At 32.3% G+C, this 72,089-nt stretch overlaps 3 protein-coding genes and 1 long non-coding RNA gene across 4 annotated transcripts; 2 read left to right on the plus strand and 2 right to left on the minus strand.

Moving 5' to 3' along the window:
• The first annotated feature begins 1,527 nt into the window (after positions 1–1,527).
• LOC139480835 (uncharacterized) lies at positions 1,528–5,417 on the plus strand. Its single transcript, XR_011654520.1, has 3 exons — positions 1,528–1,708; positions 3,427–4,739; positions 5,345–5,417. It is a non-coding gene; the product is annotated as an uncharacterized lncRNA (long non-coding RNA).
• Positions 5,418–6,838: 1,421 nt separating this feature from the next.
• On the minus strand, positions 6,839–39,195 carry LOC139480838 (CD5 antigen-like). The gene is made up of 10 exons (XM_071263737.1): positions 39,034–39,195; positions 36,158–36,279; positions 34,955–35,171; positions 33,101–33,251; positions 31,986–32,194; positions 29,688–29,856; positions 28,291–28,514; positions 17,958–18,111; positions 9,231–9,406; positions 6,839–6,972 (listed from the first exon to the last, which is right to left on the minus strand). The coding sequence occupies exons 1-10, from the start codon at positions 39,143–39,145 to the stop codon at positions 6,968–6,970; spliced, it is 1,539 nt and encodes a 512-aa protein (XP_071119838.1). The 5' UTR covers positions 39,146–39,195; the 3' UTR covers positions 6,839–6,967.
• Positions 18,431–21,176, plus strand: LOC139480839 (uncharacterized). The gene is made up of 4 exons (XM_071263738.1): positions 18,431–18,667; positions 19,678–19,911; positions 20,038–20,310; positions 20,886–21,176. The coding sequence occupies exons 1-4, from the start codon at positions 18,656–18,658 to the stop codon at positions 21,147–21,149; spliced, it is 783 nt and encodes a 260-aa protein (XP_071119839.1). The 5' UTR covers positions 18,431–18,655; the 3' UTR covers positions 21,150–21,176.
• On the minus strand, positions 21,172–27,866 carry LOC139480837 (uncharacterized). Its single transcript, XM_071263736.1, has 12 exons — positions 27,428–27,866; positions 26,732–27,028; positions 26,392–26,484; positions 25,938–26,030; positions 25,074–25,356; positions 24,624–24,906; positions 23,964–24,200; positions 23,319–23,395; positions 22,908–23,015; positions 22,544–22,758; positions 21,922–22,086; positions 21,172–21,514 (listed from the first exon to the last, which is right to left on the minus strand). Exons 1-12 carry the CDS (start codon positions 27,679–27,681, stop codon positions 21,196–21,198), a joined length of 2,424 nt encoding a protein of 807 aa, XP_071119837.1. The 5' UTR covers positions 27,682–27,866; the 3' UTR covers positions 21,172–21,195.
• Positions 39,196–72,089: the final 32,894 nt, after the last annotated feature.

The following is a 72,089-nucleotide window of genomic DNA, read 5'->3' on the forward strand; positions in this document are numbered from 1 at the left end:
TTTGCCTGTTATCTACTTTTTGGTCCGACTGTTATCTATTTAACACCATTCTCAATTTAAAGTTATAAAAAGACCTTTGTATTACCAAGTGTAATCTTGTATTCCATGATTATAACGATACATTATATGTTTTGTATCATCTCACTAATTTGATTTAACCAAACAGAGTTACATCTTCAATAGTATTTTCAAAAGTAAGACTGAAAACAGCCGATATTAAAGAAATATTACACAATTTTTTTAATTTGTCTGAAAAAAATATTTAAAAATGCTGAAACAATCGTAATAAGCAATAAAATGATCAGATCATAATTAATGAACTGGTAACTAATCACTGATAAAAAAAACTTTGATTGTGTATGCCCTTTTCCAAGTATTTGTATCGTCAACACAAGACTCATCAGTAGTTGGCGCTTGAATCAGGACCGTAAGAAGGATTTACAAACAAAACATGGTAATGATAAAGGGATGACTTAATACTTTAAACCAATTATTCAATAATTTCTTCTTTAGTAGCTACCTGTATTAAGTTTGTCATAATTGAAAACACGAGCTTTGATATGCACTATATATAAATGACAGATTCCTAACTGGAAATCAGAAATCATAATGTGTCGCATACTTATTTCTCGATTGTTCCACCTTGTCAATATCTAGAATTATTTATAGATATATGGGACACTAACACTGGACTGTTAGTAAGTATCTTTTCTGTTTGAGTTTAATGATATAGTATTAAGCATAATTTCTTTAATGCTTGACTCAAACTGCGAAAGGCCATCATCTTTTTATTGGAGATATTACGAAGAAAATGCTTGCTGGTTTTTAATATCATTCTGAATACCATTAGATATCTGATATACATATATTACATGTATGTATAAACAAAAAGTCAATATCTAGTCACGCAAACACCTCATTATACTTTATTATATATAATATAACACCAGCCATGATATTATTGTAGCCTATTGTATTGCCATTCCAAAACAGACCAGAAGGAGAGGTATGCTATTAACTTTTACAGTACTTTTTTTTTATTTCAGGTAAAAAGAAACATCAACACTGACAAGTTCACTCAAAAACGATGCCAGCTATACACCGCTGTATGTATGAATTGCATCGATTTACATTGAATTGTTCAATTGCGTAAAAGAGAAAGCAGATTCAAATACATCTGCATTATAATGTCCACTGAAATTTGTCAGGGAAGTTAATATTTCATCAATTTTTTTAAACAATATAAATAAATAGACAATTTACATGGCAGTATTGCCTGTTAAAATTGTTAAGTATCTTAATTTTGATAATGCATTATAGTTTTGATTTTAGAAATTTAGAAATGTAGATACTGAGCTACGCAAATTCAACCATAAATTCAATAAAAATCGAATGAAAACTCCACATCTCAAACTAAACGAGACAGATGAACGATAAATTTCAGCTATTCTAAACGAAACCGTCAATGATTTCGCGGAAACAGAATGTTTGAGATAACAACTTATAATCTTTATGAATTGTAGAATGAATACGTGGTTAGCTAATGTGCAATTTGTACTAGCAACTGTGATAATAGTTGTGTACAGCCATGATTGTAAGGACTATGAACTGTCGGCATCAGATCAGTCACTGGTAGATATGATGAAACATTATCTCCATACGTCACGAAAAGACAAATGTCCACCACAAAGCAAAACACTCAATGCAGGTTGTTTCAAATTTATCAATTGTGAAATATGTTTTATTAAAATTTTAATGTTGAAGGAAACGCAGTTATGTAAATGTTCCGGACCATATGAGTATTTGGACCATACACGTATGGTAATGACCCTATGCGTATAATCATATGGTCCGACCATACGCGTATGGTCGGACCATATGAGTATATATTCGTTTGGTTATTAACGGGCCGGACCATATGAGTTTTTGGACTATATTGATATTTTTTCAAATATATATTAGAAACGTTTCAATAAAACTATAAACTTTATCTTAAAAAAAACCAAGGATATTTACATAGACATGTATTAATTTTAAAACCCAAAAGGCCACATTCATTGATCTTAGTTTTCATCGCTAATTGCATGTTTTCTTTGGGTGGCATTTAATTCCACACGGTACCATAACTTTTCTGTATTTGCATGTCTTGGTTGTCCACGATCCTATTCAGTTACACATTTTGCCTTACACAATAAACGTGGTAAATCAGTAGACCGGTATACGTTAAGTAACAAAGCTTCCTTTAATTTACAATATGTGCATTTGATTTTGACATCTTCTTATTGTACTTACAAATCAGGAATACAATTAAATCTGTGAAACTGCTTATTTTTATTTAGTTAATCTTTTTTAGTATTAAAATATAATGAAATAATCATTTTAATGTCGTGACAACTAGAAGGGTCATTACTCATAAAGAGTTAAATGTTATCGAAAGTAAACGTGTTAATTACCCGAAAATACGCGAACGGTCGAACCATACGCGTATTGTTGGACCGTATGTGTATATACCCATATGGTCATGACCATACGCGTATGGTCCAAATACTCATATGGACCGAAATATAAAAATTTTAAAAAGATAATTAATTGTGATTAAATTAAAAAAAATTGCCCATTCGTCAATCAGAAACTATATACTGTACATCATATGTAGTACTATGTAAGACCCTGAATTTATAATTAAGGTGGTATAGGAGTCTAAATTTAAAATGATAGAATTTGTTCTTTATTGCCAAACTGTAGTTTATATTAATTTATGTTAAAAACTATAATAAAAATAACAGGTCAACGCCCGTTTTTTAAGGCTACAGGTTGTGACAAAATGACGCGTTTTGTATGGATTATACAGGAAAAAACATCATTATGTGATCAGAAGCTAAACTAACTGATAGAATTATAAAATAAACACAAGAAGATAGCTTTAATAAGATGCATTGAGAATATCAAAAGAAAAGATAAGGTCATCGTGCATTTTCTTCTGGCTAAATTACAAAACAGCAAATTCCATGTAGATTCCTTCCGAAAATGCAATTTGTCATAGTCATCTCTCCTTAAAATGCAAATTTAGAAATAAAAAAATCAATCAAAATTCATTTCCACTTGTAAAAATATTAATATTTATAAGTTATAATCTGATAAATGTATCCTTTGAAATGCAAACTTACATTAGTAATTTGCATTCCTGCATCAAATTTTGCTTACTTGATTGAAAATCTGGACCTTAGATTCTCTGTTTTTTACAATCCAAGATGGCGAAAGACACCCATACCACCTTAAAGTTGTATCCTGCTTTAAACTATTCAATAATCCTATTTGCATGTTTTAACCCCTTTAAATTAAAGTAATCAAAATTACAAGCAGGCTTAGATATTTGAATTTTGTAATCATAATTTTCTTTTATGTGTGTTGTATTTGTACCTTTAGGAGTAACCTATATTCGTTGGGGAAAGACAAACTGTCCAAAGGGAGTTGACATAGTGTATACAGGTAAATGAAAATAGTCTTGCATAAGTCACCTACATCCGGGTGCGGGAATTTCTCGCTACATTGAAGACCTGTTGGTGACCTTCTGCTGTTGTTTTTTATTTGGTCGGGTTGTTGTCTCTTTGACACATTCCCCATTTCCATTCTCAATTTTACATCATATTTATTAGTTGAATGAATTTATTTCGGCACATTGATTTAGATAACTTTAAATAACGTCAGTTGGGTTCAATATTGGTGTTTCGCTTAAATTTCCGTAGTAGGATATAGCAATACTACTTTGAAGAATGTTTAAGAAATAATTCATGGGGGCTTGAATATATCGTGATTTTACCACGGGTTGGCCCTTTATGACAAATATTTTACCCTGAGCGATAGCGAGGGGTAAAATATCGGCATAAAGGGACAACCCGTGGTAAAATCTAGATATATTCAAGCCCCCATGAATTATTTCGATTCTAATAGGACAAATACGGCAATTATTTTGGATCGAAGCGCTCTAGGTGATGGCATTATTTGCCGTTCCAATATATAAACGCACTATTTAATTGACGTAAAATAACGGAGCAAACTGAATAAATGATGATGCTTAAACTATTTATAATAACATATTTAGATAATTTTAGATGAATCTAATAATTATTGTACTTTATATGTCTTATATGTATACAAAAACGGCTAATATAACTCATTTTAGCATCATTTGTTAACGTTTCCTTGTTGTGATGATTTTCCGTTTCACAAGCGTGTATTTTCCCGTAAATTGCTTATATTCTGACGTCATTGTTCTATGACGTCGCGTCGCTCATTCATTAAAAAACATATGACGTGGGGGTACAATGGGAACAGCCCATGAAATATATTCATATTTTACCACGGGTGTGTACTCAAAGCATTTGAAGGACGTCATGTTAGAATAAAGTATAGACAATACGATGAAATGAACGTTTGAACAAACACTTTTCTATGATTGAAAAATTTGACCTGATTGTTTGATAATTGTAAGTCTCATTTGAATGATATGTTTTTTAAACTAATATTTTTTATTGGAGGTGGTGTCAACTATTTATGTCTTCCTAATGACCCAGAGAATGGACAGCATCAATCATATGACAATGACCAGATACATGGAGGTGAATACATTCTTAATTCAAAATGTAAGCCTTCGGGATGGTCAGAAAGTATGTCCAACAAGGAAGTACCATGTGCTGTCTGTTATCAGAAACGAAGATCAGCTGTCATCATGATACCAGGTAAAATTGATAAGACGATGTTCACAATTCGAATTATTTATAAATATAATTTCAGATATTTTGATACTAATATGACAGGAGGAATGTCAATAACAGATTATGTTATAACCCATTAACTTCATTGGTACCGAAATGCTCGACATTAAAAAACATATATCATTAAGTACAAAGTAATATAAAGAGCCTAAAAAGTAGCTCAAATCTTTTTCATTTCACGAATGAACAGTATACATACTTTGTCTAAAGTTTTATAAGAAATTTCAAATTCAAATTAAAGTTATGTTTTGCATCCTTCTTGTAAACAAATTAAACAAAATATTAAATAGCTACTTAGACATACGTCATAGCGTCAGTGGTTACGGTGAACTGATTTTTTTCTTAACAGTGTAAATGATTAAACATTTTGAAATTTTATTCTTTCTAAAATTTGAGGATAATGTATAAAGAAAACACTTAATCAGCGAAAACTTTAAGACAATAAGTTCAGATACATTGTTTATAAGAACATACATATCACATAATTTTACTATGATGTTTAAAACCAGATTAAGAATAGATAGTTACGATTTATTGTTATTATATACGCAAACCTCTAAACAATTTAGGTAGACAGACTTGCTATAACGGATGGAACTCAGAATATAACGGTTATTTAATGAGTGATCATAAAGAATATTCCAACAAAGACTACGCCTGTGTTGACAAAAATGCAGAACCATTGGATAAGAAGAATGGAGCTGAACGCGGAGGTTTGTTTTTCCCTTTACGAACCAAATGTGGAAGTTTGAGATGTCCTCCTTATACCAATGAAGCAGATGTTCTTTGTGTCGTCTGTACAAAGTAAAACGTATTAATAAATATGTTAAAATTAACCTTTGTTTTTGTCTGTTACATGCCTCAGTCTTTATATATTTAGAACGATGACTAGAAGGTTTGATCATTTATAGGATTTCACTCAGTAAAGTTTGAAAACTGACTGTTACACACGTACTTTATATAGTTTATGCGTCAGAAGCATAACACATTGATAAATAAATTCAGCACAGACATATCAGAAACCGTATTATATCTGCCAAAAAATCAAGAAAAACTATTTTGCCTTTGATTACATTAAAAAACAAGAAACTAATATTAAAACATCCCAACAGTCTATTTAACGCAAGTGTTGATTAAAAGAAATTATGTCTAAACATTGATATATCCATATGAGTCCATGTAATTTATGAATGACACCAACACAGTATGTGTATATCTACATTGTACTATATTTTGAAAATCACAACTCTAAAGAGTTACACGAATTTCATTATGTTTATAAGAATCATATAACATTTCTAACTTCTAAATTTACAAAACGCCATTGTATATGTATTATGCTAATAAATGTACATCAATGTGATGGAGTCTTTCATCTTGAGATTTCTCTTTTTGATATGACAGTGCATATATACGGGTTTTTCAATAAATTCAGGACATACATGTGAGAAACAATTTCTCCTTAATGCGTAGACAAAACAATAAAACAGATATTTTATAACTGCGTTAAGTATTAAGTAGTAGAAAACAATTTATAAAAATATTTCAAATTTAACTATTTGAATGAAGACTTCTTCGTCAGTGTTTGTAACTTGCTTATTTTTATGATCTTTGAAATTGGTGTCTTTGTTGCCAAATAAAGCAGAAGTTTCAAACAATGTAAAAATGTTGTGTTTGAGCTGGATGACGATCGTTGGTGACATCAGAAGAAGATACATTAGCCTGTTTATCACTGTCAACTTATCTTCACAGAACAGTAACCTAGAGTTCTAAACTTGTGTGTCAGTTGGTCTTATGTGGCGAGTTGTCTCAATGGCAACCATACCCCTTATTTTTAACTTATAGAACTTTAAAAACAAACAACTAAATTCAAATTAAAAAGAACATGCAAACATCTACAGTATTCTTGATATTTGCAATTTGTAAGAAGTCTACAAGGAAATTCTCAATGGTACTTTATTTGGCCATTTTTTTAAAATTTCGATTCGAGCGTCATTGATGAGTCTTTTGTAGAAAAAACGCGCATCTGGCATAAATACAAAAACTAATGCTGGTATCTATGATGAGTTTATTGTTAAATTTAATATGTTCAGTATTTTAAAATATTGACGAGAGATTTCTTCAGCTCAACTATTTTAGGACTTCCCTTATACCTGAAGCATGAAAAGAACCATTCTTGCAAAGTTCAGCATTCATCCTATAAAAATATATAAGAACTGTTCACACATATTATCATTGATGGTTTACCCCAAAGAGAGTTTATTTGCAACAACTCGCAGACACTCTTATGGATCAAACAGAGGGGCAATAGTTTAACATGTCAAAAATGTTCAGACATTTCTTAACGAATTTCATATGTCTCCCTAATACCCTCGTAACAATCCGTGAGTATCGTATATCGCTAGTAAACCATTCGCGACAACACGTCACAACTCGCAAAGATCCGTAAAAAATCAGTTGAGAAGGAATTCACATATCAGATCGAAAAAAAAACACATTAAAAACCCTTGCAAAAAACACAAAAGACACAAACGAGAGAACTCTCTGGTATCTTTAAATAAGACGTCATAAGTTGAAACAACTCAAAGACACTTTTTATGATCTTGGAAGGAGAGGAAAATGATTGACATGTCAAAATGTTCATACAATTGTTAACGAAATAAATTTTCTTCAACTCGTAACAGTCCTTAAATGTCGTAAATCGCTTGAAAACCATGCATGACAACTACAGCACACAAAATTAAATTCTTACCAAAAAATAAAACCACACGGCACACTGTAAATAAATGTGTTACTCGCAGTTACTAAACGCTAGTTCAAAGCCAGTAACATCTACTACAAATCATGAATAGCAGAAAAAGAATATGAATACTGTACTTTTCCTGCCGAAATCTCTTGGTTTTTTTTAGGCGTTACATGTACCTACATGTATGTGAAAAAATTAAGTTTTCTAACTTTAAGATGTGTCTTTCAGAACGATTATATTCCAACGGTCTATATCATATATACAGCATGATAAATACTATTGCATGTAATGCGTCTAAGCTTTAGAAGTTAATATTATTAATTCGTATATTTTAACAAATTTGATTCATTTAGAGATAGTCACATGTTAAACTATATTTTCGAAGGTAGAGAGAAAACGGCGGATAGCAAAATGTATATTGACCTGCAAAAAGCATATCGCACGGTTATTTTTAGAATATCTAAAAACCGATATACTTTGTGACGTCTTGAATGAATTTCGGGATATTGTTTAACGTTTTTAAACATATGATATCTGTAATCAATTATTTGACGAAATAAATCTTCAAATACGTAAGATGTCCAAAAAAAAGTCAATGAAATAACAACTTATATGTTGTAAATGCCAAGGAGACAATGTAATATCTTTAAAATTCCAACAAACCTAAATGACGATTTTGATACAAATATGGTCAGAAATTAATAATATAACAAATATAGCCTTTGTATGAGGTCAATACAGGATATATCGACCCAAAGAAGTATATCGACCTCGGACTTGTCCTCAGTCAATATACTTTTTTCAGGTCAATATATCCTTGTATCGACCTCATACAAAGGCTATATTTGTATAATATCACTCGAGGAGTAACGAATAGCAACATGTAGGACCAATAATAAATGCATGACCTAGCCTATTGGAATAGCTCAAAAATCTGTAACATTGCGATATTGAATGCCTTATGTAGACGAAACGCAGGGTCTGACGTCGAAAATTTTAAGCCTGGTTACTAAAAATTTGATAACTATTGTCATCTCCCAGTAGAAATGAACTCACAGTATTTTTATTTTCTATATGTTATATATCGGCGCTGGGCTTCCAAAATGTTGTAAATTACAAAGTTTTCAAGAAAAAAATATCTCACAAACAGGCTTTGAAAATAACGACAAAATGCTTGCTTCCAAAATGTTGTATGTGAACTTGAACATTTTTGTGAATAGTAGTGATATAAAAACTTTAACATTTCTGGATTATAGGAGAACTTAATTTATTTTCACAGAAATAAAGAAATGTATAATTATATTATTCTCAAAGCCATTTTACAACGATTTTCAAGTTTTCATACAACATTTTGGAAGAAAACTTTACAAACAACTGACATTGGCCATTTTGTAATACGTCTTATTTCAAACGTTTTGATTGGTTTAACTGTATTTTTTCATATATTTGACCACTTATACATAGAAAATTATATATGATTAAGAGAGAATGGCACACTTCAAATACTCAAGCTGAATCAATACAAAATAATATTATAGGAACTATATCTCTAGACAATATCAATCAATCTAGTTTCAACTCATCAATTAAAAAAAATAATTCCAAACAACAACTGTATAAAAAATGATTTGATACAAATAAAGAACTTTTCTAATAAACATTAAGAAGACTCTTAAAATCCTTAAAATGAAGTACAATTCATTAATTACCTTCAATGGGTTCTGTCCTACACTTCACCCCCACTGCACTCATAGACCATACTGTTCCACTTTCCCACTCAAAACTACACTCCTGTAAATCGTCGGCATTCGGAGGACATGTAATGTCGTCTATCCACATTTGTCCTTTTCCAGGGGGGAAATTATATTTCGGAACACCTCCATACCTATATAATGATTGGTTAAATTTGGTTCATTTCGTCGATCATGGCAATGGTTTTTTAAGATAATATTAAAAAAAAATCAGATGACACAAATCTGAAAATTATATTTCCTTTTGTTTTTTTCTTAGTTATAAATAACACGGATGTAATAACTCATACATCCTCTTTTTTGTGTCTTCCAGATTGTCCTATTTTTTTGAAAATTACAGATAAAAAGGTCATGCAATTTTGTGGGACGATCGGGAATATGGTTGTGGGACAATTGGGAAGTTTTAAATGTCGGACAATTGGTCCGAGTACACAGTTATTTCGTAGTGCATTTCTTTTAGACAATAAATGTAAATAAAAAAAATCTCACCTGCGCTTTCTCAATAACATTTTTACAGTGTGTTGTACTACTTTTGGGACAAATTATATCAAAATTATAGAAAACTTCATCAGCTCTAACTCAAAATATGGACAATTTTGTGTTAAGGGGGTCTTGAAATCTTTTGACAGCTTCCGAAGTGCTAAGTTTTGACCTTTTTCAGCTGGACCTAATCACTACTTTACCTTAATATTTATGACCTAAATTTTTTTACAGTGACATTTCACCCCCCAACTTGCTATATGAGGCATAAAACATGGAGAATTAAATTTGGAAGGGGTATAACATAAATTGGCAAGTAACACACTGTCCACATTAAGGACTATATTCGTGGACAACGAAAATCAAAGGACGATAACTGTGTACTCGGACCTAATAGGATAGAAAAAGTTGCCCAATCTTTATAAAACTTGGTATGACAAAAGCTTAATATATTATAAGACTGCTTGCAAAGTTTCATAGCAATAGGATATATATTATAGACACTATGATCAATTCTATATTCAACTTTACGTGTTAAATTTGGACGTTAAAATTGAGAAATTTCAACTATCAACATTTGGGGCTTTTAAAATTAAAAAATTGCAAAAAAATACTTTTTTAAATGCCTAAATATATAATACATCATGTATTTAAAGCAATACAGTACTCATTTTATATATCAGACTTAGCATAATTTTTCAAAAGTCAAATTTATATGAGCCTGTGCCTAAAAATGGAGGTTTTCCAATGAAGGGGAGCCTTACATGAAGATGTAATATTTTCCAGCAATTTTAAATTTGTGAAGCTTTTAGGCGAGTGTAATATTTGAAAAAGACGTCTAGTTAAGGACTTTAATGCACCCACCTAACACACGGCTAATTTTTTTTTTAAATGAAAGAATAATGATTAAACTTTGATTTTTGCCCGGTCGTCACAAAATCGTACGGTGCAGTTTTTGTAAAATTGACGTTTATTTCAGAAATTAGTTGAAAATTATATAATTACGACATGTTTTTCAAGCAATGGAAATTTGTCGTATCTCTTCTTTTAGACAGAATAATTAAGTGAATTAGATTCTTAAAATAATGAAAAACAATATTTACAACTGTAAGTCCGCATTCTTTTGCATTCCTTCTAAATATTTGACATGTTGTACGAAAATTTTCATAATCCCGACCTTTTCGGATCTAATATTAAATTTTTATTAAATGTTTTTGCAATCTATCCGTTTTAGATCACACCAAATTACTCATCAGTTATCGTTTTTTCATTCAAGTTCAAGACTTTATCTCAACATTTCTTAAAATCACGAATTTCTGTAATTTTATGATGTTGGGTAAAATCACTATAATTTCCGGAATCCCTTATCTATTTCGTTATCGTTTTTTACTGAATATATTAGTCGATTTCCGTGTACTAAATAGTGCTATTAGAGTACGATAAATCATATTTAAACGGTTCTATTTCTATCTTTAACTTCAATGTAGCTTAAATAGATATAAAATCGTCCAAAATAAAGATCAAATCAAAGTAAAATATAGTTTTTGAATTCTGTAGAATTCACCCCTTTCTAAATAAGGAATCGTATCGGAAAATTGTAGAAAATCTTCCGAGTCGTGTCATATTTTCACAGTCCAGTTCACAATGAAACCATTCCTTTGCTAAAAAGCAAAAAAACTATCCATTTATTGACACAGATGCATAGTCTGTCATATATTTACTACATAGAAACTATGTAGTTAACACTTAAATGAAGATACAGTTGTATTGCCGCAGTGGGAAAACGAAAAGATGAAGTTTACAGAAGACTGGTCGATGAATATGAAAAAAATGAAAACATCCCATTTGAAAATACAAAATATCATAAGAGTTGCTATAAATATTTCAAAAGTAAGCACAACCTATCAACTTCTGTTTTGTCTGTACAAAGACTTTGTACTACATGTACCAATTCTACCGACCAGTAGATCTTCTCATAATATATCAACGAGGACAGTAGATCTACAACTCATTCTGATTTGTCTGTTTGTATATTTTGCAAATGTATAAAGCCTATAAGCAAGTTACACAACTTCATAAGGTATCCTCTGAGGAGCAAACTCAAGCTGTATTGAGTGTTACTACATATATCTCCAACAATGATCTGATTTACAAAATAACTCATCATGCTCATGATAATTTTACTATTAAATCTTTATACCATCGAGCTTGCATCGCTAAATATTTGCTACAAAATTTGAAATCAGAAATTAAAGAGCTATTTAGTTCTTAACATAAAACAGCTTTTATTAACATTTCGACGATTAAAGATGACGTGCCTGTACACAAGGAAGTATTCTGGTTAACAACATTAATTACTTGATCAGTTAACCGGGCTTAATTTCTGCCCGAGGATCGCCGCCGAGAAAACTACACAACATATTATCAGCTTCAACAAAAACTAAAAAAACATGGTCAATTTATAGTTACATGTATACAGCTTCAACAAAGCCAAGGTACATCCAATATTGTACACAGTAGCTCTATAATTTTGTCTTATGCCGTAATGACGGAAAATTACCATTGAAAATATTCGGTCTGTAAAATTTAAAGATCTGAGCAGTGACTGCGAAACTGGTTGCAAGCACTTAGTGCAGCTACTTTACGGAAGCAGATATAGGGTAAAGTTGTAATCCAATCAGATGAATATCCATTATCTAAAAACATTTCACTGGATTATTCAATTGAAATTATGCCACCTGCTTTAAAAACATTTCTGTGTTGTCTTTTGGATGATGGCACATCTGCGGCAGTTAATAAAGCGTACAATATTCCTATTGACAAAGTTCTTAGATGTATGGCTTTAGTAGAATGTATATTATCTATAAATATTTTTTTTACTCTTTTTCATTTAGGTTTATCACTACCAATGCACCGTATTTATGGACACACCTTTGATAACTATTAACAAGTTTGACTGATCAGGAGATTAGAAACAATGAAAATGGGGCATACATTCTACATGGCATTATTTTTCTTCTGGGGGTTAAAATTTTATCCAAGACAATGTCGACCCACTTACAGAAACAATAAAAGATCTCCGTATGACTTTGGTTGGCTAAAAGGCAACATCGGTCCGGTATGATGTCATCCAACTTTCTACAAGATTTGATCTGTTCACGCATTGGTATAGGTATAGGGGGAGGGTTGAGATTTCCAAAAACATGTTTAACACCGCCGCAATTTTGCGCCTGTCCCAAGTCAGGAGCATCGTGCCTTTCTTAGTTTTGTATGATTTTTTATTTTAACTTCTTGAGTATATTTCGAAGCTTAGTATGACGTCCATTATCATTTCAAAGTAGTACATTTTTGTTTATGGGCCAGCTGAAGAACGCCTCCGGGTTTGGTCGTTTCTTGCTGCATTGACGACTCATTGGTGGTTTTTGGCCGTTGTCTGCTTTTTAGCGGGTTGGTGTCTCTTTGACAAATCCCTCATATCTATTCCAAATTTTTAATTCAATCTGTATATAGTAGATCTTGTGTCCGCTTTGAGCAAAACCTCTGCTGTACTGATATATGCCCATGCCAAGGAAGTTGTCTTTGTATGGATATGTTGACCGATAAGAATGATGAGATTACAAGTTAAAATGAAGCTATAATATTCCGATATCGCAATATTCCGACACCTTAATGGTCCAACATCCCATTGGTCCGACGTTTCGATCACGGGATTTTAACATTAGAAAGCCAAATAAAAGGTTCAATATTAGGATAGCCTTGTCCTCCGTTTGAAGCGGTGAAACAAGATAAAAAAAAAACGTAATGTTTAGTGCCAAAGTAGCCGAACGTCATCACTAGTGTAATATTTAAAAAGAGTACAAACTACTTTGTAAAGTGTTGTTTGATTAATTATATATCTCAAGATACACGGCGGCCGACTGAAGTAAAATCAAACACATTTTGACGTACAATGAGTGATCATATTTTCCTTGTGATGTTTTATATTAAAATTGTCAATTTGTTGATATAAATATACCAGTAGCACTTTACTCATTTTAGTTATGTTTGTTAGTACTCTTATCATATCTGATTTAGTGATGTATGAGTTGTTAATGTCTGTGTCATTTTGGTCTTTTGTGGATAGTTGTCTCATTGGAAATCATACCACATCTTCTTTTTTATATATCAACATATTGCAACATATATAAAAGAAAATCTGCTCTATGGTTGTCAGGCTTTCAAACTAACAGGAGACCATACGCTTCCTCAATTTTAATAAACAGCTCATCATGGGACTTTTCTAAACAATTAAAAATACGTCATATGTTATATTTTCTCCTTGCTTCAAATATTTTGTTTCGGATTATTTATATCAAATTTGCAGATATATATGTTTGTAAATACGTGCAATCAAATGATATGGAGGTATTATATGATTTAGATAATGCAAGGGCGACTACAGATACATTTGTGTGACTTAAATGTTGATTTTCAAAGACTCCGAGAGAAAACGTTATGTAACATGCGTTACCGTTAAAATCAACCAAAATTAATTAATATCATGATAGAAATATATTTTCCCAACAGTAATACAGCATTCCTATAAAATTGTTTCGTTTCTGCATTTGTTTTGACTCGATTTTACAACTGGAAGTATCCGTGAATTGAAATTGCACCCATGACCTTTGACCTCGATTTAAAAAAAATGCACCATAATTTCTTTTGACGACCGGGATATTTAGAAAGTACACATTCTTAGCTTTCTAGTGATATATAATTTAGCCGTGTGTTAGGTAGGTGCATTAAAAATGTAAATTTGGCTCTCATATCACTCGCCTATTTTTGATTATAAATAATCCTTACATATGTACTTAATGTACTTTAAATGGAAAGAAAACTTACAAATAACATATCATATTAGTTTAAAAGGGTCTTAGGCCAAGTATGACTAAAAATAATTTAGGGTCAATTTAGGCCGTAGCACATATTTACATTTAAAAATGCATATTGAAGCTATAGGAAATAAAAAATTGTGTCTTTTCTATCATTTCTATACTCAGGTGACATGATACAATAAATCTGAGCACAAAAAGCCTATTACATTCAACTTTTTGAGCAGACAGTATGGTCTGATACAAAGATTTTTCACTTTTTAGTGAAATACTTGCATCAATTTTAGTCTCAACAGGCTTATATTTGAACCACATGGTATCCTACAGAGGTAAAGAAAGATATTATGTGAAATGAAACAGGTACAAAAGACATTGTTAAATGCTTTTTTTACAATTTTAGTGAGGTCTTTATTATGGACTTCAACTTTTATGTACCATGCTCCTCACATTTAACTTGATCCAAACAGGGCGTTAGATGAGGGTCATTTATACAACACACTTTGCTCATATTGTCTGAGATCATCTTCTTTTCTGTAGATTCAAAGTTCACAAATGAGCAATACAACTGGATTAAAGCATAGAAACACAAAAATTGACACATGAAAACATGTCAGATAGAAAGTCAAAATGCCACTTATGCATCAAAATTGAAAAAACTATGAAATGCTTATTTTGACCATATAATGCCAAAATTGGTCATTTTTGCAGAAATTCTATCAAATAAAAGTTTAAATCCTGTAGTTTTATGCTATTTGACAAATTGACACCATCAGATCATTCAGGGAAGTTGCCAAAGTACAGATTCTATATTTCCTGATTTCACCTCTTAGGTCCGAGTACACAGTTATTTCGTAGTGCATTTCTTTTAGACAATAAATGTAAATAAAAAAAATCTCACCTACGCTTTCTCAATAACATTTTTACAGTGTGTTGTACTACTTTTGGGACAAATTATATCAAAATTATAGAAAACTTCATCAGCTCTAACTCAAAATATGGACAATTTTGTGTTAAGGGGAAATCTTTTGACAGCTTCCGAAGTGCTAATTTTTGACCTTTTTCAGCTGGACCTAATCACTACTTTACCTTAATATTTATGACCTAAATTTTTTTACAGTGACATTTCACCCCCCAACTTGCTATATGAGGCATAAAACATGGAGAATTAAATTTGGAAGGGGTATAACATAAATTGGCAAGTAACACACTGTCCACATTAAGGACTATATTCGTGGACAACGAAAATCAAAGGACGATAACTGTGTACTCGGACCAATTGGGACTTGTTTTGATAGTGATGATCATTTGTGTTTATAGTTTGAATCAGTTAATTACAGGTTACTAATCAATGTAACTGATAAAGTATGAAAATAATATGAAAAAACAACAACATTTACATATTTTACAATTGAACAAGTACAATCGAAAAATTTAGTCTTAGATGCACGATTTAATTTTTTTTATTGGCTTTTATCTATCTGTCATATCAATTCTTAGTGTCTTAGTGTCTTTATTGTGTGGATGCATAAGTAAGATGTTTTTGTTGGTACTCATCTTATGAGATATGCCTATTTCAAATGGTTACAATATGTTTTACATTTTTCATTTCAGGGCCTTTTATAGTTGAATATGCGGTATGAGATATTCCCATTTTTGAAAGCCATATTGGTGACATATAGGTGTCTATGTCATTTGGTGTCTTGTGGAGAGTTGTCTCATTGGCAATTATACCACATCTCATTATTTTTACTGGAAGTTTGGTTCTAGCAACGACACTGGAAATATTTGAAAAACACACCAATGGTGATTCTCGGAAAGGCTGACCTGGCAGCAACTCCGCTTACAATAAAGAAAGTTGTTGAGTTAAGATGAATCTGACGTTGGGTGTTAGTTGTTTTTAATAGTGCAGAGAATGTTGTATCAATGTCCCCTGACTTCCCGAGTAAAATTGCAAAGACTAGTGGAAACATTCTCTGTCAACAATTTTTAGTGTAAAATTTAAATGAATTTTACCTTTTTTTTATAATTGAATGCATTATTTCTAAATCTAATTACAAACTTTATATAGAAAAAAAAGTAAAAATTACGTTATTGACATTTGTTTTAAAATAACGTAACATAGCTGATATATTTCATTTCAAATGATTTTTAAATTTTTTTTGTTCATACTTTAAAAACAATTAATGTTAAATGTACAATACTCAATTTTTGTTTATTTAGCAATATAATAAACGGTTACCTTATTCATCTAAGAACATTTTACATCATTAAATAATGTGGGACAATAAAAACTTTTCATGTGGGACACTCAGAACTCCCAAATTTTATAAAGTGGGACAATCGGAACTTAACCCTTTTTTTAACCAAAATATCAGACGTACTGGTTTGTCCCTGAGTAAACGAACAAAGGAACTGCCACTGAATAACACAAATGATGAAAAAAAAGATTTTCATCATCAATAGTAAAATATGGACCAAAACAATATGTGCCGGCCTTACGTGAGACAGCTTCTAAGTAACAAGAATAAAGACACATTAAACATGATCATCAATAGCCAAATAGGGAACATAACAATATGTACATGTCTTACGTGAGACAGCCTCTAAATAACAAGAATAAAGACACATTAGAAATGATCATCAATAGCCAAATAATGAACATAACAATATGTACAGGTCTTACGTGAGACAGCCTCTAAATAACAAGAATAAAGACACACTAGAAATGATCATCAATAGCCAAATAGGGAACGTAACAATATGTACAGGTCTTACTTGAGACAGCCTCTAAATAACAAGATTTATGACACATTAAAGATGGTCATACTCAGCAGGAAAATGGGGATCATAACACTATGTTTATGTCTAACTTTAATCCTACTAGAATAACGTTTTATTTAGTTGAACTTTATTTAAGAAATTTTTGCAGCATCACTGCATGTGTATTGTGTCATTCGGTCAGCAATGTCGTAGTCTTATATTTGCATTAATTGGTAACTATGAGTTTTGAATATTTTTTGGATATTTTCCACCCCTTTCTTAACATGTTTTATTGGGACCTTTTTTTAGTATATTCTATTTGCTAACGTCAGATCTTAAATAGAGGGTATCAACTATATGCAATAATGTTATCCTGACTCGAGACGATACCATACTAAGGTACCATAACGTATAACCACTTATTACGAGGGTCCTTACTTGCAAAAGGTATATTATCAAATTCCTGCAATCCTCGAACGATACACCAAACAACCATCATATAATTTTGCCCGCGGTATGCAGCTTAACCGACAGGTATTTTTGCAACAGTACAGCAAACTATTGTAATACTCACTTATAACCCATCATTCTACAAAACACGTCTGCTTCCGGATTACCAATCGAAGTGTCTGCCAAAGTTCCCCAAATGTTGTTGTTGTATAGTTCAACCCTTCCTTCGTTTTCTGTATTCGATCCTGCTAGTCGTACACGTACTTCTGGATTCATACCTTAGTGGTGATTCAATGGAAACAAGTAATTATGACTATTTTGTTCCGTTATAATTTTTTTTTTTACAAAGTTATTGACACGTTTGCTGGAACATTGATTCCATAAATCGGCTTTTCAAAACTATTGAAACAAGAAAAATACATTTTTGATTTCTGTATTGTGGGTTTTTTTTCGTAAATCAAACCTTAATTTTATTTGAGCACATACTTATTTTTGATTATTAGTTGCTTTATATTAATAGTTCGTATCAAAATCTATGTTAACAATACCTGACTATAACACAATTAAAGCAATATAAGCCGTCAAAATCGCGATTTTTTAAAATGCAATGAAAGAGATGAAATTAGAAATGATTAATGAATTAAAAGGTTTACATAAAATTTCACGTCCTAAAAACCCGTAATGTAACTGTTAAAGTTGAAAATATATTCCTCATCATTCCGTTTGACCAGTGCAAATGGCAGCTTATTAATTTCCGACACTAATTCCGAAGATTGCCGATGCTGATAAGAATGCGTGTGCTGCTGACCTGGGTCAACAAAAATGGACGAAGAGGTAAGATGTTGCATGTTAATCTTCGTAGTTATTCATTAGTGTTGCATTGCAGACGATTGTGTTTATATTTTTGAGTAAAGATAACATTGATTTATTCTTATATTTCAATTATAACTAATTTCTGGTCTCACTTGCAAAGAAAATCACCGAAAATTGATAGAATATCCATTTGGGGGTCCAATTGGGGAATCGCCGAAAGTGTGCGTGTTTTGTTTACAAAATTATTCAAGTAAAGTTTTTTGGTACACCATTAAACTATAATATACAGGCATTTGTTTCACATACAAACGAGGTTTTTCGGTGAATGAATAAGAAATAGAACCGACAATATTTGCTGGGATATTAAAAGTTGGTATATATCTTCGCATGAATACATCGGAAGAGTACGTAACGATGTATTTGATGCAAAGGAAGAAATAAACAAATATACGTTTTTCAATAAAACAAGGACACATATATTTTCTTTCAGTACGTATTCACAACTTTTGTGCATTATATATTTGGCCTTTAGACAACATCAATGTCCTCTATCAAAAGATCGACGTGGGAAAAAAACATCGTAGGGGTAATGGGAACCTAAAGATTTATTTTCAATCATTGATTTCTCTGTTGTAAAAAAGAACTCAGCTTTTCAATTCTAGATGCACGATATTTTTTTATTAGTTATTGACGTTGAGCTAATTATAATTCTGTATATCATAAAACATTTTCTTCATGATTTTGTACATAAATCAGGCAGTTAGACTTTTGTTGCATTTGTCATTACAAGGTTTTTATAGCCAACTATGTGGTATAGATTTTACACATTGTTGAAGGCCATACGGTGACCTACATGTATGGTTGGAAATTTCTGCATGTGTTCACAAGTCTCTTGTGGAGACATGTCTCGCAAGGTTTTTACACTTTATATAGTGCTGTAGTTTATTGAGTCTTGTGATAACAAAATATGTGTCAATCATAGAAAATTATATTTTTGAGAAATTTCTTACCGACTACTTTTCTTTCCTCAGATTTCAGATACTAGAAGCAGGTCTACCACACCTGAAGTTCATTCTTCGGATGGAGAAAGGCCCATTCGTGGGAGGGGTAATAGGAGACGGACAGCGCGGGGAAGAAATAGGGCGAGAGGAGGCACAGGCAGAGGCAGAAGAGGCCATAATAGAGCCTTACAAGGACAGCCAGAACCACTCAACAGGGCTGAAGTCGCCGCACAGGCCAGAGCTGAAAGAGATCGTCAGATGCAGGTAAACTATCCAACATTTACATATCAAAAAACTTTAACTGTTTCATTTTTTTCTTCATTCAATAAAACATTTTACTGAAAGTGCTGTGTGATTTGCCTTGAAATGTAAAAGTACTTTATTTTTCAGGAACGAATTGATGGCCTATCTGAAGATCAAATGAAATTTGCAATAATGGCCACGTACAGGGAACAACCTAGTTTTCTGTTCAGAGTACTGGAAGCAGTAAACCAAGAGTTTACCGCAAGTGAAACTACACCAGAGCCAGATCCAGAACCTACACCAACACCTTCAGTAGGTATTCCAACTTGGTGTCGGTGCAGCAATTGCAGAGAAATGCCTAGTGAGGTTGAAAAAAGATGTTGCAACCAGATACCTCAAAACTGCCACTCTACACTACATGTAAGTACTATTCTCTGTTAACTCATCTTATATTATTCTTTATATTTTGACGTTTAACAAGAAACTTACTTGGATTCTCATTCTATTCAGTTGATTATTTATATGCCAGCGTCCTCCAATATTAAAAAGATGTGGTTTAATTGCAAATGAGACAACTATCCACAAAAGAACAAAATGACACAGACATTAACAACTTAAGGTCATTGTACGGCCTTCCACAATGAGCAAAGCCCTTACCGCATAGTAGCATGTTTTCGTAATCTAGTGATTTTTCTAAACAATGAGAACAGTAAACAAATGTACATAAAAAGTTAAAAAGATTTGGTTGCTTTAATTCATTTTGCCCAAAACAAAGGAAATCACCTTCGATACATAAACAAATGATCATGGTTGTTACATTGAATGCTATGGTTCAATGCTAACTTCAAACTATAATTTCAGACATTGCAAGTTTTAAAATCTTAAACCTAAAAAGTATACACAACATTGACAACTCTCCGCATCAAAGAGCTGTATTGAAAAAAAACATGGTCTGTATACAATTTCAACTTATTCATTTATTATTTCAATTTCAGGATTTTCACAATGTTGTATTGGACCCCTTGGTTCTTGAGGTTGCAATGAGGTATAGAAATGATATGATTGCGCAGCCTCCAGACCAGGATTACAATAGATCACATAGACACACAGCATACCGCCAATATGTTCTGTGGATCCATGGATATCTTGGAGCTGGAAACAGACAAGTAATTCCGAGTTGCTGTGTTTGGGCTATCAGGAACAGATTTCCAGACCCATCTGGCCAGTATGTTGGATTTATTGGAGGACGTTTCGGTTGAGAGAGAATAAATTTTATTTCAGTTTTATTTGTATTTTTATTATTAGTTAGTTAGTTGGCCACTCATAGTCTATTGTCTGGTCAAAATCGTAGTCTATGGTCCTGTCCAGATCTTCCCTGTTAAATCTTGAAATTTTGGCAGCCATCAAATCTTGAGTAGGGGGAGGTGGAACAGGGGCAATGGTTGCTGACAATCTTCTTGGGTCAAATGGATCTAAAATCACTCTCCTGCTCATCCCGATATCATCAGACAACTTCTTCATTATAATATGCTTCATTAATTCTGGAATGTAAATATATTGTTTTGGTGTCTTCACTTCAGTAGCAGTCCATCTACCCCCTTTCTTACTGTAGTACCTCTGAAGTCTGAAATTGAAAAAGATATCATGTCATAAAAAACCATCAGATATAGGGTAATTGTCCAATAGACAACAACATATCAACTTAAACACAAACACTTTTAACATTGTCTTCATTTTTAAATAATTATATCAGAATATTTATAAATTAGATGTGGTATGATGGTCAATTAGATAACTTCAAACCAAAATGTTGTTAATGTAAGAAATGTTACAGTTCCGCCTTCAATGCTATATAAGCGCACACTACTAAGTAAGCCATAAATGCAGGTCTTTAGACACACATAATGGCTAGTGTCAAATACTTAAACAAACAAAACAATTGCACAACTCATATACAAAACAATGAATCACAATTATATCCACTTAATTACTTCATCCTTACTTGAAACATGTCAGCAGCTATATACTAACCTTTTAGTCCCATCCTTGTTTGTAACAACTTTTCTTTCACAGTGAGCATTGTGGTCAATAGCTGCTAGCTGATTCCTGGCATTATATGTTGATGGACCATAAGAATGGCGTTTAGAAGCATATTTCAGAATCACATTTTGAAAATTTTCTAACTCAGCTGTACTCCTATCATAACAAAAATAGTAACTATTAGATCATTGAAGGAAGTGCACCAATCTTAGCCATAATACTCAAAATCATTTTTAGCGCAATAACTGATGGAGATTTTAAATACTTTTAAATTAAATGTATATATATTTTCAAAATCAAATTAAAAATATGAACATAAATAAGGCCATGATTTTTCACAATTGAACTGATTCTTACAGATCAATAATCATGTCAGGGTCTTTCATAACGGACTATAATGTACGTCATATTTCTTATTGTTAAAGGCTATATGGTTGCCTTTAGGTGCTTACATTCACTTCATTTAAGCTTTGGTGGATAGGTGTCTCATTGGTGATCATATCAAATCTCCTTACTTTTATATACAAGGCAAAACATTTAATAAATGACCAATAAAGGCAGAGTAGCCTAGTTTCTCTAATCACAAATCATTATTGTTCTATTATTAAATTACCTGCAATTTAGATAGTATGGTATTTTTCTTAGAAAGCGTTTGTCCATCACTATCTTTATCAACGCATCATGAGGAGGAGTTGCACCTGTCAACCATCCCTTTTCACGTTCAGATGACAGCGGTCCATGTTTACATTCATTTCCTGCTGTGTCACTATATGCTATCATCCATTGATGCTTATTTACAGTATGGTGCATGATCCCAAACCATGATCCCTTTAAGAAAAACAAGAAAAAAAAAACAATATATTATATTATTATATTATACAATGTGATATTTTTTGTATTGGCATAAGATTAAGTATCAACAATGAATTTGACTGAGCTTTAAAAAAGGTTCTGAATGGCTTTTATAAAAAACTTACAATAAATTCTTGTTCAGTAGTAGATATATCTGCACAATGCCAAAAGTGGTTCACTATGTCACGAGACCATTCCAGTAGAGGTTTGTTTGCCTTCTGTTCTTGAGCTACCTGTAATTGAAAATAAAAATCTTCTGTAAAAGTAGGCGTTTATGCCACGGCCATTTAAAAATCTGACGGCACTTTTCAATGTACACTTTAGAGGGATAAAATTGAGAATGGATGCTTATTTAGCGTTGTAATTTTTTCCCCAGAATATGCATGAAATATCTGCCACCGGACATAAACAACATAACTCAAGCATTTTTTTCTATTTATCCTTCAAGTGTCATAAGAATAAATTTTACTTTTTTTCAAAACTTTCACACTACAAAAATAAATGAGTAGAGATTGTCTTTGGTAAATCAACCTTACCTTCACTACTTTCTTCCCAAGGTTCTTCGCCCCGTGCCAAATATCAAATGAGTGCTTGATATTACTAAATTCTTTTTCTGAAATAGATATAAACAATAATGGTAATCTCCAATGAGAAACTTAGCATACAAATAAATAAGAAACAGTGTTCCAATATCTTCCAAATAAACCTCACCACATTATGTATGTACTTGTTCCAAGTCAAGAGTCTGTAATTCAGTGGTTGTCATATGTTAATGTGTTACATATTTGTTTTTCATTTATTTTTTTATATAAATAAGGCAGTTAGTTTTTTCGTTTGAAATGTTTTACATTGTCATTTCAGGGCCTTTTAAAGCTTACTATACTGTATGAACTTTGCTCATTGTTGAAAGCCTGTGGTTACCTTTAGTTGTTAATTTCTGTGTAATTTTTGGTATCTTGTGGAGAGTTGTCTCATTGGCAATCATACCCCATCTTCTTTTTTATAATTATTTCTTTGTTCAAAGACAATTCTTGAAAAAGAATTTTACTTATATTTTTGCTTAATGTATCAAATGGTAAAGGTTACATAAATAAAATACTTAGTCTAATGTGTCCTACAAAATTCTATATGAAATAATCATACAGTATCTATTTTGTGGCGACATAAACATAAATACTTACTCATTAGAGATTCCACCTGTATATGTGCATCAGTGACAACCTCTACCACTTTCATATTTTTGTCCAGTAGTTGTCTTAAGCCTTTCAGAAAGCAGGCTTTCTCAAGATTTGTACTCTTCTTCTCTGTCATCCTTTTATCCATGGTAACTATAGTTAAGATCTTTTTTGTATTGTATTCCATGAATGTATATGAACAGAACTGTGCACAGTGACCAGGACTGTCCATTCTTCCATCACCTACATGTAACCAAACAAAACATTTTATTCTGGACACTTAATGTTGGTACATGGAAAAGATTTCTTTTATTAGTACATTGTAGTTTTTATAACAATTGTAATATTATGAATGTGCAAGTGAGCTATTACATGTATATGTATCATAAAAAGTACCCTTAAACGGAGCATAGCATTGAAAAATTTTACCTAAAGTAAATAGTTGAGTTGCCCTTCACTATTATAAATTTGGTCTTTGGTCGAGAGTTGCATCACTAGCTATCATTCCACATTTTCTTTTTACATATATTTTTTTTTTTATAAATATTCCATTTCAAACACAAATCAAATCTTTAAGACTTAGCTAGTTATTCCCTGATAGGCGCTCTCTTGATCTATTTTACACTGAAAATGTGTTTGAAAAAAATACTAAAGCAAACAACTCACCTAATATAACTATTTCTTTATCACGGAACTCTTGCAACACCATATCCTGGGATTGTACCCAAAAGCTATCAATTGATGGTACGAGGTACGTCCTTTGTATTTTTAAGAATGTTGAGTTGCATAGAATTGGTAATCTAATAAACTTTGCCAAGTCTGCAATTTTTTGATAATTGTTCCCAGACAGTAAAATACCAGCAGAAAAAACCAAGTCACCACTGTGCAGTCTTCGTTTCAAGATGGGCTGAGAACACCACTTGTGGGCAAGATGTTTATTTTGACAAACCTGAAAAAGTAATTTTTTTTCAATTAAAAAAAATGTCAATCAAAAATATATATTTGCAAGTTTGTGTTACGTAAATTTACATGTATAAAATTAGTGCAGCTGCTTTTTCTTATAAAATTTTTCCTTGATAATAATATCACATCTCATGAATTTTATAATAAACTAACCCATTTCAAGTATAAAGCTGAAGAAATCAACTCCATCTTAATTGTTAAAGGCAATCTGCATCCTTTTACTGCACATATAGGTGGGATATGTGTTTTAGCCAAACTTAAGATGGAGCTCATATAAACAATTAGTGGTCTGTCATCTAAAAAGGTATCTACTTCAGTCTCGCTCCTGATTTTTTTTATACTTGGGCCTAGGTCTTCTTCCTGTTGATCAGAAGGGTCTGCTGACTCGTCTTCAAATCCTTCATTTTCTGACTCTGATTCAACACCATGGTCTTGTCTGTAATAAAATGTACCAAATATATTATAATCTATACTAGAAATTTCAAATCTTGTTAGACTTTCTTAACCAAAAAATATAATTTCATTTGAGACAGACTAACATCAACTAATAGACACAAGGATCAGTAAACACAAAAATCCCTTATTTTCAAGTATTGTATGCAGGACATCATACTTCATCTACAAGAAAATATTTCTTAAATCTTCATTTAGTGAACCATAAAAACTTGGGTCAAAACTCTTATTTTAGCTTATAATTTAAAAAAAATAAATCATATCATAGGGTAAAATGTGAACTAAATTTTAAAAGTTTTTAGACTTCAAGTTAATAAAAAAAACTTACTTGACCAAAAATTTAACAAGACGGACAAGTGAACAGAGAGATACACAGACTGAACATATAGTAAATTGGTAAAAAATTGAAAACAACATGTTTTATAATTTCATACGTCCGAAGCGCTTTTCAGGATTTACCTTTACCTTAGTAAGTCAGGCATTAAAAAATAATCTGTAAATACCAACAGTATATGCACACCGGTGTACATGTTATTAAGAAACTATAATGAAAATCAGAATTACCTGTAAGTAGCATCAAAACTTGGTTCATAGTCTTCATCAGAAAAATTATCATCATCATCCTCATAGTTACCCTCAGAAATAGTAATGGTTAGACTGAAGAAAAGAAAAAAATATTCTGTTGCTGTTAATTCGTACTAAAATGTAACCGATATGAATTTTATATTTAAATTTGAACTTGATATAAATATTTAGGACAAGAAATTAGTTACTAGTATATAAAGCAATAGTCATGTGATTCAATACCAATTTGCTCTTTTTTCTATCACTATCATCTATACTCCCTTTTATACTCACAAGTATTTCCTTTAACAAATAATGTTAACATTTTTAACTTCTGTAGTCAATATCTCAAATCAAAATGAGAAGTGCTTGTTTTAAGTTGTTTCATTGTTAATTAAGTTTACAACTTCAATTTAATACATGTATAGCATGTGTAGACATAGTTTATGCTTACTCAAATGGATTTACAAAGCTGCTTTGTGCACTCTTCCACAGAGAGTCTGTTTTCCTACTGATTTCCTCTATTCCAGACATCTGGGTCTCTTCCCTAAAATACAATTATTTGAATAATTATTCTGGGGGAAAATGCTGTATTATGGCTGACATTCAGATATGAAATACTAAAGTCACTGTTACATAGAAACTTGTATATATGTATATAACTCTAAACAGAACATTTTAATCTGAATTAATGGTGTAACAGAACATTATTGAGGTACAAATTACAATTAATTGTCTTGTCCCTCTTGCAAAATGTTAATCAAATACTTGGTATAATGTATGTTAGTGCTTACACATATCTCGATTCATGTTCTCTTTCTGATGATGATATTTCCGACACATCAGATAAATGCACTGAATGCTGTTGCAATTTAGATTGCAATGGTCCAGGGGTAGAAGTTGTTAAAAGTGTATTGGCAGAAGATGTCTCTTCTGACATTGCACTACATGTAGGGGCAGGGCTGGTTGGCTTTTCAACGGCAGTGTTGACATCATTAATATTTGTCACAGGGTTGGTTGGTTTTTCACTAATAGTGTTGGCATCAATAGTATTAGGGTTTCCTTGGTCAGTCTGAGTATGGAATTCATACCTGTATAAAAAAGGACATGCATTTGATAATTTAAGTAAATAAATATTCTTTTTTTCCTTTTTCTTTATAGAAATTTTTGAATTTATAAGTTGAAGAATATTTAAAAACAGAAAGACAGTTCCAATAATTGTCTAAAAAATTACATATAATTTGTAAAGAAGTTATAAAAGATGTCAAACAGTGATATAACAAATTATCCCTCCGTGGGGCCCCTTAAATTTTGCCTTGCGTTTCAGTTAATAACTTGCCAAACAACGAGAAAGTTACGGGTTTCTCTAGGATTAAATGATTGCTTCTGTTCCCTGATTTATTTTTTTATTCATTATTAATCACAAAATTACGATTAAGATGCTAATAACAATGAAATGTAAATTATAAACAAAACCACGGGAAACTTACCTATCCAGCAAAATCTTCGCCACTTCAGCGTGTGATTGCAAACGAAGAGCACATTTTAGCTCACTCCAGCGATCATACTGGGAACCAAGATATATTCTATTCTTGTAACATTTTGCATTTACTGCTGTACGTCGTCGTTTTTTAGCGGAATCAGTCAATGTTGGCTTTCTCCCTCGCTTCAAAACATTGATGTCAGACATTCCACGTGCGCCGGAGATATTACGCACGCGCAATGGATTAAAGAAAGAGGTCATCTAAGAGGTCACTGCATATTGACCGTTTTCAATGAAAATTATATCTGTCGGGAAGACAAACGACTCAAGTCGAACATTTTTGCTTAAAACTTCAAAAACAAGATATTTTAGATCGTTTAACGAGTAAAATTACGTTTTTAAATACACATTTAATAAGATTCTTGTTTAAAATTCATGAACAAAAAAAACAAGATTTTAAAGCTTATATTGCTTTAAGTGAAAATGTAATAAACAGTCAACTTTAGAGATTGGAACATCATTTCTATAGTATAATCACATTATAATATCCTCAAAATAAAATTTTTCTATAATCACATTATAATATCCTCAAAATAATTTTTTTCTATTTTTCGTGAATTTTTTTAGGGGGAGGGATATTTAAAAAGTGTTAAAATAAAGTGTCCGTACATATAAGCATTTCAGCAGGTCAAGAGTTTAATAAAGTCCACAGCGATCATGTAAACATGATTATGTTTTCTTTCTACGCATGCGTGTCGCCTTAACCTTTAAGTTATCTGTCCAACATTTTATAGCCATTGCCATGGACACTCCAAGATCACATGCACATGATGTTTTCATACTGCGCATGTGTGTTGCTTTTACACTTACTTATTTCCATATCTGTCCAACATCTTATAGCCAATGCCATAGAAACTCCAAGATCACATCCACACGATGTTGCTTCACATCGTTCTCCCCAATCTGTATGCCTACATTCATCAAAATGCATTGCGTTCTCGGGACATGTGATGTTTTGTAAGTACTCTCTCGTCATGTCCAATGAACTGTTGGAAAGGTAAACATATTGTTTCCTATAACTCAGACCTCCAAACCTTGCGCAATATATAAAAAAAAAAACAGTTACAAATGGTTTAAGATTTTTGCTTTAACATAATGTTTAAGTACCTACTTTTTTGTTTGCGCTTTTGCAAATTCGTATGAAAAAAAAATAACGGATATTAAAACATGTATCATAATTATGATTTAATGAAATCACGAAACAGATCACCGCGAACTTGTCGTGACAGCTAAGAATATGGTTAAATTCAGTAGGCACGAGAACATACTTATTTTGTAGATAAACAAAAATTACAAAATTCACACCGGCTGTTTCCATTGATAATTTTCGCTGTTTTTGGGACAAATTATATCAAAAGTATAGAAAACTCTACAGACTTTAACTCAAAATATTGATCGTTTTTTGTGATTGAGTCTGATATTCAGTTTAATAGTGTCAGACAATCTAATATTTGATCTTTTCAAACTGCTTTAATTTATACCTGAACATATGCCCCATTTTATTGTCTGTTAAAAAAATAGAAAGAATGAATTGGCAGGTATATGCATGAAAACAAGTAAGTGCACATAAAGTACTTTATTTTTAGACAACGAAAATGAAAGAACGATAACTGTGTATCCGGAATAATGGCATTATGTTTCCTTTTCAGTAAATAATTGGCTTTCGAGTGAAAAATTCAAATTAGAAAAATAACTTTATTCCAAGTTCAAATTCAGGAAAGGCTCTCATCTCTCGTGGACCGTTTATTTATCATATCAAAACATTACTATACAATTATTTTAATCGTACACAGCTACTTTTGCATAGGTAACATTTCTGTACAGGTTCCTAAATATTACAATAATTTGAAAGTAGCAAAATATTATTGAATATTAAAAGTATATTTCCAGTACTACAGATGTTTGGTACAGAAATAGTAGCTATGTACTCTCTAAACTGTTTCGTGCCTAATACGAACACTAAAAACAAGTTGATACGTCTTGATCTTATATATTAATATTTTATTAAAGCTTAATTTGTACTACAAATATAGTAAAATGTCAGTACAAATTAAGAATTATTTATCTTCCCAAAAAAAACCTTCATTGTTATAACAAGTGACGTAAGGGGGAATCGACATTGCAAGAGATATTACGAGATATCACTGTGCTATGGTAGGTATAAGGGTGAGTAAATCCAATGTTATCTTATCATTGCGTTTATGTACCTGAAACCAAGTGTGTGACAAAGTGCATTGACTTCTGATGGCCCGTTACTTCCGTTGAAGCACACAAATCCCCAGTGGCCATCGAAGAACACTTCAACAACCCCTTCGCGTAAATTCTTGAGATCCATGCCTGGTACTTTCACTGTCAATCGAACTGGTACATCTGGAACTAAAGTCAGTACTTCATGTGTTTTAATGTATTTACCATTATAATTCTTAACTACAACAAACTTAATATAATAGTTCTGAAACATTGTTTACATGACCAATTCAATAGTACCTAAAATAGAATTAACCCTTACTTTTTTTCAAACCCAATGTCGACTATTGAGATGATTTACAGGAACTGATTTAACTCCTTTAGTATACATAATAAAATTGTGAAATTTAGAAATAGGAAGATGTGGTATGAGACAACTCTCTATGCACATAACAATTTATAAAAGCAAACTATTATAGCTTATGGTACGGCCTTCAACACGGAGCCTAGGCTCACACCGAACAGCAAGCTATGATGGGTCCAAAAATAAGTAGTGTAGAACCATTCAAAAGGGTATTTTGCATGTCTTACCACTTTAACAGACTGTTTGTTTTTCCTAAACGCTGTTTCGTTATATATATAATCAAAGATAACTACAACAGAGCTTATAACATCATATATACGCATTTGATATTAATTAGATCTGTTGGGGTTTTTTTCAGACGAGGGAAAGCTATGTTTCGCTTGCGAAACGGTAGACAGTTGAATTTTGGAAAGTAAAATCTTTTATTTCCAATACAAATAACCTTCCTTCATAATGAAAATAAGCAAATGGTGGTTGTTTGAAATTCAAGTCAACCTAAATGTTTAATTGGTCAGCTTGTTTGTAAAGATAATAGACAGCGGGTCAAGAGCAAATATTATACATATAATAAAGCGATGAATTATATATATAAAAAAATAAAACAAATAAAAGAAATGATAATTGATAGAAGCTATCAGATTAAAAAAAGAACCTGATTAACTTGTCGTGCTGTGTATAGAATTTAACTGCATTTTAAAGTAGTCAACATAAAGCACTTGTGATGTAGTGTCATTATGAAATGTACAAAATATGACGTGATCAAAACAAGGGTATAAAAATATAAAATACTGTTTGATATGATACGAAACAGATGTAGATAAAAGATAAAAGAAGGACAAAATATACCAGAGAATCAGTCAAACTCAGAGATCGAAAAAAATAAACTGATAACGAAAAGGCTAAAATTGAAAAAAAAGACAAATAGACAAATGATAGTACACAAGACGAAACAGAGAAATTTAAAGACTAAACTTACGATCACTACTAAAAAATAATGGTGATCTGAAATGCTCAGAATGGGTAAGCAGATCAAGCTGCACATGTAGCACCCGTTGTATTGCTCATGTTATTACACACAAGGCAACTAGTCTATTTCGGTAGGTCACGTTTGTGAAAAGGGAACGATATTGTAGTAACGACATGAGTTCCATATCCGATATCATCTGTGAAACGGATATTCCATAACGGTTGCTAGGGCTGATTTTAACTTCATCAGTTGGTTTGAAGGCTTCCTTGTGAAAAGCATCCCTTAACCCGGTAAAGGAAATACAGGCCTACGAATATTGTATTAATTTGGAGATATATATTTTGTATGCAGGTGCTGCTGGAATGTTGCTACATAGCAATGGAAAGTTCACAATTCGTAATTCTTTTGTCGTAAAGTTTTCAATCGACCCTTTATGTCAATTTCTCTGTTTAAGTCAAGATATGAGACATAATAAATTGTATCTGTTGAATCCGTTATCTCTGGTTCGATGGAATAGATGAATCCAACATAGTCGCCAAATTTCAATAATTTAGTGGGAAAACATCTGAACTAAACGTCAAATGATTTTTCCAAGTTTTTTTTATCTTTCTTCCTCAGTCCTGTATAAAGCCAGCCTCATAACAAAAACGGAACAATTTGACAAGAAGAAGGGCACGATCGGTTCCCATGGAATACCGATAGTTCGTTGAAAAACATGTCTTCGAATGCAAACGTAACATATATGTTTTCAATTAAGAAATCAAGCATCTGGATAATGTCAGTTTCAGATTATCTTTTGTCTGAATCAAAGTGATTCTTTACAAAGTAGGACTTATGCTTTCCCAAGACAGGATACGCGTATCTGAGTTGGCCTTTCTTTTTCATATTACAAAGTAATCCCAAATCTTTCAATAAATAAAAAGATACATTCAATGCCTACATTTACTTCATTTGAACTATTTTATCAGATATTGCACTATTACATACTTTCTATAGGTTGTAATCTACACGTTACTCCAACCAGAAACATACAGTCGGTCTTCGGTTCCGGGCAGTCGCACTGACTTATATCTGTTGCATTCGGAGAGCACCGGAGTCCAAATATACACATACGATGTCGATTTCGTCTTGAAGTAAGTAGAGTTTCAAACACAGGTTTATCATCTATCAAGCGATTGCGTGGTACTCCTCCATACCTGCATAAACCAACTATTTATTATTTTACGAAATGACAGATTGTGTTAAAAAATCAAATAATGAGATATGGTATGATTGCCAGTGAGACAATTCTGCACGTTGATGTTTATCAATTTATATGTTAACAACTTAAGGTAACTGTCGGGCGCAAAAATACACTGCATAACAAACTAATAAAACCTCGACATTTAAAAACAACATAAATCAACTCAAACGTGAAACCAACAGCCTGATTTATGTACAACCAACAAGCTAAATACAAACATCTAAGTATATAGTAAGAAACTGATTTGCAAGTTCCTGACTTTATAAAGGCACATATCGAATTGAGTGGTGTAACATGTTGGGAGGTCAGGCGCCCAACCATCTAAACATGTACATGTAAGTCATAAGGAACTGTAAATATATAAAGATGATTATATTGCAAACATACTTCTAATGAACTCATTTATATATCGGTGGTTCTGATTGGATGACAGTAAGCATGCAATTTTCTATCTCCTTGTCTGTAACTAAAGAAACCGACGTTTTGAATTGAGATGTAACTTCTACAAGCCATTATGAAATTTTGAATCGGCCAAGAATCCAGACAACGCCTAGTGTTTACGTTTGACGCCAAACGTATACCAATGACGTCTACATGTTGTTTAGGGGCTAAAATAGTTAACTTCCTTTCGTGGAAGATTTTTTACTGAAATAAGGATTGAAATTGAATTATGTATTTTTTTTTTTTGCAGTAGAAAAGAGATAACTGTATTGTATTGGAAGCTTTGCTATGCGTCGCCAGGTAAACAAAATGTTCAACAGTAAAACTACCGATGGGCGTCCGCAAAGCTTTAAATGCAATAAAGTTATATTTTGAATTGTATATATTCTACCAGAATTATATCAAATGGTATACATACGGATATCCAAGTGATCTACACACCAATGATGCCTCTATTGTACTGAAACCCCGGAAGTCAAACCGATTCCATTTGTTTTCTTGGAGAACTTCAACAAGTCCTTCTCCTTCCTGTGTATATGATTCCAGTCTAGTGGTGGTTAATACTGATTCTAGAATTCATATATTCATTAAAGTTTCAGTTTAATTTATATGTTGTCCTTAATTTTACCCTGAGGTAAGACATAGGATATTTTTTGATAATTGAAGGGTACTATTTGTTAATATAAAAAGTAAAATATTTTCTTCAGTCCAATTTTTAAGTTTAAGGACAAATCAAATCGAAAACTATAATAAATATGTTCCAAACCATATGTGTATTTGGACCGTATGAGTATATGCGTTTGGTCCAGTACGAGCTGACCATACATGTTATGGGTCATATTGGTTATATTTAAACAAACATTTTTCACATTGTCAATTTCAATTTTTAGCTTTACAAATTGTTATTATTACAAATAGATGGATAAAATGAAGAAACAAACAATTGAAATTAAATATTTGTTTAATTGTATATCTGAATCCTCTTTTGGTACTCTCGCCTAAGGTGATACTTACTACCACGAGTAACGTCATATTTTTTTACATTTACATGTTTGCAGTTCATACCTGTTCCTTTGCATTTGTATTTTTTCGTACAGTTGCTAAATATTCTAAAACAATTATCCTTCCATATTATGTTTACTTACAATATCTTCAATTTCAGTGATCATAAATTAATTCAATTAATGTATTAATGATCGATATGCTAAACACAATATATTAAATATTTAATTAGTGTGATTTTTTTATATACATGATATAGTTAAAATATAAAGTTTTTATTTCAACTAAAATTATTTTTCTTGAATAAAGCCAAACTAGAGGCTCTAAAGAGCCTGTGTCGCTCACCTTGGTCTATGTGAATATTAAACAAAGGACGCAGATGGATTCATGACAAAATTGTGTTTTGGTGATGGTGATGTGTTTGTACATCTTACTTTACTGAACATTCTTGCTGCTTACAATTCTTTATCCCTAGCTATAATAAACTTGGCCCAGTAGTTTCAGTCGCAAATGTTAATACAAATTTACAATTTTTATGAAAATTGTAAAAAATTGATTATTAAGGACAATAACTCCTTAGGGGGTCAATTGACCAATTGGGTCATTTTGACTTGTTTGTAAATCTTACTTTGCTAAACATTATTGCTCTTTACAGTTTATCTCTATCTATAATAATATTATGTCAGATTTGCTCTAAATACATTAGTTTTTGAGTTATAAGCCAACAACTGCAGTTTACCCCTATGTTCTATTTTAAGCCGTGGCGGCCATCTTGGTTGGTTGGCCGGGTCACGCCACACATCTGTTTAAACTAAGTACATCAATGATGATTGTGGCCAAGTTTGGCTTAATTTGGCTCATTAGTATCAGGGGAAAATGTTTGTAAAAGTTAACGACGGACGACGACGATGAGTGATGAGAAAAGCTCACTTGGTCCTTTGGGCCAGGTGACCTAAAAAGGGCATTACTTTTGAACAATAAAACAAATTATATCAAATTTTAGTGACGTGAGCCGACAAGCATTGATAAATAAAGTCTCCTAAAAATGTACCAATAAGCTGTAGATAACGCTGTTAAATTCATGAATATTATTAGGAATATACCAAAAAAATGATAAGCATAATATTTTATGCATGTATCACCTTTCATATCAGTCCACAACATTATAAAGTGTCTAAATAGAGAATAGGACTTAATTGACAAATTTACATTTAAGACAACTGTTACGTGAAAAACATGTTTTTGGTTAATTTTTCATATTCTAATTTACCTTGAACAGAAACTTTAAATTGTCTTTCTAAAACTTTTGTTCCTCCGGCATCAACACGACATTTAAAAATTCCAGAGTCTGAAGCTTCCGTATTTCTTATCAAAAGTTTACTCGTATATTGCTGATCTGGCCATTTTCTTAATCCTATCGAATATCTGCTATTCCCACTCACGTTGATTGTGATTTTCTCAGATGTTATGCTATCTATTTTCTCCCACTGGCCGACAATAAAATAGTTATACACAGTTGAAACGATGTATCATTTAAATAAAACATACAAAACGTAAAATGATTACTTGAGTCCTTTTTTAATGCCATTAAATACATAGTTTATATTATGAACAGAGCAATTCAAAGTTAAAAGTCTCACTATATTTTAAAAAATTCTTGACCATGAAACTTTAAAAAAATTGATAATAAAAAAATTAAATCCACTTAGTAAAGAAACATTATTTTCACTGACAGACACATTACAATGTTATCCATGAGTTGAAAATACAAATTTAACTGTGAATTATAAATAAAGTTAATGTGTAGATTGCAGTGTGTCTTTTCTGAGTTTAGAATGTTATAAATATTGTGTACGCAAACTATGTCTGTATCTTGAATATGAATGTACAACTTACATGTATGTTCAAAATATATAACATAGATTTTTGTTACACAATTAAGTCTAACGTTTATACTTGGATGATATATCATTGTTAACAAAGGGCGCCTTGTGCCTTCTTCCATGGGTTATACAAGGTAAATTTCAAGTCTTAAATAGTCTTTTTTTATCAACTTAAAGATGTATGATCGGTCACATGCTTACAATGGAGCATTACGAAAGATGGGGTTGTGTCTTGGTGGGTTGTTTTGCTTCACTTTATTCGTTTTTTAGTCATAACGGTTAATAAATTGAAAAAAATTACCAAGTCACAATAACGAGTTATCTTAGTCAGGAATAAAAATTAGCATATTCAAGATAGCGAGTTTATCTTTGTCGTGATACCAAGTTTGTTACGTCGTGATAATAAGCATTGATAACGAATTAGCTTTTCATAAGAGTACACAATGATACTAACTAGCTGCTGTAAAAATGTTTTAGTTGTATCGACATATTCAATTCGATTGCTATTATGAATAAAACGTTTTATTGGAACTTGAGGCTGTTTTGTATCCCTACTGCTTAAATATGTTTAAACATAAAAAAAAACTTACCATAAAGTTAGGTTGTACATCACTGCGTACTTTACATCTAAGAATGATTTGATTGTTTTCTCCTGATCCATAATTGCTATAATAAGGTGGTAGGAATTCTAATCCAGGTACACTTGTTACATCTAAATAAAACACATTTAGAATATATAAAAAAAAATCAGTAAAAAGGATTAAACATGATTGAAGGTTAATACATGTATATGCATTCGTGACAAATTTTAGCATGTAATCATGCATTTATATCATTATATTGTACACTAAAGAATAAATGGGCACTCAAATAATCCCACATACAAAGACACATCATTTGTCAAAAATGAGATTTTTGCAAAACATACGTCCTTCATGGATTCAATGAACATTTTATCGAACAACAAATCAGAGGACTTACCTTGTTGGTATTAAATACATAAATTTCACAATATTCCGTACAAACAACGGTACATTGCCAGCTTATCTGCATATTCAACTAAGGAATTGTCCATTAGATTGACTCAAAGTATGTCCGCAGTGAAAACGGGTCTTCACTCGCGTAGTGGTATTAACCATATGTGGATTCTTAAAAATTTTAGGAACTTCAAGATAATTGCAAATCTAGGTCTTTTTCGGAAATTAGTGATTTTTCAACCCTGTATACCACCATTCCCCATGTGAAATTGAAAAATCGCCTGAAAGAAATAATCCACTATGCCTTACAATATAAAAATGGTATCATACTCTATACATTTATTTCTTTGGGATATCAAAAGGCATATTTTGTTAACAGTGAACAAGTGGGTAAAACGTGCTTCACAGAGGAACAAGTGACCAGTATATATGCTGGAGTTTCTTATCGACAACATATTTGTTGATTTTGCAGGTAGAAGTTTTCAACAAATTGTCGGAATTTTTATGGGAACGAACTTTGCGCCTTTCCTTGCCAAACTCTTCTTATTGTCATTTCTATCGGAGTTCCTTCAGACATTTGTCCAAAAAAAAAATTATCAAAGAAGCCAGGTTATTTAATGTCACTTTCAGATATATGGATGATGTTCTTTCCATTTTAAATCCCAACTTTTCTGATTGGGTTCCATTAATATATCCCCAGATCTAGAAAATAAAGAAACAACAGACACGGCTTCCTCCGCCTCGTTTTTAGACTTATATCTCGAATTTGACATGCACGGTCATGTTAGTTTCAGAATTTATGATAAACGAAACTTTTTTGATTTTGAAATTGTAAAAGTGGATGAACCAGGAGTATGTCAAGGAACGTCTCGTCCTTTTTCTAAAAAAGTTAATCGGAAGGTTCCAAGACCTTGTTGATAAATATTCCGTATCAACTTCACCAATTATACATGATGGTCTTGGTGTATAGTTTTTGCGTACTGACGTTGTTTAAAATCTTAACTACGTGTTATATTTTTTATTTGTCTTTGTTCAATTATTTATATTTCTTTTACTGTTTGGTCTGTTTTATGTGATTTCCATTTATCTCTTTAACGGTTTCGGTACTTAGGGTGCTACCATTTGATTTTTATGGGGGGGGGGGGCTAAGATGATATTTGAAAAAAAAGGCAGGACAGGACTTTGAGTAAAAAAAAAGGCAGGATGAGTAACTTGGCAAAAAAAAAAGGCAGGATGACAATTGTTGTAAAAAAGTCAGGATAAGCTAAGAAAAAAAAGGCAGGACCGAATAGACTGAAAAATAAAAAGGCAGGACAGAGATTACAAATAAAAAAAAAGGCAGGACACAATTTTTCATCCTAGCCCCCCCCCCCCCCCCCCCCCCCCCCCCCCCCCCCCATAAAAATCAAATGGTAGCTCCCTTATACATCTTCGGATTTCAAATGTTTGGATTCGAGCGATCTTTTGTTTTTTATAACGTGACTCTATACTTTAAATGATTCCGTAATTATGTAATTGTTCTTACTATTATATGTCATTATGTTATTTATTTTATTATAAATTGGTTGATTATACTTTGAACTACAAACGACAAAATTGTGAAATTCGCGTAGTAGTATAAACCATACAGTACCAACATTCTTCATGTTAAATTATAACTGTTTTTAACAGACTTTGAACGCCAAAATTATTTATTGTGATGTTTGTATTTTCTGAGGCCAAACACGCAAAACAAGGAATGTGTTTTTCTGTATAATTGTATACAATTTGTCGGTCTTGAGATTATAACACAGTGATGACTGCTATAACAATATTTTGACTATATTACGCTTCTGTTTTGTTCATGCATCATTGTAAAAATAACAATATTTGATTCGATTGTCATTAAAGTGAGAGGGTTAGCGCTATAAAACCAAGTTTGATCCACCATTTTATACATTTGAAAATGTCTGTACCAAGTCAGGAATATGACAGTTGTTGTCCATTCGATTGATGTGTTTTATCCTTTGGTTCTGCCATTGGATTAGGGACTTTCCGTATCGAGTTTTCCTCGAAGTTCAGTACTTTTGTGATTTAACTTTTTTTCTATAAGGTTTATTGAACATTTTGAACATGTTCCGGCGTTCTAAGTTTTAAATGCAGTTTAACACCCCCCCCCCTTCCCCCCCCAAAAAAAAACAAAAACAAATAAAAACTGCCTTGTGTTGGCACTTAATCGCAATAATGTTGAGTTCGTTTATGTCGATATATATTCTGTGGGTCATGAAACCTTTTTTAAATGAAGCAAACCCGATTCTTTTTTTCATAACAAAAATTTGTTAAAATGTTTGAAACATTTCTGTAGTATTCTTTCATAATTTTATTCCATCTAAGAAATCAGTCGAAATATAAATTATTCACATACATCTCCGTTGTTGTATTTAAATTTAGCTGTAAGCATTCTGAAGCGAACTTCAAACTTGAAATTATATATACATTTGTGTACTTACCATGTGTTTCAGGACGCCTGTATACATCATAGCCCTCATACATGTAAGCATTGCTGTGGTGCACAACGCCATACAATAAGCATACACTTATCCAATGTACTTCGTAGTCCATTTATAACTATTAGAAATATAAAGTTATATCTACTAAAATATCCCTTCTGTATAAAAAGTGACTATCTTTAATAATTTGAATATATGTACCGTACTGTCTAAATTGTAATCATCTGAAATCGGCATTAATTTCACTAACATTAAAATTGTAATTTTTGACAAATGACATTAAAGAGATAATTACACGTGTTTAGTTACTAGTTCGCCTATCTAATGTTTCGTGAATTAGCATTCTTTCAAACACTTGTCTTTATTATTCAATTATGAATGTAATTTACGTTTTCATACTGGTTTTTTTATATATGAAATCTGAAGGTTGTAGTTGTATTACTCTAAGCAGATGTTCGATACCATTGAAAGAGTTCTTGCGTCACAAAAAATGTAACATTTAGTTTGATTTTCATGCATCATTGTTTTTGTTATTATAATCCGACCACGAACATACAGACCCCTACAAAACTGGAGGCTCCACAAGGTAAGCATCCTGCTTTATATGAGGCAAACATTATTTGACTTACGTTATTACTTCCATTATAATATGTTAGTCTATGTATTTATAGATTCTGTTTTTTGTTCAGACATATGGTTAGCTTTATAAATACAAAACATCATTAATGTAATCAAATAATTTCATAATATTGTTCATCATTACTTTTATAACCTAATACTAGATTCTTCAATATTATAATATAATTATCAATATTCAGTTTCCAAAAAGATTTTTAATTTTATGTAAGAAGTCATCAATAAAATGACATTTCAGAAACATATGATCATAATATGATCATAATCTTCAGTGGTATTGCAATAATTACAGTTTGAATTATTGCAGATATTCCACTGTATTAATAAAGTTTTTACAAGTAGAATAAAGTGCAGCAATTTCCAACGAAACAATTTATACTTATTTTTTTTCAAATAATGATGAACAACAAATTTTAATTTATAACATGCTGAACTCTTAATATACTCAATATTTAACACTGTTTTCCATCGATTAAAACCCACATTCACATTCTTAATGAACATATTATATTTTGTTTTTGTTTCTAACTGTTCTAATGCTTCTGTATAATTCAGTTGACTGAAAATATGGCACAACTTCAGCGTTAGCTGTTTACTGGACCAGAAATGGCGAGAGTAATTCACGAATTCCAAACTTCACAAGAATGAATCAAAATAGATCAGAGTAAAGGACCTGATGTGCGACATTATGAACAAACAAAATGTCAACAAACAGCTTTTTTCAAACCAAGTAAAAGCTTTGTGTGCCGTTTTAGTGGAAATGGGAAATCCTTTTCAAGAGCAAAGAACGGATTTGTTGATTCTAGATACACGAAACATTGTTGACCCACGTGTCTGTGAGACTATAGGAAATGCAGAAAATCTGGGAAAAGAACAATACCATCAGTTTGTAACTGAAAGACTCGAAAAATAAATCAAAGTCGCTCCATGTACCAATAAAACAAAACAAGCTGTTGCTGATCAGTCAGTCAACAACAACCGAAGACCGAAACAAAAGACAAACAGCAGATAACACCTTTGAAGCAAACATGTTCTGTGTTTTCACAATTATATGTTTCATGCCAAGTAATAAATGGTGATTTGTATGAATTATTTCGGCATGAAAACCAATCATATCATCCAGCTCTTTCACAGAAATGCGTTTGGGATCAAAATCTGACCTATTAGTTCTATTGGAAAGATTGACAGAGCTGCACGAGGAGGCATCAAATGCAGAAGTTTTGGTCATTGATGGCGCAGCAATCTTTAATATGTTGAAACCCCGTGGAAGACATTTGAAGACTATTTCAACGACATGTGCATGCCTTACATACAGTTGCGTTTGGGATGAGTAAATCTCGAATAGTTTGAAAGCCTCAACAAGATATGGAAGAGGCATAGTTGTGAAAAGACTTGTCCTGCAAGATTCAAGAGTACCAGGAAACTGGGAGGCATTTTTTCAGAGTTAATGACAATAAAACGGAGCTGTTCATATATTTAGCTGAACAATTAGTAGCTTCAACAAGAGGGTATGATTAGCAGAAACAGGTGAATACTACAAAAGGAACTGATGTTCTATGCAGACTACCAAAAGATATAAGTAAATTATCACCGTGCACACACGAAGAAGCAAATACACGGATGATGCTGCATGTGAATGATGCTGTAGAAGAAGATTAAAACGGGTTATATTTAGGACACTTGTTACGGATGTCGTAGTTATTGCAATTTCTACTGTCCATGAAATTGAGGTGAATGAGTTTTGGATTGCTTTTTGAGTTGGCAAAATTTCAGATATTTAGCTGTTCATGACATCGCCAAAAGTCTTGGATCTTTAAGTTCAAGGGGACGTTTGTTTTTTCATTCCTATTCACTAGGAAAGGAAGGGCGATTGATAACATTCCTCCATCAGAATCTGCTTTACTAGAACATACAAAACAAGCTGTTTACCTGGTAAGCCTTTGTTGTGGGAAATGTTTAGAACCTTCTCCCCAAGTAGGTTCACCGAGTGAATGGGGATTGCAGAAAGACAAAACACAGATGTGGATACCCTATTGGACATCTTTGCAACAAGATTCAGCCTGTTGTAATGAGCTGATAAAATGTGACTTTAAAATTGAAATTGGATGTCGTGGACGATGCAAATGCGTGGAGGCCATGCTGTAAATATGGTGGGGAACGTGACATAGACTAGATGATAAGTGTAATTACTTTCGTGTAGAAATGTGTTTAAAGTACAATTTGATAGAAAAAAAAAATAGTTGAAGTTTTTATCAAAGTTTGGGTTTTGTGCATTTCACTTGTTTTGACGTCCATTTTTTAAATTTCGACCATTTTGAAAAATATTGAAATGTTCGAAGTAGTAATAGAACTTATCTGAAATGATTCCTTATAGTGTATTAACTCTAAAAAGATTCAGTTTCAAATCTCTTTGCTTTTTTTTGTTAAATTTTTTCAGAGTGGGTTCATAGCCTAACTTGACCATTATATACATGTTTACCCATGTGCACAGTTTCATGCTTTTATCATCAAACTCACAATTCTTTTGAAAATATGCACGAATCAGCTGAACTAAGTCTATTTATGGTCTAGCAATTACATCATATGATAGTCTATTAATGGTCTAGCAATTACATCATATGATAGTCTATTAATGGTATAGCAATTACATCATATGATAGTCTATTAATGGTCTAGCAATTACATCATATGATAGTCTATTAATGGTCTAGCAATTACATCATATGATAGTCTATTAATGGTCAAGCAATTACATCATATGATAGTCTATTAATGGTCTAGCAATTATATCTTAAAATAGTTTATCCATGGTCTAGTAAGAATATCTTTAGATATATGGATGGTCTAGCATTGACATCTAAAAATAGTCTACTAATTGATGATTTGAAATTCGTAAAGAATTGTAAAAAAGAAGTAGTTGGATTTATTAAAGTTTTTATTCTAACTATTTTGATCTGAGCGTCACTGATGAGTCTAATGTAGACGAAACGTGCGTCTAGCGTATCAAATTATAAGCATGGTACCTTTGATTGCTAGTAATGAGTTTCTTTACCACTGAAAAGTTTTCTCTGTCATAAAGCACTACTAAAGTAACACATCGAGAGCAAGATCCAATAGGTTGTATTTCTGCAACAAATTCCATGTATGACAGTTGATTTCCATTCGTTTGATGTGTTTGTGCTTTTGATTTTGCCCTTTGCCACTTTCCGTTTTCAATTTTCCTCGGAGTTCAGTATTTTTGTGATAAACTTTTTTCTGTAAATACAGACAATGCAATTTCCCATAGGAACTTCCTTTACGGTTAAAACTGTACCACTTTTACAAAGAAGTTTCGTAAACAATTAAATCATTTATAGAATGGTAAGTTGAAATGCATTACTTTTTTATTTAAAGGTCAAAACATAGGGCTGTGAGGCATATTTTCAACAATTATATGCCCCGAACTTCTTAGAATTTGAATTGATTCTAAATTCTGCACTACCCAATTTACTTGATGTTATACTCAGAATTAATTCCCATCGCCTACAATGTGCATTTATACTAGTAACATTCCCAATTTATGTCACTTTGATGTGAAACATAGAGACCATATCTAGAACCCAGTACGTAAATATCTATGAATATTAAAAAAGAGGCGTAGCTATGAAACAGTTGTATTTACAATGTGCAACCTATACGACTTAAAATTATACTGTTTATTCACATTACAGCTGATCATAACGTACAAAGATATTGTATAATTATATAAAAGTAAGAAGATGTGGAATGAATACCAATACGACAACTCTTCATGTTTTGACTATTTTGTTTATTGTGTCTGTTTGTCTAACGCATCAATGTAAATATAACGGAATTTGATGAGACTGTCATTAAAGTGAAAGTGTTAGCGCTATAGAACTAGGTTTAATCCACCATTTTCTACATTTGAAAAGGCCTGTACCAAGTCAAGAATATGACAATTCTTGTCAATTCGTTTATGATGTGTTTTGTTATTTGATTTTGCCATGTGATTATGGACTTTCCGAATTGATTTTCCTCTAAGTTCAGTATTATTGTGATTTTACTTTTCAGAAGAGACTTATACAATTAACTCATGTGTGATGTCATACTGCATCAGTTCAAATCAGCATCTAAATAATTTAGGAAAACACCAGCCAACCAATGAACAAAAGTTAGCGTTGATAAACAACTAGAAAAACGCGTGATGAAACTATTCAATTTTGTATAAATAATTTGTCTCAATTCATTGGATTATATCTAAAATACGATTCACATCAAAACAGCAATTATTACAAGCTCATTTATCATACATAGAAAATAACAGGGCTTTTAAACCTTTTCAACATCTTTCGACACCGACTAATGACACCTACTGTTTACAGGTAAAACTGATGGGTCGTCTCAAAGACAAAAACCGTCATGATTATCATTACGTAACATATTGGATTGGCGGTTATATACGGTTTTGACTATATAGCTTCAGAATATATACATGTATCAACCGAATGAAAAAATTAATATATGTTTCTGTATATAATCTTTTTATTTTGAATGTATTTACATGATATGTTATGTTTTATGATATTTTTCAAATTGATGAAAAATTAAGACTGGACTGTCCGTCCGTCCCTCCGTCCGTATAATACTTGTGAACACGACCAACTTAATGTTGTTTAAGCGATCGATCTTCAAATTAGTTAATGTACTATTCAATTTCTGGAGGGATAATCACATAATGATTGTTAAGATTGAAAGAAAATATCACATCTATTTTTTTCAACGACGGACTTCTCCGCTTCAAGATATCTGATTAGAGTTGGTGTTTACCTTGGTGAATTTTGATCACAGTTTGGTTCTCTACATCCAATTTCCAGTACATAATTAGGTTTCTTTTTCGTACTAAAGATTTTTTTTCATCTATGACCACACATAGGGGAGGTTTTGTATCAAATTAGACTAGGAAAACCCCGTCGCATGTTATGTGTGCCTGAACCAAGTCCTGAATATGTTGGTAATTTGTCCGTCTTTGATACGATAGAAGTTATAGTTAATGATAATTATGATAATTTACAGTATGCTTCGCCTTCATATTCGATTTTATTTTAGTTGATCAAAGATCACTGCTGGGTTTTTTTTTCGTCATATTTTGTTTTATCCATTTTTGTTTGTAAAAGGATGACCATAGTTACCATAATAAAAAACATGCATTAAATCTTAATGTGTGTTTGGTGGGGTTCAAATAACTTCTTTATGACTTTAATCGGAATCAGAACCGTCCGAAAGATACACCGAGGACCCTTTCCAGTTAGGGCATGTTTTTTGTTGTTGTAATTTTTTTATATTCCTGCTGTTTTTCACGAATAAGATACATTATTGGCCGGTTTTTCCTTTTCATTATTTCTTTGGCCGAAAAACATGCTTTGTTCTTTTTATTTTCCGAATTCCCCCAGGACAGCTGGAAGCTCAACGTTTAGATAGATGGAATTTGACTTAAAGTATATCATTTTCTTATAATAAATTATAAATCCATGTTATTTGTAGGAAAGTTGTACCATTATCAATGAAAGCAATAAAATCAATAATGATCTCACTTTTATTTTAAGTTTTTGATACGACCCCTCACATTTTTCCTGTCGTAGTCGTTCCCAACTGTAGGTCAATACAGTACTACATAAGCAACCGTATGATGAAACTGTATGATAAAAAAGAACTTTCAGTGTTAATTTATGTTAAATGTTTTTCAAGATATAGAGTGATTACAGTACTTGATCATGATGTCAAAAAGTGTTATAGGATTGTTGTATATAGTAACTTCATGTGGTAATGTATGATCTTAATATGGTAAAAAAAATATTATTTTTTTTTGAAAATCTGTGATTAAACTTTCATTTAAGACCATACTGTATTTATAAATTATGCAAACTTAAAACATTGCATGCATCTTGAGATTTTCAGTGTTTTTGTAGTATCGTCAGTTCAAGACGATCCGATGCCTGCTTAATTTGCTGGTTGGTTAGACTCGCAAACATAATTATTTGTATTGGAGTAAAAACACAATGAATATAAAACATTTAAATATTATAGGGTTAATGCATGAATATTGGGGAATATTGTCCCGAGTAAAATTTTTACATGAGCTTGCGAGTGCAATATATGTTCTACGAGGGACAGTATTCACCAATATCCATACAATAACCCTGTTATCGTATAGCAATTTAATATTTGAAAGTAAATATTGGTTTAAACTAAGTTATGTCGTTGATGACTTCATGAATTTAATTGCATTAGTGCAATATTGGAATTTATTGCACGCTTTCTTTCGGTTACTTTTTGTTGGAAATATTATATATATTGCATTTGACTCCTTTTTATATTTTTTTTAAATAAACGTTGCTTTTTTTTGTCTAAGTATATAGTACGCTGAACATTATGCTTAAATTGCACTTTTATTAGTAACTTATTATATTGATAAAACACATTATTAAATATTAAGATAGCAATGAACAAAATAATTCAAAAATAGAGAGTAGTAAATGCAATGATGATAACAAATAATAATTGGAAGTCGAAATATAACTTGTACACTGTCTCATAATTAAACTAACCATCGAATATGACTACCTTTACAATGAATTACACGGCGGTGAATGCAGTAAATGCTCATTTAACAGTTAAATTAATATTCAAAATTAAGCCTTTGTCTATAATTTAAGCGATGTTTTGTAAAGTTATAATTATCTGAAAAGTAACTAATACATAAAAATGACGAAAAACCAAGTAATAAAACGTGCCACTTCATCACCAAAATATACATTTGTATTCGCAGAACTTAAACCAAAACATTTCTTTCATAGAAAATGTTTATTTTGATCAGCATGTAGTAGCTTTACTCGTAGGATCTTATTCTATTTGTCTTTCTGTAAAAGTACCTTCTGCTTTGCCATCAAAGATTCCCTGGTTTGTATAAAAGCCTCATCTTGGTGTGTAGCTGATCCGGCAATTGAATGGCCATATTTGTGTGTATATAGTTTCCTTATAATATCACTGACCATTAATCTGCTGTTGGATAGATCATTTTCACCTCCATCGGTTTTTTTTCGAAGAGTTAAACGGTAGTTGGTAAGCAAAGGGTCCAATTCATCTGGTGGAATAGTCTAAAATTCTGTGTTTTCATTTTTGACTTTCAGATTTTTATTTAGAAAGGCAAATATCTCTTACTGTTTTTGTGAAAGTGTTTTTATGTGTTGGCCTTTAATATATTGTTTAAAATCATGTTCTGCCATACATGTAGATATAAGAAGATGTGGTATGAGTGCAAATGACACAACTGTCCATCAAAGTCACTTTATGTAAAGGTCAACCATTATAGGTCAAAGTTCGGTCTTCAACACGGAACCTTGGCTGACATCGAAAAGCAAGCTAAACATGGCCCCAAACATAACTAGTGTTAAACCATTCAAACGGAAAAACCAACGGTCTAAATTAATATATATAAAATTCAAAATATGCTAACAGGTGTTAATGATATTGGCAACTTTGGGAAATGTGAAAGGCACTCGAAGGGAGGTTTGGTTGAACAAAAAAAGAAAACGTATGTTTTAATCATTAGAGAAACAGATTCTCACATAGACTTTAAAGTTGATAATTTAACTATTTCGATTGGATAAATCCAATAATCCACTGGTATAACTGTAAGAATCTATATATATGTAAACGCATAAAAAGTATTCAAAACAACAACAATAACAAAAAAAATGGAAGCTACAAATGTAATTATTTATACAGATTTCGGATAACAGATATCCTTTATCAGTATGATTCTGATGGAAAATGAATCATATCAATCTTCTTTCAATGTCTGTGATTAAACTATAACAATCTTGAAATTACTACAATAAAAGTCAAACCGAACATCAGTTAAGACGTTTGCGCCATTCTAAAAATGTGTTAAACATGACATAGGGTATATGGCTAATTACAACAGAAACTGCAAATACATGCTTTAAACAAAAATAATAAAGTGCGACTTGAACAAGCACAATTATAAAACTTTAACGGTGACGACAGTTACGATGTTTCAAGCACGATTGTACAAAAAAAATCCAGGTAAACAGCACCGAACGATCAAGGTTAACGTAACTTGGTACGTTTACATCCCTTCAAAAATGAGGCAATTTAGGTAATTTAATTTGGTGTATTCAACTAACTTATTTTAGAGATGAGTAAGGTAAATAAGAAGATACAGAAGATTAGTGCACTTAGAGATACCGTTCCCTGATGCGTCCTTCGAGAGGATAACGATAAAATTATATCTGACATATAACATATTTGTATTTTGAGTTGATTTTTCCTGATGAAGTTCAATTTCAAAACGTGATTTAGACGTATAAACTTTATAAGGTGTTGTTGTCACTCTTTTTTAAATGTAACGTTTAAAATTTGCAATTACTTCTTCTCAGAGAATTAGTAGATAATTTGATAAATTAACATCAGACAATAAGAAATAGAATAAAATCAGAAATAGTTAATGGCGAATAACATATTTCCTCAACAAAATAAATTAACAAAAGTTTAAATATATTAAAAACCAATGGTTCAGAGAACAATTGAAGGTATTTCCACCAGTAAGGATCTATTTTGGTATAAAAATATTTAGATTTATTTGCAAATGTCAGTTCCTATTGCTTTATGATGTATGAATTTTAAGCAAGTGTCAAGATCTAGAACGTCAAATTTACTGATGACCTTGACCTCAATTTCAAGGTCATAAACCAAGGACCCTAAATCAAAAGACCCAAGGTCTGTTAATGAGTTATATCACTTTATGCTTATTTCTAACTATAAGAGGTGTGAAAACTTCAATTTTATGTCTACGCATCCTTTTAACAAAAATTCACAAGTTACGACATGTCGCAATTAACAATTTAACTAAGCGACATTTTTTTAAAACCCTTACACCGCAAGAAAAAAATTAGGGGGAAGAAAAAAAATAATTAGAACAAATTCAATAGGTCTTTCGACAAGGAAAGGTGGAAAGACCTAATACATTCCCTCATATCATCAAAATAGACCAGCAGAAATAAAAAGTCAACAAGATTGAATGTTTTATTATTCAAAATAATATACGTTTTTCATTCAAGCATATATATTGTACATTTTTTGTAACATTAAAATGGATCATGAAGGGGCGTAACTCCTAATATCATTCTGACAAACTAAACGGATCGTAACCCGACAGTTTTGAAAGTTATTTTTTATGTTTGCTCTGAATTTGTCTGAAACTGTCTTAACAGATCTTGTTTAACAGGTAGATTTTCGGTCTTACATATATGTATCGTGACATGGTTGAACGGACTGAACAAGACATATCTGAACAGCGTCTTAAAATCTGAAAAGTCTTAACGTTTTTTCCCTAGCGGTAAATTTAGTCGATTCAGACATTATAAGACCAAAATTACCATTTCAGACTTCAAACAACAACTTTTGAACATCATATTTCTGAAAGAGGGACGAAAGATACCAAAGGGACAGTCAAACTCATAAATCTGAAACAAACTGACAACGCCATGGCTAAAAATAAAAAAAAAACAAACAGACAAACAATAGTACACATGACACAATATAGAAAACTAAAGAAAAAACAACACGAACCCCACCAAAAATTAGGGGTGATCTCAGGTGCTCCGGATGGTAAAGCAGATGTTGCTCCGCATGTGACACCCGTCGTGTTGCTTATGTTATAACAAATCCGGTAAATAGTCTAATTCGGTAGGTCACATTCATGAAAGGGAAGGAACATATCCGATATCATTTGTGAAACGGTGATTCCATAACGGTCAACCAACTCGTGATGGCGTCCGTAAAATTTACGAAGGGATAATTTCAACTTCACCATTTGGAACTCTTGGTTTAATAGCTTCCTTGTGAGCAACAACCCTCTATCAAGAAAATATTGACAGGACAGGTGCGAACAAATGCAGCGGGTTTAAACGTTTTTATATTATATGTACCAATCTTCACCCTTACCTGAAACAATTTGTCTGCAATTATATGTGTCTTTTTAAACCAATTGTGACTTGGATGGAGAGCTTTATGATTGTCCCACATACCTTATCTTCTTATATCTATATAACCATGATAACCTGTATTTCGTTTCGTTTTAGTAACTGCTGATGTAAATATTGCATTAAAGAAACCTACAAAGATGTCTTCAATTTATGATCCTAATGTTAGCGAGGGAAAAGATTTTCTATGTTGTAACTCTACATATGCTGTTGATGGAGACAAGTCACAACGGACAGGTAACGATTTTGTGTGTGCACATACAGACGATAACGGTAATCAGCAGTCATGGTGGGCAGTCGATCTACAGAATGTTTACGATATCAGTGCTATAGATATTTATGGACGCACAGATTGTTGTCGTAAGTGATACTTTTTTTCTAAACAATTTTAACCAGACAAAACAAAAGTTCATTTAAAAATAGAGCAAGAATTTTACTTGAACAGTTTATATTCAAAAGTTCTGATAACCTAATGTGCATCTGTAATATGACTATAAGTAACCCACTTAGATGCAGATTATTAATTAATTTTGAAAAGGTGTCGTCCAAAAACTGTGCAACGTTTACAGTGTAACAGTTAAAACGTCTGTTTTAACCATAGCAGTAGCTCCATAAAAGGTCCTCTTTCAATAAATTCGTCTCGGCCACTCTATTCTCTGGATTTTATTCCATCTCTTGAGTTGACTCAATAATAATGAAAAGAGAGATCAAAGTCAAGCAGATATAAGAATATTTATACAATTTAATGATAAAAGCAATCTTGTCAGTGAAAGATTAATCCAATTGTAAATAGCCGACGTACGGTACTTTAAATAAAACTATATACACTTGTGACGTCTTGTATTACGTCCATAGTACATCAGCAAAATCAAGACAAATACAGATAGTTTTTTTTTATTCATATGTAGAACTTATAAATAAATGATAGTGGTAAGAAACAAACCTAGGCAGCCTGGATCGTAAAGATATGTTTAATATGTCGACATTTCTTGTATAATGTTTCTATATAAAGTAGAGCAAGGGGTCCCAACACGAATACGCTCTTTGCAATGCTTTATAATTATAAAATATTATTTTGTCAGCAAACTAATTTTCTTTTAGATAATTTTTCAAAGCTACCATATATACTATTGTTTCAGAAAAATGGAGAAGGTTTGGATCCATTAAAAGTATTTTTTTAAACGTTTAATCCCGCTTCAAATGTTTGCACCTGTCCTAAGTCAGGAGTCTGATGTACAGTGGTTGTCGTTTGTTTATGTAATATATACGTGTTTCTCGTTTCTTGTTTTGTTTATATAGATTAGACCGTTGGTTTTCCCGTTTGAATGGTTTTACACTAGTAATTTTGGGGCCCTTTATAGCTCGTTGTTCGTTGTGAGCCAAGGCTCCGTGTTGAAGGCCGTACTTTAACCTATAATGGTTTACTTTTTAAGTTGTTATTTGGATGGAGAGTTGTCTCATTGGCACTCACACCACATCTTCCTATATCTATTATCCACTTTGTTTTTTTTTTTTGTTCTGTGTATATAATATTATACACCTAATGATTAGGTTTGAGGGTAATATCAAGTTTGTTGTCCCTGAAGTACCAACTATTGATGGTGGCAAAGCCGAGAGCAATAGTTGGTATGCGAAGGGACAACAAGCTTTCTACAACCTGCACAACCAGTCATTAGGAGTTTAATTATACTGAACAACACAGCCATTAAGGGTTTTTATATACCAAATAACTAATTTTCTTAAAGTGTATATGTATTATGTGAAAGAAAAGAAAAATGTCACATAACTTTACTTGCACATAATGAACTATACTTTTTTATAATTTGTTTTGTATTTATGAATATTTCACTAATTTCAATCAAGACTAGAAATACTTGTGTTAAACTTTCCGTGCTCATAATAAATTTAAGCTAAAGTACACCAAACGCAAATTAACTTTTAATATAAGGAGAGCAAACCCATATTATGAATAAGGTACTTTATTTTAGATCTTTTAAAACATTGCTGTGAAGATTTTCTTTCTCTTTATAATTGCTTCTTGTAAGTGAAATTGCAATCGACACAAACAGATTCCACCGCTTACAATATAAGAGTGAGTTTGACGTTGAAGAGCATACGTAACCAAGCAGAGTAGTCAGTGACATGATTTCATTACTTTTTATATAGAAAAAAACATACTGAGGTATAATAATAAGTAAATAATATTATGAGGTTTCATATGTCGATTTTCCCGTTTTTTCTATTTTCCCTTTTAAGTCTCTGTCTAAGTAATTGGTAGTTCAATTTGGACTTTTAAATATATCCTTCTATTAAAAATTCTTTCCAAATATCAACTAGTTTTGGACATGCCCAGACTATGTGTTCTATGATTCTATGAGTTCATACAGAAAGTATTTTGTGAAACTTTAATTATGTAGAGGGCGATGGATCATGTATAATGATTCTGTACACTACAAAATATCATATATAATAAGTCAAAAAGTTTCTCAGTTTGAATATATTGACATGATTCGTTTGAAATCGTGCTATTATTGAAGAAGGATATCTGTTATCCGAAATATCTAATATTTAAAATTGTGTTCATTTTATAGTTATTTAAAGGTGATGTTGTACCCTTTGTGACCTATTATATTTAAACATATATATTCCTATACATACTACTTTTTTCCCCCTAAAGTCATCTTGAGACCAGACCATTCAGCAAATAATTCTAAGACACAAAAGAGATGCATCCAAGGATTGTTGTGAACCATCTAAAATAAGTTTGGTGACATCGGCCTATTGTGATATTATAAAAACGGACAATTATTCTCGACATCAAAATACTAACCTCATTTAGTTGGTTCTTTTCTCGACAACCAAACATTAACACCTCATTTCGCTGGTACTTTTCTCGACAATCAAACACTTACCTCATTTAGTTGGTTCTTTTCTCAACAAACAAATACCTACCTTATTAAGTTGGTAATTTCCTCGACAATCAAATACTAGGCTCATTCAGTTGGTTCTTTTCTCGACAATCAAATAGTAACCTCATTTAGTTGGTACTTTTATCGACAATGAAATACTTACCTCATTTAGTTGGTTCTTTTCTCTACAATCAAATAGTAACCTCATTTAGTTGGTACTTTTCTCGACAATGAAATACTAACCTCATTTAGTTGGTTCTTTTCTCGAAAACAAATACTTACCTCATTTAGTTGGTTCTTTTCTCGACAAACAAATACTAACCTTATTTAGTTAGTACTTTCCTCGACAAACAAACAATAATCTCATTTAGTTGGTACTTTTCTCGACAATCAAACACTTACCACATTTAGTTGGTTCTTTTCTCGACAATCAAATACTAACCTTATTTAGTTGGTAATTTTCTCGACAATAAATTACTTACCCTACTAAGTGGATCCTTGTTATATTAGTAATCATCTAATGTAATAAATCTGTCATAGAAAAATATATAACTTGCTCTTATAATTGATAACTTTTTCAGCTCACTCACTGACAAACTTTGATGTTGAAGTTATCATGCCAGCATGCACATGTAATAGATGGAACAGTTTAAATGAGGGAGACGTATTTCACTGTCACTATCAGGCCACAGCAAGCCAGATAATCACTATAACGTGCCCGCCTAACACAAGAGGAAGGTTTGTCAGGATTAAACGTAAGGATATGGATGCTCTAGTAATTTGTGAAGTAGAGGTGCACGGCGATCCAGTAAAAAGAATGACTGAATCAGGTAATCAGACAAAAAAGTGTACATTATAATCATGCATTATCCATGAGTTATATCAAAGAATGGTCGGTTGGAAGAACGAATATTTAATCCGGTTAAAATAACATTCAATTAGTTGGTGTGTAGTATACTGCGCTGAAACGTTAAAAACCATTATAGTGTTCAAAATACATTCAAATTTACCCTTTCTTTTGTAGCTGTAGTGGGCATAAATCCACCAATGTATCCAAGTTAAACATAATAAGACGTTAACCCCTTATTTATTTGTTCCGAACATGCTTGCAGTATGAATCACTATAGACGTCAATCATATAACAAATAATCCACCTTTCACATTTGTTTAGACAGGCGTTTTGTTTGCTCGGGAGAGGGATCACTAGCTATATAACCGCATGATATGACAATCCCTGCAGGTGACTTGTTTATATACAGGCGTTTTGTCTCTTTTAGAAGGGGGTCACTAACTATTTAACCGGAGGATATGACATCCCCTGCAGGTGTCTTATATTTATACAGGTATTTGGTCTCGTCAGTGCGAGGGGGTCACTTAATTACTATATAACCGTAGGATATGACGTCCCTTGTTAGTGTATGATTTATACAGGCGTTATGTCTCCCTAGAGGGGAGTTTAACTATATAATCGTAGAATATGACTTCCCCTGCAGGTGTCTGATATGTAGACAGGCGTTTTGTTTCATCAGGAGAGGACCACTAACTATATTACAAGAGGATATGCCATCCCCTGCAGGTGTCTGATATTATTACAGGCATTTTGCCTGCTCTTGGAGGGGGGTATTCACTAACTAAATAACCGGAGAATATTACATCTCCTGTCTGTATTTGATAATTAGACATGCGTGTTCTCTTCTCAGGAGGGGGACACAAACCATGCTAACTATATGACCGGACGATATGACATACGCTGCAGCTGTCTGATATTAAGACATGCTAGCAGGGGGAATCTCTCTCTCTCTCTCTCTCTCTATATATATATATATATAACTGGAGGATATGAATCCCCTGCAAGTTATGATATTTAGACAGCTGTTTTGTCTCCTCAGGAAATTGGACAACTACTAGTAACTATATAACCAACGGATATGACATCCCTTGCATATGCCTGCCATTAAAACAGACGTTTTGTCTCCTCGGAAGGGGATCACTAACTATATAACAGGAAAATATGACATCCCCTACAGGTGTCTGATATTTAGACAGACGTTTGGTCTCCTCGGGAGGGGATCACCAACCATATAACCGGAGGATATGACATACCCTGCAGGAAGATATGGCATACCCTGCACGTGTCTGATATTTAGACAGGCGTGTTTTCTCCTCGGGAGGGGATCCCTAACTATATTACAGGAAAATATGACATCTCCTGCAGGTGTCTGATATTTAGACAGACGTTTGGTCTCCTCGGGAAAGGATCACTAACTATATAACCGGAGGATATGACATACCCTGCAGGTGCCTGATATTTAGGTGTCTTGCATGTAGGCTGGCGTACTGTCTCAATCTATCTCCAAATAGATTTAACAATAAATTATTGATAATCATTTCTATTTAAGGTTTATCAAGGACTGCCGATGCATGTGGGCATATCGGGCACGGATATTTAGGTCCTGTCATAGGAACATCTAAGGCGAACAGCAACATTCAGTGTACAGTAATGTGCTTTAAAAATACAACCTGTTCTGCTGCAGAGTATGACAAAAAAACAAAAGTATGTATACTGAAAGCTGATTGTATAGATGGCACTCAGTCATCCTTGTTCCAAGACAACAACAAAGATGTATTTTTCATTCAATAGAACATCGGATGGTTACCATTTCTGAACAAATTTAAAACCCCAAAAATGCTAATTCATTCTGTATTTTAAACAAATAATTGTCATGTAAAATTATGAACACTGATACACAAAATTAAAAGAGTCTAACTGTGGTCGAGTTTTTTTTTCTCGCTTGAATTGGTCCATTTTTTTTTCAAACGTAGACCTTTTTATTCGAGTAATATACAATGCGATCAACTAAATGTTCTGCTATTTTTCAAGTATAATAGCTTAACATTACTGGTTAGAACCCAGCTGAAGCCCGCCTCATTGGTCGCCTTTTGTATTTTGCTGCTTTTTGGTACGGTTGTTGTCTCTTTTACACATTCCTCATTTCTATTCTATTCTAATATTCATTGAATATCATTGAATATGCTGATGCTATCTGGGATTCAGGAAATGAATCTTTAATGAATAAACTTGAAAACATCCAGTTGGACGCCTCTCGTATAGTTACAGGGATGACTAAGCTCACAAGTACGTCGATGTTATATAAAGAAACACAATGGGATAAACTTTCAGATCGAAGAAGTAACCACAAATTAATATTGCTTCATAAAATTGTAAATAATAAAACCCAAAATGTTTTGCTAGAGCAATTGCCTGGATATGTCAGTGACCGACAAGACCATAGTACAAGACAAAGTAATAAACTATCGCAGGTTAAATCACGTACAAAACTTTATTCTGTTTATTATCTTCCGTCATCCATCAAATTATGGAATCATTTACCGTTAAGTGTTAGAAATTGTGAATCTCTGTATGTAAGAAACAAATTTGTAATCAGAACGATCGCGTTCCTTTATACTTTTATGCTGGATGTCGAAAAGGCCAAATTCTTCACGCCCGACTTAGAATGAATAGTAGTTCTTTAAACTGCCACTTGTTTCCAAGAAACTTAGCTTCTCCCCCTAATTGTCGTTGTGGTGACTTAGAAACTAGCTCACATGTTTTATTACTTTGTCCATAATACTTGTTGCTTGTTTCTGGATCCTTGTTGTGAATGTGTTTATAATTTATACTTGTATTTTTCATAATGAAATATTGTTTTCACTTATATTCATGAATATCTTATTTTGGTGACTGTACACAAATGATGCATAATATAGTCCGGTATTTCACTTAAAATTCTGTGTTTAATATTGTCGGTTTTTTTTGGAAAGATTAGAACTTGTTCTTCAACTTTACTTATAGGCACCGGCCTCCCTAACAACACGACAGGTTAGCTACTGTCACTAAATGTATTCACACTGAAAAATAGTTCCCTATAGTTCTCATGTATGTGCACAATATACACACATAAACTGAAAAATTGGTATATTTGTTAAGCAATTCATTCAAGAATGTTTGTCACTAAGGTGGGGTGATGTGCAAGCTTTTTTAAAACATTTTGATTAGGTAACTGGGTATTGATATCATACTTGTATGATTGACATATATATGGAAGTGTTTAACGACCTTGACTGGCTTTTCAGCCCTCGCACGGTCGGCTTGGTGCCCGAAGACGATTGGTGAGCATGTGAATATTTTGTGCCGTGGGTCAGGAACAGGTAACAAAGGACGCCAAATGGAGGCCGCCATCTTGTTTTTGGTGGTTGTTTTTTTCTTTTGTTGACTATTTTGATGTTTGGTTACTTCACAACGGCTGCTTTCAGGGCCAGTTTGGTCAGCTTGGCAGCCCGCTAGCCTCGATGATGGAGTACTGGTAGATGATCTCGGACGTAGTTCTAAAGATGACAGGAAGCGTTATCAGGACCAAAGCCGTGAGGCAGTGAAATGAAGGTCGTATCACCCAACAGCCTAGGATACAGCCCTCGGACGTTAATCGGCATAACACTCCCCATGATACAATGGTTTTGGAGTGCATGTTAACGCGGATACGCCAACCACTACGTCTATCTGTACGGCATGGATTGGTTTCTGTCATCTTAATTAGTAAGTCGTTGATATCTAACTGTAAACCCTCATCGAAGAAAGACTGAAAGATCTAAAATGATTAAAGAATTAACAAGATCTTTAAAAAAAATGAAATATGAATATAAATATGAAAATATAAAAGGTATTCAAGTGAGGCCTATAATATACTTGACAAATTTCCATAATCGGACATCTGCAATTAATCAACAATTTAGATTAGTTCACTAACTTTTTTAATCAGGAATTGGCTTGAAACAGATTTGAAATTTCAAAGCTTTTAATTATAATAAACCTTTGTTTATTAGTTTATTCCCCATCACTCATTATGTCCATTTTAGTAATTTGAATTTTTATTAGAAGTGAATATATAATTTTGCAATCAAGAAAGATCCACATTTAAATGAAATAGGGTTTTTAATTTGTTTACGTGGAAAAGGTACATTTTGTATTGAAAAATACTAACCATTGATCAAAAAGCACTCTACAACTTTTAATCTTCAATGTCATATAACATATGTTTCAACTTACAAAATGCCACAAAACAACCTTTTTAAATATTTTTTGTTGACACTTTAAAGTTCTTAGCTGTTGGTCTAGTTTTTATGTTTTAACTAAGGGATATTTGTTAACATTTACTTGAGGAATTTTTAATTTGCATTTTGTTGTTTTTTTTTAAACCTGTTCAGAACAGGCAACATAATTTGGATAAAATATAAACTGCAGTTTAAATAAAATTTTGCAAATTAAGACGAGAGACCAATGTTATTTAATTTGAGCTCAATTTATCCTCATTCTGGAAAAGCAAGTTTCCTTCTAAAGACCTGCTGTAAATGCAATTATCAGCAATAGTGCTTTATTAATGTTCTTTTTCCCCACCATATCTTGATATGAAATTATTCACACTACTCTTCTAATCTTTTCATGAGTGATATCCATCACTTTGATTTTTCTCGAGAGCAACATGGTTGGTTTTGTAACACAGGGCCTTGTATTTAAAAAAAAAAATGAGAATATGGAAAGTAGTCTTAAATCTGGTGCATAACTGTAATTAAGTGAAGGACAATATTCTTAATAAGTCACAAATTGATTTTACTCATGTTCCTTCGTTGATAAAATTTAACACTTTTCAATTTAATGCTAATTTCTATGATAACAAAAAAAGCCGCTTAACACTCATTTGTTCGTGTCAATAAAACTTGTCTATGCTTACATAAACAATAATTTACATGGAAATTAATTCCTCAATGAAATCCATATTGGAACACTTACAGATAGGTGAAAATAAATAATGATACACCGTAAGTTAAGTTTTTCATCCAAACCTGCTCCGGTGACAAACTTTAATGAACGTACACATGTATGTGACTGTCAAACAAGTGAGAGGATTAGCTAGCTACAAAACCAGGTTCAATCTACCATTTTCTACTTGAGGAAATGCCTGTACCAAGTCAGGAATATGACAGTTGATTCTAAATCGTTTGATGTGTTATGAGCTATTGTTTTTGACAATGGATAAGGGACTCTCCGTTTTTAATTTTCCTTGGAGTTCAGTATTTTTGTAATTCCATGATTGACCAACTTTCAACACGGGCTAGTTTTTATAGTTATCACATATAGGAGCCTGCTTGTATAATTGATGTTATATTTACCTATTCTAAAGATATAAGAAGATGTGGTATGAGTGCCAAAGAGACAACTCTCCATCCCATTCAAAATTATGAAAGTAAACCATTATAGGTCAAATCACGGTATTCAACATGAAGCGTTGGCTCACACCGAACAGCAAGCTACATTTTGTATAAAGCCCCCCACCACCCACCCACCCACCCATCTAAAAAAAATAGTTTAAAACTAAGTTTTTGTCCTGACACATGAAAATAACACATCAACTGTCACATTCCTGACTAGTACAAGATTTAACTTCCTAACAATTTTAAAAAAAATTCTTTACGTAATTATATCATGTGACAAGGGATGCCTATTGAAATAAATCAGACTTTGTAAAACCACACCAATGTCTGAAAAGAAAGTTGATGAACCAGGGGTATGTCAAAGAACGTCTCGTCCTTTTTCTAAAAAATGTTAAACTGAAGGTTCCAAGATAAATATTCCGTATCAACTTCACAAATTATACATGATGGTCTTGGTCTATAGTTTTGGCGTACTGACGTTGTTTAAAGTCTTAACTACGTATTGTATTTTTTATTTGTCTTTGTTCAATTATTAAAATTACATTTACTGTTTCGTCTGTTTTATGTGATATCCATTTATCTCTTTAACTGTTTCGGTACTTATACATATCTTCGGATTTCAAATGTTTGAATTTGAGCGGTCCTGATGAAGCAAATCCAGAAATGCGCTTCGGACATATAGAAATATTAAACGTGTTGGGTTTTTTTTATTTTTTTTTTTTACATGGCTCGTTACTTCGGTACTTATACATCTCGTCAATGTGTTTGTATTATCTTTCAATTTTGCTTGTGTGTCTTGTATATACATCTTTTTTGGATTTATTGATTATTATAACGTGACTCTGTACTTTAAAAGATAAAACTAATAACTTAATGAAATAAAATAGAACAATTATAACATAATTCCGGGATCTTTTAAAGTACAGAGTCACGTTATACAATATCTGTAAACAAATGTAACTGGCAAACTATACGTCAACGAAAGTTTATTTCTCTTTATTCTGCAAACAGATCATCATGTAGACGTTCTTTAAGTATTTGAAAAGCAACATGCATGCTTCGATTAATTTGAAGCATCAGAGGCAAATTATTTTTAAATGTAGTTTCACCAAGTAGTTAACAATGAATGCTGAATTATGAAGCGTCTTTTCCTTGCAGTTATTTGAGAAGAGTAAACACTCCACTGGATGGCCTGCCTGATAATTTTGGTAATTTAAAACAATATCTGCACGCTCAAATGACTCGACATACCTTAATTGCTTAGCTTGTGTGACTTTTGCCTCCAGAATAGACATGTTTTTACCAGTCATAGTATGGATGATAATGTCATGAAGCGCGTTTTAAAGAGAGTTGATTCATCGTTACACGCATTGGTTTTTCACTAATTCAAATGTATGAAAATATTTTCTTCTTTGACATGTAAACGCTTAATAGCACGATCTAAGCTACGTTACTTTTCAATTCAATTCAATTCAAATCTTCCATAAAACTACATATTTATAGTATGTGATGCAACATAACAAAATGAAAATAAAAAATAACAGCAAGATCGTTAATATACACAACTTTACTTGTTCTTATCTATACTATTAAACGAGAAGACCTCATTTTGGGTGTCGCTTCTCTTCTTTCCACAATAAATTAATCGTCATGCCTCTATGTCCTATAGGTACATGGCATAGTCGCATTTGTCATCCATTCATATGATTTTTCAGATTGAGATATTTTGGGAGAAAAACGAGAAAAAAAAGCGTCCGGATATTATTCCGACATTGGGCGAAATTTTAAGTCAGATTAGACTTCCGGTTTGCGTTTTCTTTGAACCGTTTTCTTTATACTTTGAACATACATTTACTACGAATAAAGAGTATTTTCTATCTGATATCATTTTCAAGTTAACTATCCATGGCGGTCACAGAGTTTATTAATTGAGAGAGTCTGTATAATATATCAATGACCGCTTGCCCGTGGATTGATTAGTAAAGTGAGAATTGAAAGTAAAAACCAAATACACTTTATTTATAGTAATGAATGTACATACTACACAGATAAGCGCTAAAATTATCCATGTGTTATTAAAATTAATAGAAACCACAGGGGGAATTTTTAGGGAAAAAAGGAGGAGCCGGGCTAGAAAATTCATTAAATCTTTTACAAAAAATTATTGATTTCAATTAAAGAAGATGTGGTATGTTTGCCAAAGAGACAGCTCTCAACAAGAGACAAAAATGACACAGAAATTAACAACTATAGGTCACCGTACGGCCCTCAACAATGAGCAAAGCCCATACTCCATAGTCAGCTATAAAAGGCCCCGAAATGACAATGTAAAACAATTCAAACGAGAAAACTAACGGCCTTATCTATATGTACAAAATATGAACGAAAAACAAATATGCAATTTATAGAAATGACTGTAAATAATATACATTTAAGCGCTAAAATTATCAATGTGTTATTAAAATTATTAGAAAATAAAAAGGGGGAATTTTGGGAAAAAAGGATTAGCCGGGCTAGAAAACAACTGTCCTGTCCCAAGGTACCTTTGACTTTTGATACCTTTTCTGAAATTCTCCAGTCATTAAATCTTTTACAAAATTTCATTGATTACAAAAAAAGAAGATGTGGTAAGATTGCCAAAGAGACAGTTCCCCACAAGAGACAAAAATGACACAGAAATTAACAACTATAGGTCACCGTACGGCCTTCAACAATGAGCAAAGCCCATACCGCATAGTCAGCTATAAAAGGCCCTGAAATGTGTTATTAAAATTATTAGAAAATAAAAAAGGGGGAATTTTGGAAAAAATGATGAGCAGGGCTAGAAAACAACTGTCCTGTCCCAAGGTACCTTTGACTTTTGATACCTTTTCTGAAATTCTCCAGTCATTTAATCTTTTACAAAATTTCATTGATTACAAAAAAAGAAGATGTGGTAGGATTGCCAGAGAGACAGTTCCCCACAAGAGACAAAAATGACACAGAAATTAACAACTATAGGTCACCGTACGGCCTTCAACAATGAGCAAAGCCCATACCGCATAGTCAGCTATAAAAGGCCCTGAAATTACAGTGTAAAACAATTCAAACGAGAAAACTAACGGCCTTATTTATGTTCAAAATATGAACGAAAAACAAATATGTTACACGTAAACAAACGACAACCATTATTTACAGGCCCCTGACTTGCATGTTCATAATATACTACCTATTCCCGAAATTCTCAAGTTATTAAATCTTCCTACAACACTTTACATACTTTCAACCACGCTCTGAATGCCCGCGATTTCGCGGGTGTGTTCTAGTAAATTTGAAATTAGCACCAGTTGACAATAACTTTCCTTTTTTTCGGAGTGGTTCCAATGTGGTTTAATATCAGTCTTTTCGAAAAACAAGAATAAAAGTACCTCAAACGTTATTAAACAGTAGCATCTTTACATATTCAAGCACATAGTCACAACTATTGATACAAATATATCTAAATTTTTTTATAAAACTGAAGAAAATGCATATTGAATTCAGTGAAACGTCGCACGATACTAGTGTCACCTAACGTTATAGGGGTAAATTCAGTAAAAAAAAATCTCCCATTGACTTTAATGCTATAATCTATGTGTGAAATTAAATTTATACCTGATTTACCTTTAGAAATTAAAATCTTTCATATATCATTCATGAAAGTACAAATGTAGCCCTATCTTTTGCAACAATAAAAACATAGGGTCATGCAGCATTTTTGGGCATTCACTTGGCCTTGTTTACAAACAATGTAGATTCGCACTGAATTCCCATACTGACCCCCATTACTTTTCAACCCTGAAGGGAAAACAATTAGTACATTCAGCATTTATTTTTGTTGTTTTTTTCAACTCTAGTTTTGATCTATCTACCAACAAATATTTATTACAAACATTATCTGCCAATCAGAAGACCATATAACTTCAGTGTTATACAGAAAGCTCTCCCCTAAATGGGCGGTCCCTGATGACATATATTTATTTACTAAATTTACCCCTATATACACACTCAAAGACGTAAGCCAAAATAAAAAAGTTGGAATGCATGTTGTTCAGATGGCTTTTTACAATAACTTTTAAAGGTTGATTTTTCCCAAAAGTAAGGATTCTGTTTAAAAAATGTTAAGCTTCAGTTTTATTTACAAATTAAAAATAAAAAAGTAACTTGAATTGAAACCATTTTTTTTATAAATATTTTAATTATTTAGGCAATCGATTTCTTTTACCTCAACTCAATTTTGCACTCCAGAATTTTAAGGCGAAAGGACTACGGCATACAGATCTAGCATGACAGTTCTGCACAGATATATGCAAGGGAATTAGCGGGAAGAATTATTATAGCAGTTTTATTTTATTAATTTAATTAATTTAATTATTTTGTATTATAATAGCGGATTCAACTATTATAGTCCGGAAAACACTCCAGTCACGAGAGGAAAATATCTTTCCCATTATATATCTTTATTCTCAATAAACCATCATTTTGACAAGGTATAGAGAAATACATATGTACAATATTTACAATATATACAATATTTAATAAATACAATTAGTACAAAACATGTTACAAACATAATTAATAGGGATGGCGTCACACTAGATAGAGCCAGGAGTTCACACAGATGTATTTATAGTTTTAATAAATTGGCAGAGTTTAATTAACTTTACCTTTTTTTTGATGACACTAATAATTTATACTTTAAAATTTTGGCTTTGTGTAGCTATACTTTTCTTTGTAATTTTTCCTCTCCTGTCCAAAAAATTGGCATTCCAAAATATATTGAAATTCATCCCCAAGTTCTTTGTTTTTACACAGAGTACAGTTTCTATTTTGTCTGCTTGTGTTAAACCATCTACCAGCTTCATTGGGCAATTTATACGGAAGCGTATTAGGGACATAAAAAAAAAAAATGGCAGTGAACTTTTTTTCAAAGTCGAAATTTTGACATTTCAAATCTCGAAATTTCGACTTGAGCTCGAAATTTTAACTGTTCTTATCTTGAAATTTCGACTTTTTTGAAACTCGAAATTTCGACTTTTTCTAAACTCGAAATTTCGACTTTATCTAAACTCGAAATTTCGACTTTTTCTAAACTCAAAATTTCGACCTTTTTTTAAACTGGAAATTTCGACTTTTTCGAAACTCGAAATTTCAAATTCTTTTAAACTCAAAATTTCGACTTCTTTTAAACTCAAAATTTCGACATTTCCTCAGTATTTATACGTTTGCCATTTCCACATTCCCAGTCATTTATATCAGCATGGTGGAGAGCCATATACATCATAAACTTCATAAGAATATTTTAATAAACTAAACCATTTTAAAGAGGTTATTTTAGATAGAAAATCTTGTTCTTGCTGAAGAATAAATTAAAAATTGTTTCACGTTCAAATACATATTTCAAGTCTGGACTTCTGATATGTGTATCAAGACAACCCCGCTATTCCGACACACCTATATTACGACATACTTTTATTCAACAGTCTAATATATAAAGACAAGTGTTAATAGTTGTGTTATAAGAATTCAAACTTCCAAAACTAGAAAACTGAGCAGCTCATTGGTCGTCCTGAATATGCATAGCATATTTGGCTACTTGATTTACCATTTTTTAAACAAGGCAAAGTCAGTGACTTGCTATTGAGATACCAAACAGGCCTTTGAAACTGTGATGCTAAATGTCCTTAGATCTGACGATCCTATGACAGTGTCGTGGAAACTAAAACATGGAATGGAGGGGGGGGGGGGGGGGGTGGTTAAATCAACATGCCTGCTCTTTACGAATGATTTCTTCACAATATTAAATGCTAATTCATATCTTAATTTAATAACAAAACCAATTTCTGAATACAAATTGTCAAAATGTGTGGATGACTCTTTAATAATTTGCGTCCATGTCTACTCCTTCTAAAATTGTAATAACTGTGTTTGAATACAAACATCTAAGTTTTAAAAGTACTCAGAAAGAGTCAAAATTTAGAGATTTCAACAGTCGAAATTTTGATTTTACAAAAAATCGAAATTTTTAGTTTAAAATAAGTCGAAATTTCGAGTTTTAAAAAAGTAGAAATTTTGAGTTTAAAATAAGTTGAAATTTCTAGTTTTAAATAAGTCGAAATTTTGAGTTTAAAATAAGTTGAAATTTCGAGTTTTTAATAAGTCGAAATTTCCAGTTTAAAAAAAGTCGAAAATTCGAGTTTAAAGCGGAAATTTCGACTTTTTATAAGTTGAAATTTCGAGTTTCAAAAAAGTCAAAATTTCGACTTTTCTCAAAGTCGAAATTTCAAGATTTTAGAAAGTCAAAATTTCAAGTTTTAGTCAAAATTTCGGGATTTAAAAAGTCAAAATTTCAACTTAAAGTCAAAATTTCGAGATTTGAGAAGTCAAAATTTTGACTTTGAAAAAGTTCACTGACAATTTTATTTTTTCTATGTCCCTAATACGCTTCCGTAAATTTATGATTCGTCGTTCTAAATCTACAAAATTCTACAAGGTTTTTGTTATCTAAAATATCTAAATAAGCTTCAGAACTAAAATTATCTTTAAATACTGTGTAATTTACAGCTTTTGGTGATTCTTCTAACAGTAAGTGCCAATTCTGTTCAAATTGATCTTTAAGGTTTCTACTAACTGTAAGACGTAGCCAATTCAAATTAATAAAAGTTTGTGAATTCCATATACAGTCTATGGAAGAAGCGTATCGATAAAAACTTTTCTTATATCAATGAGCGATATTGTCTACTATCAATTGTAAATATGCAGACATTTCATGCGGAAAATGTTGTTTCGGCAACGAAAAATTAAGAAAATACTAACTTTAAAACTTATTGTTCAAATATAAACAACAAGTGAGTCTAAATATACATTCAGAAGTTAGTTAGAAGCTAAAGTTTATGTCCGTGTAAAATTTGAAGTGCTGTGTTTTTCTTATATACATGAATAAACAATGCGATGCTTTTAAAATATCAATGTGATACTTTTAAAATATCATAGCGGTGTTTTTGTTATATCGATATTAGTAATTATTAGTATTAATATTTGACTGCTGTATCCATATTTTGACAAGTTTACCTATTATGTCTGTTTTGTTCATACATCGTTGTAAATATGACAGAATTTGATGATACTGTCATACACGTGACAGGTTTAGCGCAATATAACCAGGTTCAATCCACCATTTTCAAAATTTGAAAATGCCAGTACCGATGGGGTTTAATAAACAATGTCGTAATCAAATAGCTAAGTGTCAAAATCATTGTTAACATATACTAGTATATATCATTTAGCAAATTTATAATGAACGCACCGAAATAATATTTATCAGATATGCTCGCAACGCATGCATGGAAGACTTTCTTTATTGAAAACAATGAAAGTACTTTTTGACAAAGATGAATCATACTGTCCTCGTTCAGATTGATTCGACAAAATTTGGCCTGTGCATTTTTGAATCTCCTTTTTTTCATACAAATTAGACTGTTGGTTTTCCTGTTTGAGTGGCTTAACACTAGTATTTTTTTGGTTCCTCTATAGCGTGGTGTTCGCTGATAGTCAAGGCTCCGTGTTTAAGGCCCTACTTTGATCTATCATGGTTTACTTAAAACAAACTATTACTTTGATGGAAAGTTATCTCATTCGAACTCATGCACCATCTTCTTAATATATTTATAAATCTCATATCAGATAAACCCCTTATAAATAACTGCTTCCCTGTCCTTCAAAACGTCATTTGGGTGCTGAATCTTTTGTTAAGTGCAATATGAACAAACACACTTCTAAAGCTTTAAAGGTAACGATTACGTCAATAATACCAAATAAACAGCACTGAACGATCTAAATGTATAAATATAGAAACAATATATACACATTTCTAACGTCAACAGACATTTACATCTCATTCATTTGTTTTCAAAACATTTTTTTTAGTATCATTGAAGAAATGAATTTATAAAAAGCGATACGGATTGTTATTTATACGATCGATTACTAGTCAAACACGCAAGTCAAATCTCTGTGGTTACAAAGCAACGGAATGCCCTCACGGTCATCGCGATGTAAAATAGCGTCCAGGCGGCGAGTTGATTATGTTCATAGTGAAATCGATTTACCAACATGGATCTTCTTTGATATAAAAAAGAACTGTTTTTCTTCTCAACATTTTTTCTATGTTAATAATAAATACATTTTCTGTTTGACAAGATTTTTGATTTTCGTTGTATCTAAGTTGTTCAATTTTTAGTCTGAGGCTACTCAGTTGGTATTTGTTTGGAATATATATTTTACCATTTGAATATTTATTGTTATTTTGAGCTGTATTGGATTGGACTGTTTGAAAGAATGTTTTTTTTTAATGCCCGCGTCACACTGTCCCGATTTTTAGATACGATGGACACCCGAATGCGAAAATTGTAAGTTCGTACGAAGATGGTCCCGATCTCGTTAAAATACAAAAAAGTGACCGAAGCAAGTACGATGAATAACGAAGTCTCTACGATGGTGTCGAAATTATACACGATATCAAAAGATGAACATACGAAGGTTAACCGAAGACGGATATTTAAGCTTCATATTTCAGCCGAAGCCTACACGATGGATTACGAAGGCTACACGATGGATTACGATGATGGCACGATGGCCATACGATGTCTAAAAGACGTCGTGTACAGCTTACGATGCATTTAAACTGTGGACACTTCGAAACCAATATGCTTCAAAAGATTTTAACTACATTTGGTATATTTTTCCTCCTTGTAATAATCTGACATTTTTTACGTTCAAGGTCAAAGGTCAAGGTCATGCAGATGGACTTGCTTTTTCTCCATAAAATAGCATAATAGTCTTAGATGCATGAATTTTTTATTAGTTGTTAGTGGTTTTGAATTAGCTGTCAGATAGCTGCGAGTACTCTCAGATCTGTTCATTGTGTCTATTTGTGTCGGGGTGTAGAAGTACCCGGCCACGTCCACTTGTTTTTTTGTCTATCTGATGAGTTAAAACTTTTTCAACCGATATTTATAGTTCGTTCTTATGTTGTACTGTTGTACCACTGTCCCGGGTTAAGTGGGGGGGGGGGGGGAGGGGGGAACCTGCTAACATGTTTAACCCCGCCGCATTATTTATATGTGTGCCTGTCCCAAGTTAGTTGTAATTCAGTGGTTTTCGTTTGTTTATGTGTTACATATTTGTTTTCGTTCATTTATTTTAAATAAATAAGACCGTTAGTTTTTTTCGTTTTAATTGTTTTACATTGTCTTATCGGGGCCTTTTATAGCTGACCATGCGGTACGGGCTTGGCTCATTTTTGAAGGCCGTACGGTTACCTATAGTTGTTAATGTGTGTGCGTCATTTTGGTCTTTTGTGGATAGTTGTCTCATTGGCAATAATGCCACATCTTCTTTTTTATATAATACACAGGAAATTGTTTGTTCATTTTTTTACCTGCTGGTTATAAAGACAATATTAAAATGTGTGCACTAGTCTGAATAATCACCCATAAGTATGCCCATGTTTACTGATCTATCTTAAAGGTAAGGCAATGGGTTCGTTGATCCCTTTTATTCAAAAAGAGCTCTTTCCAGGAGAATATCATAATAATATAGACAAAAAGAAGGGTGTGGGAAAAGCATCAAATGTGGCAAAATATGACATACATGTATAGAAACAAAATGGTTATGGAGTTAAACATTCGTGTGACAACAACTCAGACGATACAAAAAAAATCAGAACTATGAAGAAAATTGGTTTCCCTATATACTTGTACCTGCAGTGTTTGTGTACGAATCGCATTTATGATTTTTATTATGTTACTTGTAATGAAAAATTGACAAAAAAAATATTTTACTTATTAAAGTAATTCCTGAGCCTGTAATAGCTGCTCTTCTTGAAAAGAAATAGAATAGAATAGAAACAACGCTATCGCCTTTCTTGTTCTCATAGAATCATATGATATAAGCTCCATGCTGTGTGAACGTCTTTCTTAACTGTCGTATTAAACTGATCAGTGCATATCGCGCATGGCACTATAAATGTATTTTAGCGCGAAAATTAACTTACATTTTTCTACCTCAGGTAAAGATTACCTCAGCTGTATTTGGCAACACTTTTAAGAATTTTGGTTCTCAAAGCTCTTCTTCTTCGTACTTTATTTGGCCTCTTTTACTTTTTTGGATTCGAGCGTCACTGATGAGTCTTTTGTAGACGAAACGTGCGTTTGGCGTATTTACAAATTTAATAAGTCCTGGTATTAATGATGAGTTTATTTAGCTGGATCTATTGCCGTCGTAGTTCCAGCTTGTCGCCTTCGTACTTTTTTCGATGGCAACACGACGGGATTACGAGGTCTTCACGAAGTCATGTTGCCATCGTAAGACCTTCAGGTAGCTTCGTGATTCATTCGTGTAGACATCGTAATGTCAAAATTGCCCGATGGAAACACGATTGCAATACGATGTCCAAATATGCATTCCCGGTGACATTACGATGGTTAGGATGGTGATAAGAACTCAATACGAACCCTCCATATCTGACACACCATCGGGGATTTTTTAACATGTTTAAAAATTTAGAACCCTTCCCGAAGTTGTCCCCGAAGGCAAGAAAAAGTGGCCGATGATTCTATGATAGTTAAAGATGGCTCTACGAATAGCCCGGTCTGGATACGATCAGTCCCGATTTTGAAAATTTCGATTATCGTGTTGCCATCGGTTAAAAAATCGGGACAGTGTGACGCGAGCATAAAGAAATGATATGTATGGTCCGCAACGAAGTTGTCGGTGCCATATAACTTTATCCTTGTTCGAAATTCCGTAATTCCGAAATTCCGTAATTTCAAAATTCCGTAATTCTGAAATTTCGTAATTTCGAAATTCCGTCATTCCGTATCAAACCATGATACGGAGTGGTTTTTTTTAAACGCCTTCATATATTTGGCTGATTTTTGTTATGTGAGTTAACCATGATGAGTTGCTGATCAAGTTTAAGTTTTGTTCTGCTTTGCTAATTTTTGCCGAAATTACGGGCTATGGACTTTGATAAATTGTTGAAAATCTCAGTTATACAGACTTTTTTCTAAATGCTTTCAGATATTGGACTGATTTTTTTTGTATGTGAGCTTAGTATGATGATTTGCAGATGAAATTTAAAATTGTTTTGCTCCGCTAATTTTGGCAAAAATTAAGGGTTAACAACTTCGAAAATTGTTGAAAATCACAGTTATACTGACTCTTTTTCTATATGCCTCTAGATTTTGAGCTGATTTTTGTCATGTGAGACTACCATCATGTTTGTGTCAACATTTGTTATTGAAATTGCAGACGGGACAATTCGTGTTGCTTTGACATATCTAGTTTTTGTCTGTTTCGATATTACCTATGTGGATAGGCTATAGCAGTGTGACCTCAAGGGCAGATCCAGCCGTTTTCAAAAGGGGGTTCCAAACCTAGAATAAGGGGTGGGGTCCAACCATATGTCCCAATTCAAATGCATTGATCGGCCACTGGACCTACATTAGAATCTAATAGGTTGGTAGTCTATTTACAACCGCAATTAAATTCCACCATTGCATCATCACTTCAAACAGAATTAATCGGTTAAACCATGTGATTGAAACAATAGACTGAACAGGTTGTTAACACTTTCAAATTTAAATAGGATCAAGCAACATTTTTAAAATGATAAGATCGTGTAAGCGTTAATTTTGTTACAGATACGAAACTTTAGTGATATTGGTCCTCAAACATTAAGTCGGTCATGAACTAAGTTTGTGAATTATGTTTGTGGTTCTTTTGACATGCATTGTGACGTGTCATCGTATTAATTTTATATATGAAAACTATAGCAGTTATATTAGAAAAGTATCGCATTCATAAATTTTTGATATTAAAAAAATATCGCTATGATAAAAGACAAACATCGCATTGATATCTTAAAATATAGCAGTATCTTTGACTTATAGGCGATTTTGGCTTATCCAACAGTTGAATTCATCTCAATTGCATTCCTCATAATTTGCTACATGACATTAATTGAATTTGTACATCTACAAATGATAAATCGTGCATTTATGTCTCATTTATTCAACAATTCAATTTTCTCGTTTGAATACACCTTGCTTGGTATAGCTTAAAATAATTCATGGAAATTATACAGCAGACGAATGTCTTGTTAGATGTCAGCCTGTTTTAAGAAAAGAATCATTACTTTATACCGAGAAATCTTCGTTCCTTCATAAAAATGTAAACATTCGTCTGAGATTTCCCACAATGCAACTCGTTGATATATAGAGAATAATACATGGCAAAATCCGTATCATATGTCGTATCATCCCGAGACATCAATATCAGCCCGAGGGCCTTTAGGCCCAAGGGATGATATTGGTCGAGGATGATACGGCATGTGATACGGATTTTGCCATGTATTATACGCTTTATCATATATTTCAACAGAAGAGTACTATATTATATGAACTGTTTTATGATCCATAGCACTGGGTCACCTTCAGTTCTGCTTTTTCTTGTTTCAAAGCCTTAAAAAAACTGCTCAATTATTTATACGAAGCACCTGGGTTACCTTACAATCTGTTGTTTTAAATATTTTGTTTATTATTGTATTTATTTGAGTGTTTTGTATATTTTATAGTTGCATTTAGTGTGCCAAAAAATATTTTGTAAAAACGTAATGTTCGTGACGTCACATAGAATATGAAAACTTAACGTTCGTGACGTTACATACCAAACAATGACGTCATTCAAAAAATTGACCTATTTTTTGGAAATTTTTTCTATTAAGCAAAAAAAAACTAAAAACTGACTTGATGTATAAAAAAAAAAAAAAAAAAAAGGTATGCGATACGGATTTTACCATGCGATACGGGATATGCGATACGGGTTTAGCCATGCGATACGGGGTATGCGATACAGGGTAGGTGATACAGACTGGAAAAAAGAACCTTTATTAGATATACAAAATAGCTGTATTTTGTACTAAATATATGATAAAAGACAATATCGCTCATTGATATAACAAAAGTTTTTATCGTATCGCACCTTCCATAAACTGATATATATGTTAAGCCACATTCATTCAAAGTATTTTTTATGTTATCTTACCATTAAAAATTTATCTCCATTTACAAATGACAATTAAAACAAAAGTTATAGACAA

Source organism: Mytilus edulis, chromosome 7 (assembly GCF_963676685.1).
Source record: "Mytilus edulis chromosome 7, xbMytEdul2.2, whole genome shotgun sequence".
NCBI classification, from domain to species: Eukaryota; Metazoa; Mollusca; class Bivalvia; order Mytilida; family Mytilidae; genus Mytilus; species Mytilus edulis.

What these genes read in the sequence shown, in the direction of transcription:
- LOC139480837 (XM_071263736.1), bottom strand. Translation starts at nt 27,681, where the DNA reads ATGACCTCTTTCTTTAATCCATTGCGCGTGCGTAATATCTCCGGCGCA. An exon ending in GCGAAGATTTTGCTGGATAG is followed by an intron (nt 27,029 to 27,427) that starts GTAAGTTTCCCG and finishes TTTTTTATACAG; the next exon opens with GTATGAATTCCATACTCAGA. An exon ending in GAACATGAATCGAGATATGT is followed by an intron (nt 26,485 to 26,731) that starts GTAAGCACTAAC and finishes ATTGTATTTTAG; the next exon opens with GGAAGAGACCCAGATGTCTG.
- LOC139480838 (XM_071263737.1), bottom strand. Translation starts at nt 39,145, where the DNA reads ATGGACTACGAAGTACATTGGATAAGTGTATGCTTATTGTATGGCGTT. An exon ending in CAGGCGTCCTGAAACACATG is followed by an intron (nt 36,280 to 39,033) that starts GTAAGTACACAA and finishes TGTTTTATTTAG; the next exon opens with ATGTAACAAGTGTACCTGGA. An exon ending in TGTAGAATGATGGGTTATAA is followed by an intron (nt 9,407 to 17,957) that starts GTGAGTATTACA and finishes ATCATTATATAG; the next exon opens with GTATGGAGGTGTTCCGAAAT.
- LOC139480839 (XM_071263738.1), top strand. An exon ending in AAAGAGATCGTCAGATGCAG is followed by an intron (nt 19,912 to 20,037) that starts GTAAACTATCCA and finishes TTTATTTTTCAG; the next exon opens with GAACGAATTGATGGCCTATC. An exon ending in ACTGCCACTCTACACTACAT is followed by an intron (nt 20,311 to 20,885) that starts GTAAGTACTATT and finishes TTTCAATTTCAG; the next exon opens with GATTTTCACAATGTTGTATT.